Raw genomic sequence first — 72,089 nt, 5'->3', positions numbered from 1 at the left:
AACCAAGGCTGCAAGACAACTACAGAGTCGAGTATAAGACAGTTGAATCAAAAGGACCCATTGTTTTCCCTCCTCTACCCCCAGGGTATATATTTGTGGTGACGAGCAGTCTGATGCAGATGCTTACTACGAGGGGGTTGTTCTCTGGTATGGTTTCGGAAGATCTATATGGGTACATGGCCAAGTTGAGGAGTGTCAAGAGTTGTGTAGGGCGACCGGAGTTGGATATGAACGTCATCGAGTTAAGAGTCTTCCCTCTATCATTGATCGGAGATGTTGCGATCTGGTTTTTGAGCTTCCATATAACTCAATTTATACATGGGACCAATTGCACAAGGTGTTCATGGCCAAGTAATTCCCGTTGTCTAAGAGGCTGAACCACAAAGAAAAACTCAACAACTTCGTGGCACTACCTAGAGAGTCTGTAAGTAGTTCATGGGATAGGTTCACTACATTCATAAGAAGTGTTCCAAATCACCACATTAATGATGAATCACTGAAGGAGTATTTCTACAGAGGTCAGGATGACAATAGTAAGGCTGTGCTTGATACTATCGATGGGGGATCATATGGTGAGTGAACTTTTGAGGAGATCGCAGAGAAACTGGAGAAGATTTTTCGAAATAATAAAGCATGGAGCACTAGAAAGTCAGACACTATAAGAAACACTTTTGTAGTTCCATTTCCACCTAGTAATCGGCTAATGACATTTGTAAGGAGATGGCTCAGATAAGGACAAAACTTGGGTTGGTATTGAAGCATGTAAATGGAGGTGCAGAAAAGGTGAATGCGATAAACTACTTGACTAAAACTCTACCACCACCAGTTGAGGAATTCTACTATGAGGAGGATGCTTACTTAGTGAATAATCAAACGAGGGGTTTCCAAGCCAATGCCCAAGGTTCTAATTCATATAATTGGCGCCAAGGTCAAGGAAACCAAGTTCGGAACTATGGTAAGTACAATCGAGAGGGTCATTATTTCCGGGATGGGAACTACAATTGTGACAACTACAATCGGAACAACTATTGCAACAGAAACGAGAGTTGGGCCTTATGTTCCATATGCAAATCGGGAATCTGGCAATAGGGAAGCTAGGGGTAGTATGTCACGTATTGAGGATATGATGCAAAAGATGATTAAGAGGTTTGACACGACTGATGAGAATGTGAAATAAATGTGAAACGACTTGCTTGGAATTGTTCAAAAAAGTGATGCACATGCAGTGTCGATCAAGAAACTAGAGCAGCAGATGAATCAGTTGTCCACTACAATAAACCCATGTCAGTCTAGCACATTTCCTAGCAACACCATCCAAAATCCGAAGAATGATGGGCATTGTATGGTAGTCACTTCTCGAGGGGGTAAATAGACCATTGATCCACCTATGCCATCTGAGGTTGAAACTGTGGTTGAAAAAGAGGATGATGGCATTGAGGTTACTGGAGAGTCTAAGAATGCTACAGAGAAGGAAGCGGAGATAACCCAAAAATTTGTTCCCATACCTAGACCTCCACCTCCATTCCCACAGAAGTTGGTAAAGAAGAATGAAGAAGGAAAATATCCCAAGTTTATTACTATGTTGAAACAGCTTTCCATCAATGTTCCGTTGATAGAAGCTTTGGAGCAAATGCCTGGGTATGTGAAATTTATGAAAGATTTGGTGACTAAGAAGAGGGTCGTCAGTTTTAAAGATGATGATAGGTTGCAACATTGCAGTGCTATTGCGACTAGGTCACCTTTGCAGAAGAAAGAGTATCATGGTGCTTTCATTATCCCTTGTACCATCGGGCTGTTGCATTTTTCGAAGGCGTTGTGTGATTTGGGTGCTAGTATTAATCTGATGCCATTTCCTATTTACAAGAAGTTTGGTTTAGGGGCTCCAAAACCGACTGCAATGCAATTACTCATGACCGATAGAACTGTGAGGAAGCCCATTGGTGTTCTCCGAGATGTACTTATGAAAGTGGAGTAGTTTATTTTTTCGGTAGATTTTGTGATACTTGATTGTGAGGTTGATTTTGAGGTTCCCATCATCCTAGGGAGACCATTCCTTTCTACTGGGCGCTCCTTGGTCGATTGTCACGACCCAGGGGTACCCCCTAGACGTAACATGGTGTACTTGACCCCAAAGGGGTCTCATACAAACCCTTAGCATCATCATAACATAAGATAATTGAAAAGTATGGAAAATTTCAAACTTTTTCAAAATACAATCGAAAACATTTTCATAAGCAAGCAGAAGTCTTTACTATATATTTGTCTCAAACCATCTATTAAACTCTTGAATAAAAGTCTTGGGATGCTACCCATACAAAGTATAAAACATAAAGGGAATATGGGTTTGTCCTCAAAGCTATGAGGACTCACCAATTCTTCAACTCTTCTTGCTCCTTAGAAACCTAGCCTTCAAAGCAACTCAAGTCTCCCAACCCTACATTTGGTTAAAATGTAGGCAATATGCGTTAGTACAAAATGTACCAAGTATGAAAGCTAGCACAACATCATAATACCATCTCAAAATGGTTAGTTAACATAAGATATAAGCATATGAGATAATAACATAAGCATAGCATAATCAACATAGCCATAGCAAAATCTCCATCATAAGCATCATATAAACATAAGTCAACATATGACATAGTTAATGAGCATAGGATATAATTCATAGTCATATAAGCACAATTGACTCTTAGTCATATATACCATAATAGCACCATTCCCAACTAACCACAAAAGCATACATTTGCAAAGCATGAATAGCATCCCATAATACCACCTAAGCCAAGTATTCCTTTTTGGTCATCTTAATCATAGTCTATATGCATGGTTAAATCTTAAGCCTTTCTACTATAAGGGAACCATACTTGTCCATGACCCCCTTTTAGAGCGTATAAAGGGAGGTCGAATTCCAAACCCTTTCTCTCGAGCATACCCATTACCAAAAAATATACGTCACTTTGGGACACATGCGCATAGCCGCCGCACATGGCTAAAAGTCAACCAAAAAAAAAGAGCCCAAACTTTTTTTAGTTCCACTGAGAAAGTCTTTTCTTATAACTAAGTGACTTCAAAGCACACTTGTGCAGTGCATGAAAGGCATCCTATACTACCCTTCACACTAAGCATAACCTTGAAGTCATCTTAGTCATATTCACCCTACTTTGGTCTTACTATTGGCTATCTTCATATAGACAAGGGAACTATCACCTTTAGTCATTCATACCTTGGAAGGCAACTATAGCAACAAACCAAGATAAGTCTATACTATGTGTAGGAACCCTTCATACCTAGCCTTAAGTCATACATGTGCAATGTATGGATAGAATCCCATACTACTACCTACACTAAGTACCCTTTTAGCCTATCATAAGTATTCACTAGTTTGGGACTAGTCCCTCTATTCTATTTGCCTCTATTCATATAAGGTACTTATTTATTTAGTACTAGGCAACTCACAACCCATGAATGAACTCTATTTCTCAATTTAAGGCTACCCAAGGAATAATCCCCTAATAGGCTAGACCATGCTGTTATCTTACTAACATAACTAGGTTAAGCTAAGCTAACTACCTTGGAAGACACACTAACATGAAAGTTCAAGCTATTCTAGGAAAGGTACAAGTGTCCTATCCTAGCTACCATGAAATAGTCCTAGAACAACTAAGTCATGCTACCCTTACAAGTATACCATGATACAAATGCAAGCTATCCTTAGGAGAGTATGATTCTCAATCCTATGCTATCTTTATGAGAGTATGAGTCCTCAATCCCAAGCTACCATGAGTAACCTAACTCAAGCTACCCTTGAAATGCATCTTACAAGGCAAAGTCAAGCTACCCTTAGGAGAGTATGGATCCTCAATCCTAAGCTATCCTTAGGAGAGTATAAGTCCTCCATCCTAAGCTATCCTTGAAATGCATCTTATAATGCATAGTCAAGCTACCCTCACAAGAATCCCAACATGCTAATGTGAGCTATCCTTAGGAGAGTATGATTCTCAATCCTAAGCTACCATTAGGAGAGCACATGTCCTCAATCCTAGAGCTACCATGAAATGGTCTTGGCCTAACCAAATCAAGCTACCATGAAATGCATTTTACAATGCTAGTTCAAACAACCCATAGGAGAGTATAAATCTTCAATCCTAGGCTACGATGACTACTCCTAACTCATGCTACCATGAAATGCAATTTTCAATGCCAAGTCAAGCTATCCCTTAGGAGAGTATAGATCCTCTATCCTAATCTATCAATCTTAGTCTGATCCTACTAAGCCAAGATATACATGAAGGGAACATATGTCACAACTTCAAGCTATTCTAGAATAAAACGCTTTGATTCATTTTAGGTTATTAAGCCAACCTAGAATCATTCTAGCTGAGAGAACCTTGGATCTCCTAGCATCTTTATGCCTAAGTGTGTAAGAGAGAAGTAATACATAACACAATCACATAATATTGGCTTAACCCCAAAGCCCTAACATTGATGGCTACAAGCCCTACTTTCAAGCTTTACTTCTTACTAGCATCTTTATACCTAGATTTCAAGGTATTTCAATCACATTATTCCTTAGAAGGTGATTCTTGTCTTAATTGATTCATAAAGGTTCAATTCTAACTTTTCAAGTCATGATCCATCGTATTCAATGAATTCTAGTTCAATTCATGATTATATTCTCCTAACCTTGAATAATTACTACTCATGACATTGAATTAGGAAGATCACCTTTGAACCTTCAACTTTGCCTCTAATGGCATAAACCTACAAATATCACATTCATCAATTTAGATTAGGGTTTACCATAGAAATCACATGAAATCATCATAATATCACAATTCAATTCTAATACAATCATAATTAGGTATTTTCCACTAGATTGGAATCATACTCAAACCCTACCCACAATGTAAGCACAACCCTAGCTAGAATTGAGTTTTTGACTTCACAATTGGGGAAAACTATGGGGGCTCTATGGGTGTAAGAACCCATAGATGAATAAGCTAAACATACCTATTTTCAAATCCCTAAAGAAATCTTGAATCAATGGAGGAAATCTGCCCTCTTCTATTCTCTTCTTCTTCTTCTTCACTTCTACAAAGAGAATTTCTTAAGAGGATTTTGGTATCTTAGATGAATGAGTTAAAATGATTTAGCTTAGGGGTCTATTAGGTATTTATAGGTGGTTTAATACTAACTAACCGACCTACCTTAACCCCTAACTAATTACTAACTTAACCCCTAAACATTTAACTAAAAACTTAAAACCTAAAAACTATCTCGACTCACGAAACAACCACCCATGGACCGTGAGTGGGGTCACGGAGCGTGCTGAACCTCTGTGGGTTATGGTTCTGGGGCTAAACTTATAGGCCATTGTATGTCTTGACCCACGACCCCAACCTACGGGACGTGGGTCCATCTACGACCAGTAAATGGCATCTGTAGGTCACTAAAAATTGCAGCTTTGGGGACTGTTTTTGGAGTCCCTTTGGGTGGTCCTTAAGGGGTCGTACCTTGACGTCTTAACCCTTAAACCCCTATTCTAAGTACGGGGATCAGTTTTACGAGTTTAACCCTCATACGAAACTTCAAAACTCCCATACAAGGCTCTAGAACTCTCTAGTTCCACTTGCTAGTTTTTGGGGTGTTACATCGATATGGAGAGAGGGCAGATGTGTTTATTAAATAGAGGTTAGGTGTTGATGCACTTGTAGTGGTAATGATTAATTTTGAGGGTGATGGTATTGAAGACTATGATGAGTTAGTTCCCGCACTTGATAGGTTCGAATTATGTTCCAAACCAAAGAGATTGGAGTTAGATATGAATAATCAAGACTCTCCACCCGCAGAACCGTCTGTTGAAGAGGCTCTAAAATTGGAGCTCAAGGCTCTACTATCGCATTTGAGGTATGTATTCTTGGGGAGAGATGGTACTTTACCTGGTCATCATTGCGGCCGATTTTAGTGAGGTACAAGTTAAGGCATTGATTTTTGTGTTGAAGAGGTTCAAGAGGGCGATTGGATGGACTATTGCGGACATTATTGGGATTTCTCTTGGCATTTGTTCTCACAAAATCCAACTCAAGCCGGATCACAAGCCTAGTATCGAGAACCAAAGGAGACTAAATCCACCTATGCAAGAGGTAGTGAAAAAGAAAACTATCCAGTGGTTGGATGCTGGAGTGATATATCCCATTGCAGATAGTAGTTATGTTTGTCATGTTTAGTGTGTTCCTAAGAAAGGTGGGATTACTGTGGTTCCTACTGCAAAAAATGAGCTTGTTCCGATGCGGCCAGTGACTGGATGGAGAGTATGCATGGACTATCGAAAATTGAATGCTTGGACAGAAAATGACCAATTCCCTATGTCGTTCATGGATCAGATGCTGGACCGCCTTGCTGGTATGGGTTGGTATTGTTTTCTTGATGGTTATTCAAGCTACAATTAGATCTCCATTGCTTCGCAAGACCAAGAGAAGACCACATTCACTTGACTTTATGGGACTTTCACCCTCAAATGGATGTCATTTGGGTTGTGTAATGCTCCAGTGACCTTCCAGTGTTGCATGATGTTGATATTTTTAGATATGGTAGAGGAAACTATTGAGGTATTTATGGATGATTTCTCTGTGGTAGGTGACTCATTTGATGGTTGTCTAATGCATTTGGCCGAGGTACTGAAACAGTGCGAAGGGTGCAATCTTGTGCTCAATTAGGAAAAATGTCACTTCATGGTGAAAGAGGGGATCATTCTAGGTCATCGTATTTTTGAGAACGGTATTGAGGTTGATAGAGAGGTAATAGAAAATCTTCCACCACTTATCTATGTTAAAGGTGTTAGAAGTTTTCTTGGTCATGCAGGCTTTTATGGGAGGTTTATCAAGGATTTCTCCAAAATTGCACATCCTTTGTGCAAATTGCTCGAAAAGGAGTGTAAGTTTGATTTTGACAATGCTTGTCTGAGAGCATTTGGAGAGTTGAAAGCAAAGCTAGTATCCGCACCTATTATTATTTCATCGGATTGGGGGCAACCATTTGAAGTGATATGTGATGCGAGTGGGGTGGCGCTTGGGGTGGTATTGGGATAGAGGCAAGAAAAGATTCTTCATCCTATTTATTATGCCAGAAGAGCTCTAACTGTGGCTCAAAAGAACTATACGGTGACTGAACAGGAACTCCTTGATGTGGTTTTTGTATTAGAGAAATTTCGATCCTACTTGCTTGGTACTAAAGTCATAGTGCATACTGACCATTCTGCATTGAGGTATCTGATGGCTATGAAGGATGCAAAACCAATGTTGATTAGATGGGTATTGTTGCTGCAAGAGTTCGATTTTGAGGTGAAAGATAGAAAGGGGACAGAAAATCAAGTTGCCGATCATTTGTCCAGATTAGAGGAGGAAGCTATGCTCAAGTTAGGAGATGGGACTGAAATTGATGATGTTTTTCCAGAAGAACAGGTATTGGTTGCTTTTCATGACCATATTCCTTGGTTCGCAGACTTTGCTAACTACTTAGAAAGTGATCTGGTTCCATCAGATTTGTCTTTTCACCAAAGGAAAAAGTTTATTCATGATGTTAAGAATTTCTTTTGGGATGAGTCGTATTTGTTCCGTATTTGTGCTGATGGGATTATCCGTCGTTGTGTTCCTGAGGTTGAGATGATGAGTATACTAGAGGCGTGTCATTCATCACCTGTTGGTGGGCATCATAGTAGTATTCGGACTGCTCATAAAATCTTGCAGTGTGGGTATTACTAGCCTACCATCCACCAAGATGCTCATGATTTCGCCAAGTATTGTGATCGTTGCCAAAGAGAAGGAGGAATTTCAAAGAGGCAAAAGCTTCTTATGAATTAGATATTGGTGATTAAGTTGTTTAATGTATGGGGCCTTGACTTTATGGGTCCACTTGTGAGTTCACGTGGGATGAAGTATATTATTGTTGCGGTTGATTATGTGTCGAAATGGGTGGAAGCAATTGCGCTTTCAAACAATGAAGGGAAAAGTGTCACCGCATTCCTGAAAAAGAGTATCTTCTCCAGATTTGGTACACCTAGGGCAATTATCAGCAATGGAGGATCCCATTTTTGTAATAAGTTGTTCAAGGCGTTGCTCAAGAAATATGGAGTCCATCACAATGTAGCCACTCCTTACCATCCGCAGGCTAGTGGGCAAGTTGAAATGTCCAATAGAGAGATAAAGCAAATCCTTGCAAAGACTGTGAATGCAAATAGAACTGATTGGTCAAGGAGGCTTGATGATGCTCTATGGGCCTATCGCACTGCATTCAAGACTCTCATAGCTATGTCCCCCTACCAACTTGTATATGGGAAGTCATGCCATTGGTCAGTAGAGTTAGAGCATAAGGCTATATGAGCGCTAAAGAAGTTGAATTTGGATTGGCATCGAGTCAAAGAGTGAATGACATGAATGAGCTTGATGAGTTTCTCCTAAAAGCTACTAAAAGTTCAGCCTTGTACAAGGAGAACTTGAAGAAGTATCATGATCAAAATATTGAAAAGCGTGAATTTGTTGTGGGTGTTCTGGTGCTTCTATTCAACTCAAGGATGTGCTTGTTTCCTGACATGCTCAAGTCCAAGTGGACCGGGCCATTCATAGTCACTCAAGTGGTTCCACATGGAGCGGTCAAGTTTGAGAACAAGGAGGGAACAAGGTTTAAGGTGAACGAGAAAAGGATCAAAGTCTACATGGGGCAGTTGGAGAGTGTGCCACAAGCGATTGAGGCCTATTACCTTGATGAAGTCTGAGAAATCAAGGGGCCTATGTCGTTCTGCGACGTTAAATCAAGCGCTGCTTAGGAGGCAACCCAAGATGTACAATCAAGCCAACTATAGGTTTTTCTTTTCGATTTAGGAGTTTTTTCTGTTATTTTAATTTTGTAACTCTTTAGATAGGTGTTTTAGTTTTGTATTAGTGTTGGCTTGCTATAGAATAGGGTCCGTGTCTAAAAAGTGTCCAGAAAATGTAAAAAGAAAGTCCTAATGGTTGCTACGTGTGCAAGGATGAAAAGCTGAATCTGTAGAAAATGGCTATGCAGAGGTATACGGACCCTATCGACGGTCCGTGGTTCTATCCACGGACCGTGAATGGAGTCCGTAGACCCCAGGTATGTGTCTTAATTTTTTCTAAGTGTTGAGTGACCTACAGACCTGACCTACGGTTCATAGGTCGACCCAGGACCATAGACGGGGTTTCGTGGGTCCAAACCTAGGGTTCTGCCGACCCGACCCGGACTCCGTTTAAGTAAAACCATTCATAGTCAAATCATTTCCCACGTCCATCAAAATCCCCCAAAACATTTTTCAACCCTCTAAATCTCCCTAATCACTCTTATAACTCCCATATCAATCTCCATTCATTTCCCCAAACTCCACAAATCATCTCCTTCTCTCCCTAAATTCCCCATCTCATTCCCCAACGATTCCATTGTCTGGGTTCAGTGTCAAAGGATAACAAAAGTTCTAAAGAGCCTATTGCATCATCACACTCACCCACTTCAATTTCTTGAAAGGTAAACGACTTCACCCTGACTTTGAATTCATTGTTCATTGTTGTATTAAGAAGTCACGAAGTTGGAACTTGACCTTGGGTTGTTAATTTTAGAGTTAAATGTTGAATTGTATGCTAGAATAGCCTTTGGTATGATGGTATGTGAGTGTGTAGTTTATTAAAACTAATTGAATCAGGGTAAAAGGTCTAAATGGAAGTTTTCACTTAGGGTTCCTAGTTCGGTATGTTAAAAAGTCAAATTGTGAGTAATTGGAACCATAAGGATGACAAACTACCATATATTGTGTTGAAATGCATGATTAGACCTAGGTTAATTAATTGATTTATTGAAATAATGAGTACAAAATGAGACATGTCTGAAACCTGGAACAGACTTGACCCATGAAACCCCGTCCACGGACTGTAGGTCGGGTCCCTCGGTCTGTTGCACATGAAATAGTCACTAAGTATGGAACCACGGTGGTGGACTACAATTCGTCTTCCTATCGACGGATCGTTCTGCACATCTGTGGTTCACATCAGAAACTCAACTTCTGGGAACTCTGACCTACGAAGGGGACCTACGGTCCATAGATGGACAGTTCTGCTACTGTCCAAAAAAAATTCAATTTTTGTTCTGGTTCGGTGCTTGTTCTAAAAAACATTCGACTGTGTTATTTGCTTGTTTTGGTACTAACTAAGCTTCTACAGGTACTATGGCCCCAAGAAAGATCTGAGTTACGCCGCAAAGGGCAAATCAAAATCAGTGACACCGTCCTTTCGGCTGATCAATGAGGATACTGATATGGAGACTGATGTGGAGTACATTCTACCCCCTACCAGGACATCCCCCACTACTCCACGCACTACACGGCAGTGAGCCCGGCAGGTGAGTATTAACGTGGTCACTGCCCTCTATTCTGATGAGAAGGCCACACCGATGGGATCACCGGCTGGCTCTGAGTCCGTATCCGGCTCCAGTCCCTACGGCAACACTGCCTCGTCTTCTGAGACCGATAGTATGGGTGATGTCCCCGTACCTCCAAGTTCTGAGCCTCTAGTAAATCCTGTTGCGCCTAATAGGTGGTGTGTAGATGGCCAGTACCAGATATATAGGGATGCTCGTGTGCTAAACAAAAAGGAAAAGATGGCCATATTGATCACAGAGGAGCGTCGGATTCTGCGAATGGATGGCCCCTAGCCCAGGGTTCTTCAGTAAAGAGATAGTTTGGGAGTTCTATGCTTCCTATGCTGCCACCCTTAGAGGATCGATAGACAGATGGACAAAACCTGTCGTCCAGCCTCCACTCGCAGCTACACTAGTGCATCAATTTTCAGTTGACATATCTGGGACCACTCTCCACAGGTTCCTCTACGGTCTAGTCCACACTCTTCCTATCAACATGACCGAGTTCGACTACCGAATAGACATCATTCAGAGTGGGGCATTTTAGAGAAATGTCGATCAGAAAGAGTCTCTTTTGCGCTGTTCAACCCATGATCTTGCTACAGACGAAGAGCGTGTCTAGTGGGTCCATATCCCAAACTTGGGTATCAAGAAGGCCACCCTGATGTTTGCTACCAAATTATTCTGGTTGCTGATGTGGAACTGTGTGTCCCCTACTCAGGCAGCTAATGTGCTCATATGAGACTAAGGAGTTATGGTTGCAGCCTTTGTTGCTGGGTTAGAGGTCGACTTTTGCCCGCATGCTGATTGCGGAGATGCATAAGAGGGCCTTCAAGGCCAACACCACCCTGCCTTTCCCATGCCCCATCATCCAGCTTTGCAGGGATGCTGGAGTACCAGTTTGGCACTGTGAACGGTTTCTTCATGCAACCAAGACTCTAGATATTGGCCTGATTTGGGATAAGGCCAATGTAGTTGCACCTCGCAGGGATCCGCAGGTTGAGGTGCCACCATTGGGATCTAACTTGTAGCAGATGTGGAGCAGATACAGGGAGATGATCCTACCCTTCTAGCCACTACAGATGCCCCGGCTTCCCCATCTTCGGCCGCCAGTTAGGCCCCTAGCTACTCCAGAGCCACTCCCTCATCAGGATCTGTTGTTGTGCCTCTAGCCCGTGTCCAGAAGCTAGAGGTCCAGATAGCCACGCTACTCCAGCATGTGAAGCATGGATGCAATGGTCGATAGCCAAGTCTGAGGCGTGGATGGAGCAAATGATGAACCGTAAGGTTCAAGCCGTTCACCAGCGTCTGGATGCATTTGAGTTGTACCTCTTAGAGAGGTCGGCCCCCTCCATTGATGTTTTCACTTTCCAGAGGGAGTTAGTAGTCTCTGGGATGACCTTGATGCCCTCCTAGCTCCACTAGAGACTGAGCCTGTGTCCGCCCCAACGGCACCAGAGGATGCAGTGGTGTTGACCGCCTTATTCGGTAACACTATGCTACCACCTGCTTCTTCCCATGCCGAAAGGAAGCGCCTCCACTCCGATCATACTTCAGATGATGCTGAGGAGGAGAGACAGAAGAAAAGAGAACACCAGCAGACTATGTAGGCTCGACGGGCATCTATAGTGGATGAGGAGTTGCGACAGCAGCGACCCAAAAAGGTTGGTGTTGGTACTTCGGAGTCTGTGAGCACTACTGAGGGTGCTAATGTTGTGAGAGTTGATGAAAGCACCACTAAGGGTGTTGGGATTGTGGATGCGGGCACTACTAATGGTGACCCGAGTGTTGATCCAGTGGGCTCCAGGAAACCGAACCTACCCACTTGTTGAGAGGTCTTCGGCGCATTTGCACCATAGGTTTGCTTCACCCGATCCTTTACTTTTTATTTCTTGTGCATTGGGGACAATCGCACTTTATTTTATTGGGGATGGGGTAAATGCATTGTGAGTGATAGGGTGAAGTCTGAGTAACCCAACTCATAATCCTCTCTTGGGGTTTTCCTGCGTGTGTTCTTTTCCCCCAAGAGGTTTTAATTTATGTTGAACCAGCATGTTTAGGAATGTATGTGTATGAGTAAGTAGAAAAATGAAAGCATGATGGCATAAAAAAATTATCCATGTCCAAAAATAATGAAATGTGCTAGATCTGTAGTCTTGATAAGTCGAATGTGTTGGATCTCAATGTGACGTGATAGGTACCGATTTGACTTCATGACTTAAGCTAAAACTTGAGCTGGGAAATCTGATAATCTGATAATGAAACAATATGCCAAGTGTGAGTGAGAGAGTTTGAATGTTTGGACAGTTGTGTGTCAATCTAGAACTTCCGTCGTTGGTCCTGCTAAGATAATCTAGGCTAGAAGCTAGGAAATGATCATAGGCTCTTGTTCTAATAAGTACACTGATGCCTAAAATGATCCAACCAAATGAAATAAATGTTCCCCTTGATCCAAATGTTTGAGCCTTAAATTGGACCATTTCTTTTGATACACCTAACTCACCTTCCCTAAAATCATTGTCTTGGCCCCGGTCCCTCCTTGGACATGTTAACCTCGACTTAGGCCAAAAGCCTAAGTAAGGGTGGCTAATTCAAAAAGTTACCTTGATCTTGGCCCTGGTTCAACATCGGATATTGTGCTCCTCAACTAATGCAAAATCCATAAGTTGAGGGTGGCTATGAAAGAGGAACCCAAAATAAAAAAGGGTATGAAAAGAGTTTTGTGTTGAACAGAGAAAAAGAAAAGATAGAAGAGGATGTGACTTTGTGCAAAGGAAGAAAAAAAATGATAAATAAAAGTGCTGAAAAAAATAAAGTAAAAGAACAAAGTGAAAAATAAGAGTCGCAAAGTCGAAAGTCACATCCATGTTGAAAAGAGTCAAGGGAAAGAAAGTAAAATGAAAGGATGTCAAAAATAGATTGAGAAAAGAGGTAAAAAGCCAATGTAATGTCAAGGAGGGCAGAAAGTTACTAAAGAGTACCCAAATATACCACACCTGACCCTGAGCCTGCGTTACAAGCTAAGAAAGTCCTATAGTCATCCTAGCAACTAGTTTGGAGAGTCTAAGCAATGACAATAAAGGCAAGCCTATGGTATTGAGCACTAACTATACTTGAAGTCACTTCTGAGCATGAGTGTTGAATGAATCCTACAACTCAAAATTCATATCTTCTGTGTGAAAAGGATTTCGTTTGAACTAAGGGCACTAGAGACATTGTCGGAGAGTTGATACCTTGCTGATTGTGAATGGTGTATGTTGTGGTGCTGATTAGTCGATCTATGTCATGTTTTTATCCGTATGAGTTAGTTTGTTAAGCCTAGGAGAAAAGATTTGCACTGAGAAAATGGAATGGATTGAAATAGCCATGAGATTTCTTGAGTTTGTATGCCTGCTTCTACACAAGTGTCGTTTAGAGTTTAGTGCGTCGCTTGAGGACAAACAACGAGTTCAAGTTGAGAGTATTGATATATCGTGAATTTACAGTATTTCAGAAACATTTCACTTAAGAGTTGTGTGTGTCTAGGACCATATTACATCAGGAATTAATGTTTTTGTGTTATATTTGCAGGAAATAGGCTTGGACGTGGAAGTGTGAGATGACAGCAGAAAATTTACAGAAGGAGCCACCCACGGAGGAGACCTACAGACCGTAGGTCTAGTCACAGTCCGTCGAAGGGTGGCCTAGATAGAGTATCAGGGTAAGTCTGACCAAGTGTGGAACTACGGATGCAAGTGACAGATCGTAGGTCGACCCACCGCCTTCCTGCACATCCGTCGAATGATTCAGAGAAATTGAAGTTCCAGTACCTGATGAAATTCCTAAGTGTGGAGCCACGGAAGAGGACCCAATGTCACGACCCAATTTCTCGAATCATGATGGCACCTACTATACCCTACCAGTAGATAAGCCAACTTGAAACCCAGAACATCAAGCAATGAGTGTAAGGGTAGAAACTAGCGGAAACAATAAACTAAACAAGGACAACAAGGCGGAAGCAACCCAAAATAAAAATATACAAAAATCCCTCCCAGAACCTGGAATTCACTAGTAGAGAGCTATCTAATAAAGAGTACAAGTCCCAAAAGTGGACCACAACAGAGCGTGTCTTAAAAGCAACAAGACTAGCTAAACCAAAAGAAGGAGGCAGAACAAACCTAAAACGCCAAGTGCTCGCCCTCGTCTCCGAGTCACAACAACAAAAGAAGGCTGGAACTACTCACCGCTGATAACTGGTACTGGGACCTGCATCACGAAATCGATGAAAAGTGTAGCATGAGTACCAACACAACAGGTACTCAGTAGGCATCATAGGCCGACTGAGCAAAAAGGGTAAAAACATATGAAAGGAAAGAATCTAGACACAAAGAGGTGAAAGCGGATACAAAAAGAAAGCACACGACCATACAAGAAATAAACTAAGTACAACTAAACTAAACCTAACTGGACCCCCATAATCCCAGAAGGTAAACTCGTGCGCAAGTTCAAATAAAACATTAACGGACCCCTATAAGCCTGATAGGTACACAGAAAAGTTAAGTCTACTGAGAAAGAAGAAAATCGGGCTCCCAGCCAAAAGTAACTAAGATAATCCATCAGACTCCACCCAGCCAGCAGTGAACTCCCAGCCCAGCTAGAAAGAGTGACCCCAGGGGGCACCCAACCAAACAGTCCACTCCCAGCCCAGCTAGAAGGAGGGACCCGTGAGTGAGGTAGATATCGCGAGTCGTCCTACCATGCAGTCAGCTCCCAGCCCAGCTAGAAGAGCGACCTGGGGACACCCAGCCAGCAGCACACTCCCAGCCCAGCTACAAAGAGAGGCCCGGAAGTGATCCCCGATATCACCGAGTCTACCCAGCCAGCGATACGCTCCCATCCCAGCTAGAAAGAATGACCCCAGGGGTGATGGTATCTCCAATAGGATCCAATCCAACAACAACCACCGTGGAACACCGTCCACTCTAAGAATCACATAAAAGGCTGCAAGCCTATACTATCTCAATCCCGCGCCCCTAGTGATGCAACGGACCTTCGAGAATGCGTCAGAACCGCAGAATGAGAAGGAGAAGATACATAAGTACAACAAGCAGCGACAACGCCTAATCTAAGGCTCAAACTATCAGACTCAAGTCTGCTACTCCAGTCTACAAGGAGCTAAGTCATCTGAACGACGTTGGCAGAAAGTCAAGGGTATCCAGCCCACACGGGTCATAAGTCTAAGGCAATGCTAGCCAAACCTAGACTAAGGACATCATGCTTACGATTAAGGATGAACAAGAATACAACACATAGCATACAAGCATACAATAGCGTTTAGCACATAAGCATGCAACTCTACTAAACCGGTTAACATGACACTATACCCGAAATATGGCCAATCAATCCTAACATGAGGTATCTAATCAAAGTAAGGTAGGACACTAGTACTCACCCCCAATTCACTCCAATCAACATGCTTTTACACAATTAAGCTCAATCTAAAAGAAAGGAAGCCATAGCCTACCTTAAGGCCGACCGCGCGCGCTCCAAATCATTTTGCCAGAGCTTTTCCTTCCCGAACGACCCTGGAACGCTTCCACTATATCGAATATAGGATCACAATGTTAGTATGGCCGTTTAGACACCAAAATCACAATAAACGGAGACGGGTCAATTTTGGAGTCACAACGAAAGTCATGGGACCCACACTGAATTGTCTGAAATTGACTTCATCAAGAGACCCTAAACAGCACCCCGAACTTGTGTTCCAGAATGGAACACAATTCAAGGCTCAAAACACAACAAAAACCAACAAGCAAGAAAACCATATTTTAATCAACTTAAAAGAAGATAGCAGCAATCTAAAGTCGAAATTTACAAGAATCTAATGGTGCCCAGCACTCCTTGAACACTCTACGATGTAGCAACGATAATTCCCAACACGTGGGACTTCGAATCACCCAAAATCGAGCTAAAATAAGTGAGATAACACCAAAACAAGAATGCCAAAAATAAAGGCTCGAAAAAAGGTACAGCAGTCAGGTTAATCACGAAATCACCTCAAACTACGTGCATCCGACAACTTCCGAACACTCTACGGTGAAGTCACCAAAAATACGAAGCTCTCGCACTTCGAATCGCCTAATTTATATGAGAGATGAGGGAGTTAAGAGGATTTTAATTTTGGGAAATGTTGCTAATGAATCTGCATTTTATAGCAGATTTTCTGCAATTTTTCCCAAAATTTTAAAACTCCGACGGGGTGCTCTGAACTCGTTTGGAACCCCGTGCACGCAAATGAGATATGCAACCATACCAAAAAATGGGTCCCACACTCAAATGTCATTTTAAGTCAAAAACCACAAACGGGCTCGGAAAAATATCGGAAGCCTCGGGACACACAAGAAGGGTCAATCTAGACCAAACTCGACATTTTGGATCTAACCACGCTAACGGAATTCTCATCTAAGCGCGTTTACTCAGAATGTTGACTAAAGTCAAACTTAAGCTTAAACTTAAAGTTAAAACGTCTAATCGCACCGACTCACACTAAAAACCTCAAGAGTCATGCCGACTATGTTACTAGCCAAAAATGACCCTTCTTGAGCTGATAGAAACGTCAGAATTGGATTCTGATGTCATCTTCTTGAAATTTTGATCGAAAATGATCGTTCAAGGTTCATAAGCTCTAAAAACACAAACTCGCACAAAAGCCAAACGAACGACTAGGTGACCGAACTGTCAGTCCCACCAGTCATGACTTAGGGTCGCTATAGGAACGCTCTAAATGAAACACACAAGGCAAAACACAAAAATGACTAGGAGGGTCATTACAATATCCACTACTAAAAAGGACTTTCGTCGGTGAAAGTAATGGTCAAGATTTACCTAAAGGCTCAAACAAGCCGGGAAACTACTCTCACATCTCCTGCTCGGTCTCCCAGGTAGCCTCCTCGATTGGACGATGCCTCCAATGGATCTTAACAACTAAAATGGCTCTCATGTGCAATCTCCTCACATCTCTGGCTAGAATGGCAACTGGCTCCTCTACAAATGTCAAACGGTATTCCAACTCGACTGCATCATACTGAAGCACATGGGACTCATCAGGAACATACCGCCGCAACATTGAGACATGGAAAACCGGGTGGATGGCTGAAAATACTGGAGGTAGGGCCAACTCATAAGCAACCTCCCCAACTGTCCGGAGTATCTCAAAAGGCCCAATGTACCTGCGGCTAAGCTTGCCTCGCCTCCCAAACCTCATCACGCCCTTCATGGGCAACACACGAAGGAATACCCGATCACCAACAGAAAATCTCAAAGGCCGACGCCTCCGATCTGCATAACTCTGGTGCCTACTCTGAGCCGTCCTGAGTCTATCCTGAATCACTCTCACCGGGTCCAAAGCCTCCTGAATCAAATCCGTACCCTGCGGCCTAGGCTCTGTAGACTCAAACCAACCCACCCGAGAGCGACAACGCCTACCATACAATGCCTCGAACGGGGCCATCTGAATGCTAGAATAGTAGATGTTGTTATACGCAAACTCCGCCAAAGGCAAGAACTGGTCCCAATGACCACCAAACTCCAACACACAATCCCAAAGCATGTCCTCAAGGATCTGAATAGTACGCTCCGACTGACCATCAGTCTGCGGGTGGAAAGTTGTGCTAAGGTCAACCCGAGTGCCCAACTCATCCTGAAAGGTCCTCCAAAAGCTAGACGTGAATTGAGAACCTCGATTTGATATAATAGAAACTGGCACCCCATGAAGTCGAACCACCTCCCAAATGTAGATACGAGCCAACCTCTCGGCGCTAAATGAAGACTGAACAGGAAGGAAATATGCTGACTTGGTCAATCGATCAACAATGACCCAAATGCTATCAACACCTCTAGAAGTCCGCGGTAAGCCAGCCATAAAATCCATAGTAATGCGATCCCACTTCTACTCCGGATTGGGTAATCTCTGAAACTAACCACCAGGCCTCAAATGCTCGGTCTTTACCTGCTAGCAGCACAAGCAACGGGAAACAAAGTCAGTAATATCTCTTTTCATGCCACTCCACCAGTAATGTTGCCTCAAATCACGATACATCTTCGTTGTACCTGTATGGATAGAGTATCTAGACTCATGACCCTCAGAAAGTATCAACTGTATCAAATCCCCAACTCTCAAAACACAGATGTAGCCGGCGAATCTCAACACTCCATCAGGATCTAAGATAGCTTGACCACCATCACCCGCTAATACTCGATCTCTAAGGGCCACCAAGGCCTCATCCTCAAACTGACAACCACGGATCCTATCTAGCAAAGAAGACTGAACTCCCATATAGGCCAAGACGCGTCTAGAATCTGAGATATCCAACCGAACCATGCTATTAACTAAGAACTGAATGTCTAAAGCCAAGGGTCGCTCCTCAACAGATAAGAAGGCTAAACTACCCATACTCACCGCCTTCCGGCTCAAGGCGTCCGCTACCACATTTGCCTTGCCTGAATGATAAAGAATAGAGAAGTCGTAGTCCTTCAGGAGCTCAATCCAGCGATGCTGCCTCGAATTAAGGTCCCTCTGGCTCATGATGTACTAAAGACTCTTATGATCGATATAGATCTCACATCAAACTCCATACAAGTAGTGCCTCCAAATCTTAAGCGCGAAAACTACCGCTGCCAACTCCAAGTCATGAGTGGGGTAGTTGCGCTCATGGACCTTCAGCTGCCTCGACGCAAAAGCAATAACCCTGCCCTACTGCATCAATACACAACCCAAACCAACGCCGGATGCGTAACAATAAACCGTGAAGCCCTCACCCTCAACTGGAAAAGTCAATATAGGAGCGGTGGTCAATAACTCCTTGAGCCTCAAAAAGCTTGCCTCACACTCCTCTGAGCAAATAAAGGGAACATCAACATGAGTCACCCGGGTCAGAGGTGCTACCAAGGTAGAGAAACCCTCCACAAATCGTCTGTAGTAGCCTGCTAGTCCGATGAAGCTCCGAATCTCAATAACTAAGGTGGGCCTAGCCCAATCACGAATAGTCTCAATCTTTGCCGGATCTACCATAATTCCCTCCTTGGACACAACGTGTCCCAATAACGCTACAGAGTCTAAACAAAACTGACACTTTGAGAACTTGGCATAAAGCCGCTGATCCCTCAAAGTCTAGAGCACAACTCTCAAATGCTACTCATGATCACCCCTACTCCGCGAGGATATCAAAATGTCATCAATGAAGACTATGATGAAGGAATCAAGATAAGGCCTGAACACGCGCGTCATCAAGTCAATAAAGGCAGCAGGGGCATTAGTTAACCCAAATGACATCACCAAGAACTCATAATGGCCATAACGGGTCCTAAATGCAGTCTTAGGGATGTCCGCTGCCCTAATCCTCAACTGGTGGTAATTGAACCTCAAATCAATCTTAGAGAACACTGAAGCTCCCTGTAGCTGGTCAAATAGGTAATCAATCCTAGGCAGAGGATATCGATTCTTCACTGTCGTCTTATTCAACTGCCTATAGTCGATGCACATATGCATCGTACCGTCCTTCTTCTTAACAAAAAGAACAGGAGGGCCCCAAGGTGATACACTAGGTCTGACAAATCCCTTACCCCAGAGATCTTGAAGCTGAACACTGAGCTCCTTGAGCTCTACAGGGGCCATCCGATATGGCGGAATAGAAATAGGCCGAGTACCTGGCTCAAGCTCAATCGGAAAATCAATATCACGCTCTGGGGTAGGCCAAGTAGTTTGGTAGGAAACACATCTATGAAGTCACGAACAACAGGAACTGAATCAACCAAAGGGATCTCCCTACTCACATCACGCACATAGGCCAAATATGATAAGCATCCGCTAGCCACTAGCCTCCTAGCCCGAATAAAAGAGATAACCCCAACTGGTGTGCTACCACAAGATCCCTGCCACACTACCGGAAGAATACCAAGAATGGCTAAGGTAACGGTCTTAGAGAAGCAATCTAAAATAGCGCGATACGGGGATAACCAGTCCATGCCCAGAATCACATCGAAATCAACCATGTCAAACAATATAAGGTCAGCTCGGGTGTCACACCCCTGGATAGTAACTAAGCAAGATCGAAATACCTTATCCACTACTAAAGACTCACCCACGGGGATCGACACACGTAACGGCGCTACTAGAGGTTCAGACATCATGCTCAAGCGAGAGGCATAGTAAACAGAAACATACAAAAACGTAGAGCCTGGATCAAATAAAGCCAAGGCGGGCTACTGGCATAAAAGAATCGTACCTGTGATCACATTGTCTGATGCCTCAAACTCCGCCCTCGTCGGAGCTGTATAGAAATGGCTATATCAACCTCTGCCCTGACTATCAAACCTACCACCTGACCTGCCTCCTCGGGGACCACTTTGTATACCCTAATGACCATCTCTACGATCCTGACCCTGACCATGGCCTCTAGCTGGAGGTGTTGGTAAAGCTGGGGTAGTTGCCTGAGGAGCGGAAGCGATCCGACTATGCTGAGGGCAGTCCCTGGCCCAATGACCCATCTCACCACACTCATAGCAACCCTGTCGAGAGCGACTCCCAGAAGAACGACCACTATGGCCTGAAGAACACGACTGAAACACCTCATGGCCCTTAATCGAACTGACCTCGCTCCACCACCATCTGATGCCTGAAGAGAGGTTGTAGGTCTGCTAGACTGACCATGTCGAAATTGTCGCCCAGTCCTGTCATGATAATCCCTAGACCTAGGGCGGGAGTCACTATAGCTGCCCTCATGCCTAGCCCTCTTCTCACTGCCCCCTTGGGCCTCGCGACGAAGATGCTCCATAGTACTAGCATGGTCAACTACGTCTAAAAAAGATCAACTCGGTAGAAACTAAGGACTGGGTCTCAAGCCGAAGCTGCATTCTCAACCCACGAACAAAGAACCTAACTCTCTCCTCCTGTATAGGTAATATCATCCTGGCATGACGGGAGAGCTCGTGGAACCTAGTCTCGTACTCTGCCACCGACATGGAGCTCTACTCCAACCTGCAGAACTGATCCCTGAGGCGGTCTCTGACGCTACGAGGGATAAACTTGGCCAAGAAGACCTCAAAAAACTCATCCCATGATACCGGTGGAGATCTAACTGGTCTGGTCTGAATGAATGTGCACCACCACTGCCTGGCTGGGCCATCTAGCTGGTAAGCAATGAAGTCGGCCCCTCTAGACTCCACTAGACCCAAAGTGCAAAGCCTCTCACGACAAGTAGTANTCCCTGAGGCGGTCTCTGACGCTACGAGGGATAAACTTGGCCAAGAAGACCTCAAAAAACTCATCCCATGATACCGGTGGAGATCTAACTGGTCTGGTCTGAATGAATGTGCACCACCGCTGCCTGGCTGGGCCATCTAGCTGGTAAGCAATGAAGTCGGTCCCTCTAGACTCCACTAGACCCAAAGTGCGAAGCCTCTCACGACAAGTAGTAAGAAACTCGTGGGCATCCTCACCCACAACCCCAGAAAACCTAGGTGGTGTCAACCTGAGAAACACACCAAGCATCTTCTGGTCCTCGAGCGGCATAAGTCTATTCGCTGCCAAGGGCTTTACTCCCTCAGGTGGTACTTAGACCTGAGGTGCCCTCACTATAGGCTAATCCTGCAGTACTGGTGCTAGTGTAGCTAGGGCGGGTGGCTGCTGCATACCCCCAAGCACACCCAAGAGCTGAGCAATAGTGACCTGGAGGTCTGAGGTCAGAACTAGTTTGGGTGGCGGCTAGGCTGGCCCCGGCCCTACCGACTGATCTGGTATACGAGATGCTAGAGGGTCTGCTACTGGCTATGGATCCTCCGCTCTCTCTTGGGCTAGTGTTGTGGCCCTCTCTCGACCTCGGGGTCGGCGTCTACCCCAAGATGGGGCTCTGTCTGCAGGTCCGGATGCATCACCCCCGGCTGCGCCACCTCGCGAGCGAGCCATCCTGCGAAAGAGTGAAACAAGTGAGATTTCAAGGAACCAATAAGACATACACTGCACGAAAGTGAAACAAAAGAGGAAATCTTTCTAAAGACATCCTGTAGCCTCTGGAAGATAAGTTATGGACATCTCCGCACCAATCCGCAGGACTCTACGAGTGGTTAGCTCTGTACAAGTGAGATCGATGAACCTGAGGATCTGATACAAACTTTTCACGGCCCGATTTTTCGAATCATGATGGAACCTACTATACCCTACCGGTAGGTAAGCCAACCCGAAACGCAGAACATCAAGCAGTGAGTACAAGGGTAGAAACTAGCAGAAACAATAAACTAAACAAAGACAACAAAGCGGAAGCAAACCAAAATAAATATATACAGAATTTCCTCCCATAACCTGGAATTCACTAGTACAGAGCTATCTAATAAAGAGTACAAGTCCCAAAAGTGCACCACAACAGAGCGTGTCTCAAAAGCATCAAGACTAGCTAAACCAAAAGAAGGAGGCAGAACAAACCTAAAACGCCAAGTGCTCGGCCTCGTCTCCAAGTCACAACAACAAAAGAAGGCTGAAACTACTCACTGCTGATAACTGGTACTGGGACCTGCATCACGAAATAGATGTAGAGCGTAGCATGAGTGTCAACACAACAGGTACTCAGTAGGCATCATAGGCCGACTAAGCAAAAAGGGTAAAAACAATAGGAAAGGATAGAATCTAGACATAAAGAGGTCAAAGCGGATACGAAAAGATAGCACATGACTATACCAGAAATAAACTAAGTACAATTAAACTAAACCTAACTAGACCCCCATAATCCCAGAAGGTACACTTGTGTGCAAGTTCAAATAAAACCTGAACAGACCCCCATATAAGCCCGCCAGGTACACAGAAAAGCTAAGTCTACTGAGAAAGAAGAAAATCGGGCTCCCAGCCTAAAGTAACTAAGGTAATCCATCAGACTCCACCCAGCCAGTAGTGAACTCCCAGCCCAGCTAGAAAGAGTGACCCCAGGGGGCACCCAACCAAACAGTCCATTCCCAGCCCAGCTAGAAAGAGGGACCCGTGAGTGAGGTAGATATCGCGAGTCCTCCTAACATGCAATCAGCTCCCAGCCTAGCTAGAAAGAGTGACCCAGGGACACCCAACCAGCAAAACACTCCCAGCCCAGCTAGAAAGAGAGGCCCGGGGGCGATCGCTGATATCACCGAGTCTACCCAGCCAGCGATACACTCCCAGCCCAGCTAGAAAGAACAACCCCGGGGATGATGGTATCTCCAATAGGATCTAATCCAACAACAACCACCGTGGAACACCGTACACTCTAAGAATCACATAAAAGGCTCCAAGCCTATACTATCTCAATCCCGCGCCTCTAGTGATGCACCGGACCTTCGAGAATGCATCGAAACCGCAGAATGAGAGGGAGAAGATACATAAGTACAACAAGCTGTGGTAACGCCTAATCTAAGGCTCAAACTATCAGACTCAAGTCTGCTACTCCAGTCTACAAGGAGCTAAGTCATCCGAACGACGCCGGTAGAAAGTCNCCAATAGGATCCAATCCAACAACAACCACCGTGGAACACCGTCCACTCTAAGAATCACATAAAAGGCTCCAAGCCTATACTATCTCAATCCCGCGCCTCTAGTGATGCACCGGACCTTCGAGAATGCATCGAAACCGCAAAATGAGAGGGAGAAGATACATAAGTACAACAAGCTGTGGTAACGCCTAATCTAAGGCTCAAACTATCAGACTCAAGTCTGCTACTCCAGTCTACAAGGAGCTAAGTCATCCGAACGACGTCGGTAGAAAGTCAAGGCTATCCAGCCTACATGGGTCATAAATATAAGGCAATGCTAGTCTAACCTAGACTAAGGACATCATGCTTACGGTTAAGGATGAACAAGTATTCAACACGTAGCATACAAGCATTCAATAGCATTTAGCACATAAGCATACAACTCTACGAAACTGGTTAACATGACACTATACCCAAAATATGGCCAATCGATCCTAACATGAGGTATCTAATCAAAGTAAGGTAGGAAATGGGTGCCACCCCAAATTCACTCCAATCGACATGCTTTTACACAATAAAGCTCAATCTAAAAGAAAGGAAGCCATAGCCTACCTTAAGGCCAAGCCAAATTATTTTGCCGGAGCTTTTCCTTCCCGAACGACCTTTGAACGCTGCCACTCTATCGAATATAGGATCACAAAGTTAGTACGCTCATTTAGACACCAAAATCACAACAAACGGAGACGGTCAATTTTGGAGTCACAACAGAAATAATGGGACCCGCACCGAACTGTCTGAAATTGACTCCGTCCAGAGACCCTACACAGCACCCCGAACTTGTGTTCCAAAATGGAACACAATTCAAGGCTCAAAACACAGCAAAAACCAACAAGCAAGAAAACCCCATTTTAATCAACTTAAAAGAAAACAGCAGCAGTCTAAACTCGAAATTCGCAAGAATCTAATAGTGCCCAGCACTCCTTGAACACTCTACGACGTAGCCACGATAATTTCCAATACGTGAGACTTCGAATCACCCAATGCCAAGCTAAAATGAGTGAGATAAGACCAAACAAGAATACTAAAAATAAAGGCTCGAAAAAGGGTACATCAGTCAGGTTAATCACAAAATTACCTCAAACTACGTGCACCCAACAACTTCTGAACACTCTACAGTGAAGCCACCAAAAATACGAAGCTCCCGCACTTCGAATCGCCTAATTCGGATGAGAGATGGGAGAGTTAAGAGGGTTTTAAGTTTGGGAAATGTTGCTAATCAATCTGCATTTTATAGCAGATTTTCTACAATTTTTCCTAAAATTTTAAAACTCCTACGAGGTGCTCCGAACTCGTTCGGAATCCCGTGCACGCAAACGAGATATACAACCATACCAAATTCAATATTCCAGACAAAATGGCACAGTCGAAATTTCCATACGAGGTCATCTTGACAAAAAGTGGGTCCCACACTCAAATGGCATTTTAAGTCAAAAACCACAAAAGGGCTCGAAAAAATATCGGAAGCCTCGGGACACAAAAGAAGGGTCAATCTAGACAAAACTCGACATTTCTGAGCTAACCACGCTGAGGAAATTCTCATCCGAGCGCGTTTACTTAGAATGTTGACTAAAGTCAAACTTAGGCTTAAACTTAAAGTTAAAACGTCTAATCGCACCGACTCACACTAAAAACCTCGGGAGTCATGCCGACCATGTTAGTAGCCTAAAATGACCTTTCCGGAGCTGATGGAATCGTCATAATTGGTTTCTGATGTCATCTTCTTGAACTTTTGATCGAAAATGATTGTTCAAGGTTCATAAGCTCCAAAAACACTAAAACTCGCACAAAAGCCAAACGAACGACCAGGTGACCGAACTGTCAGTCCCAGCAAGTCAGAAATGACTTAGGGTCACTACAGGAATGCTCTAAACGACAGACAGAAGGTAAAACACAGAAATGACTAGGAGGGTCATTACACCCACGGACCGTAGGTCAACCTATGGTCCGTTCTGCATCCGTCGATTGTATCTGAGAGTGAAGATTCCAGCCTCTACAGGAAAAAGTCTAAGTGTTGACCAACTGAGGGAACCCACGGTCCCTAGGTCGACCCACGGTTCGTAGGTCGAAGTCATCAATCAAAGCTGCGTCCAGAAAGTTCATTTCCTTACCAATACATGCATCAACACTATTCAAGATTTACTTAGTTATTATTTATGCGTTGTTAATTGCTCATGGTTCCCACAACCCTAGTTGTAGATTTAGTTACTCATGCTTGAAAGAACATAATTCATATTTTGGAAAAAATAATTCCTGAACTTACAATTAGAGTAGAAGAAATCTGGAATCTCCAATTGAATTGCAAAGCCAAAATCGTATAAACCAAAATCTGGAAATCAAATTGCTAAAGTTTGCAAGTTAATTCCTAAAAAAAAATACCAAGAACTAAAAGTAAACAATAATGTCTCACCCCCAAAAACGAGGTTTACATACCCTATTTATAGAAAAACATGTCCTAAACAAAAAGGAAACCAAAATAAGGAAATAAACTTCTCGGACGCGGCTTTCATCGACGACTCGACCTACGGACCATGGGTCGACCTACGGTCCGTAGGTCCCCTCCGTTGGTCAACACTTAGACTTTTTCTTCAAGGCTTGGAATCATCATTTTCTTATCACCAATAACGGCCGCGCAGGTCGAATCGTAGGTGGACCTACGGTCCATGGGTCCTCTTCCGTGGCTCCATACTTAGGAATTTCATCAAGTACTGGAACTTCAACTCTCTGAACACCTTCGACGGATGTGCAGGATGGCTCGTGGGTCGACCTATGGTCCGTGGATCGCTTCGTAGTTCCACACTTTGTCAGACTTCCCTGATGCTCCTATCTACGCCTACCCATCACAGGACCTACGGTCCGTAGGTCACGTCCGTGGGTGGCCACTTCTGCAGAATTTTAGTTGCCATCTCACTCAACCGTGTCCAAGCCTATTTCCTGCAAACATGATACAAAACACATTATTTCTAGTACAAAATGGCCTAGACACACACAACTCTTAAGTGAAATGTATCAAAAAAACCGTAAACTCACGATATATCAACACCCACAACTTAAACATATTGTTTGTCCTCAAGCAACACACTAACACTCTAAACGACACTTATGTTGAAGCAGACATACAAACTCAAGCACTCACATTGCCATTTCAATCCATTCCATTTTTTCAGTGCAAATCTTTTCTCTTAAACTCAACAAGCCAACTCATGCAGATTAAAACATGACATAGATCAACCAACATACACCACAACATACACCATTCACAATCACCAAGATATCAATTTTCCAACAATGTAACTAGTGTCCTCACTTCAAAAGAAATCCTTTTTCACTCACAAGAGATATGACTTTCAAGTTTTTAGGATTCATTCGACACTCACGCTAAGAAGTGACTTCAAGTACAGTTAGTGCTCAATACCATAGGCTTGCCCGTATTTTCACTGCTTAGATTCTCCAAACTAGTTGTTAGGATAACTATAGGACTTTTTTTATTTAGCTTTTAGCGTAGGCTAAGGGTCAGGTGTGGTACATTTGGGTACTTTTTTGTGACTTTCTGCCCTCCTTGACATTACATTGGCTTTTTACCTCTTGTCTCAACCTATTTTGACATCATTTCATTTTACATTCTTTCCCCCCGCTCTTTTCAACATAGATGTGACTTTTGACTTTGAGGCTCCTATTTTTCACTTTCTTCTTTTTCTTTCACTTTATCTTTCTTTATTTCTTTCAGCACTTTTGTTTATCATCCTTTTGCCTCTTTTGCACATAATCACACCTTTTTCTTTTCAGTTTCTCTCTTCAACACACAATTCTTTTCATACCCCTTTTTCATGCTTCCTTTTTCATAGCCACAATCAACTTATGTGTTTAGCATGAGTCGAGGTGCACAATATCCAATGTCGAACCAAGGCCAAGATTAAGGTAACTTTGAATTAGCCACCCTCAACTTAGGCTTTTGGCCTAAGTCAAGGTGCACATGTCCAAGGAGGGACCGAGGCCAAAACAATTATTTTAGGAAAGGTGAGTTAGGTGAATTGAGAGAAATGGTCTATCTTAGGCTCAAACATTTGGATCAAAGGGAACATTGATTTCATTAGGTTGGATCATTTTAGGCTTTAGTGGACTAATTTGAACAAGGCCCGATGATCACTTCCCAACTTCTAGCCTAGATTATCTTAGTAGGACCAATGGGGCAAGTTCTAGATTGGCACACACTATTTGAACATTCAAGCGTTCCTCACATACACATGACACATTGTTTCATTATCAGATTATTCGACAACCCAGTTCAAGTCTTAGCTTAAGTCAAGAAGTCAAATTGGTTCCAATTATGTCACATTGAGATCCAGCACATTCAACTTATCAAGCCTAAAGATATAGCACATTTCATCATTTTTGGACAGGGATCATTTTTTCATGACATCATGCTTTCATTCTTCTACACATACATTTCTAAACATGTCGGTTCAACCGAAATTAAAACAGTCTCTTGAGGGAAAAGAACACAGGAAAGAAAACCCCAAAAGAGGATTATGAGTTGGGTTACTCAGACTTCACCCTATCACTCACAATCAATTTACCCCACCCCCAACAAAATAAGGAGCAATTGTCCCTAATGCACACAAATCAAAAATAACACATAGGGTGAAGCAAATATGTGGCGCATATGCACCGAAGATCTCTCAAGAAGTGGGTGGGTCCAATTTCCCGAAGCCCAATAGAGAATTTTGAGGACTTACTTGGGCTCTATGGATGCTACTCACGATCCGTGGATTGACCAACAGACCATCGATGGGGTCCATAGACCACTGCACAGCTATTTTTCTGTAGATTTTGCCTTTTGTTCCTGCATACATAGCAACCATTAGGACTTTCTTTTTACATTTTCTAGACGTTTTTAGACACGGACCCTATTCTATATCTAGCCAACACTAATACAAAAATAAAACACCTATCTAAAAAGCTATGAAAATCAAAATAAAAGACAAAAACTCCTAAATTGAAAAGAAAATCTTATAGTTGGCTAGATTGTACATCTTGGGTTTCCTCCCAAGCAGCGCTTAACTTAACGTCGCGGCACGACGCAAACACCTTGATTACTCAGACTTGATCAAGGTGTCATGCCTCTATCACTGCATTAACACTCTCAGAATTTCCCATGTAGCTTTTTATCCTCCGTGGTCGGCCTTGAACCTTGTCCCACTCTTTTTTTTTAGCTCAACCACTCCATATAGGGACATTTGGGTCACTATGAATGGTCCAGTCCACTGGGACTTGAATCTGCCAGGAAAACGGTGCAACCTTGATTTAAACAACAACACCAGATCACCAGGAGCTAGTTTGCGCTTTTCTGTCTTTTGATCATTGTGCTTTTTCTCCGTGCACAAGGCTACACATAACTTCTCCTTACTAGACACTTCAGCGCCTTTTTCAAAAATGTGACTCGCCACAGATACCGATTCAAGATCACTTTCTTGCTTCATAGACTTACAAATATTAAAGGTCACCTCCTCATTATTCATTTGAAACTTCATCTGCCCTCTCTCCATATCAACTAAGGCATGCCCAGTAGCAAGGAATGGTCTCCCTAAGATGATGGGGACCTCAAAGTCAACCTCGCAATCAACTATCATAAAATCTACCGAAAAAATGAACGACCCCACTTTCACAAAGACATCTTGAAGCACTCTAATAGGCTTTTTCAAAGTTCTATCAGCCATAAGTAAGTGCATCACAGTTGGTTTCGGAGCTCCTTAACCCAACTTCTTATAAACCGACAATGGCATCAAATTATTGATGGCACCCAAATCACACAAAGCTTTCGCTTACCGATGGTGCAAGGAATAGTGAAAGCTCCAGGATCCTCTTTCTTTTGTACCAGTGACCTCGTAGAAATGGAAATACAATGCTGCAACCTCTCATCATTCTCAAAACTAACAGCCCTCTTTTTGGTCACCAAGTCCTTCATGAACTATGCATACCCAGGCATTTGCTCTAAAGCTTCTATCAACGAGACATTAATGGAAAGTTGTTTCAACATAGTTATAAACCTGTGGTTTTTTCCTTCTATAGTCTTTTACACTAACCTCTGTGGGAATGGAGGTGGGGGTCTAGGCATAGGAACAACCTTCTGAGTCAACTCAACTTCCTTTTCTGCGGCATCTTTAGTCTCTCCAGTAACCTCAATCTCATCCGCATTTGTTTCTACCATACTTTCAACATCAAATGGCATAGGGGGGTCAATATTATGTTTTCCTACGCGAGTCGTGATCGCCATACAATGCCCATCATTTTTTGAATTCTGGATGATGTTGCTGGGAAGTGTGCCCAATTGGCGTGTATTCACAGTAGCATACAATTGACTGAACTGCTGCTCTAGTTGCTTTATTGACACTAAATGGGCATCAACTTTCTGACCAATCCCGGACAACTCAGTATGCATCTCTTTCACATTTTGATCAGTAGCATCAAACCTCTTCATTATCTTTTGCATCATATCCTCAACGCGCGACTTATTGCCCCCAGCTTCTCTATTACTAGATTCGTTGTTCCCAGGTGGAACATAGGGCCCCATTTTCTCATTTTTGTTACCATAGTTGTTCCGGTTGTAGTTGTTATCACGGTTGTAGTTTCCATCCTGGACATAGTTTCCCCTTCGATTATAGTTCCCATAGTTTCAACCTTGGTTTCCTTGACCTTGGCGCCAATTATCCGAGTTGGAACCTTGGGTATTGATTTGGAAACCCCCCGTCTGATCATTCACCAAATAAGAATCCTCCTTATAGTAGCATTCCTCAACTGGTTGTGGTGGAGTTCTAGTTAAGTAATTTACCGCATTCACCTTTTCTGCACCTCCGCTCACATGCTTCAACACCAACCCAAGTTCTGTTCTCATCTGAGCCATCTCCTCACGAAGGTCATCTGTAGATTAACTAGGTGAAGCATGAACTACAATAGTGCTTCTTCCAGTGTCTGGCTTTCTAGTGCTCCATGTTCTATTATTCCGGCAAATCTTCTCCAATTTCTCAATGATCTCCTCAAAAGCACACTCACCATATGATCATCCAACAATAGTATCCAGCAAGGCCTTACCATTTTCATCCTGACCTCTGTAGAAGTACTCCTTCAGTGACTCATCATCAATGCGGTGATTCAGAACACTTCTTATAAATGCAGTGAACCTATCCCATGAACTGCTCACAAACTCTCCAGGTAGTGCTACAGAGTTGTTCAGTTGGTCCTTGTGATTCAGCTTCTTGGACAATGGAAAATACTTTGCCATAAACACCTTGTGCAATTGGTCCTATGTATGAATCGAGTTGTACGGAAGCTCAAAAAACCACATCGCAGCATCTCCTGTCAAACATAGAGGGAAGGCTCTCAAATATATAACGTTCATGTCCAACTCCGGTCAACCCACACAACTCTTGTAAACACTCTTCAACTTGGCCATATGCCCATGCGGATCTTCCGAAGCCATACCAGAGAACAACCCCCCTGTTGTAAGCATCTGCATTAGACTGCTAGTCACCACAAATGTCTACCCTGGAGGTAGAGGACAGAGAACATAATTTTGAGTGTTTAGATTCAACCATATTGAAGTCGACCCTGTAGTTATCATGCAGCCACGGTTCTAGTGGATTCTGCACCCTCAATGCATCTCCAAGTAGATTACCACCAGGAACCTGAGCTTTCTCATCATTCACTCCTTCCTCATGCTCCTCTATGATTGGGTTATTATTGCCCCTTGATTTGCCATTTTTCTCAAAGTCTTACTGAGTTCAGGGTCGTATGGGGTCAATGGTTCGCCTCTTCTCCGTGTACTTGGCATACACTAGAGTAGAAACCTGTAGAAAACAAAAACAAAAGAAAATGTAAAATTAGGAAATAATTGACTAAAGTTCAATAATGTAGTTAAACTTGATCCAAAAGGCTTATTCCCCGGCAACGACGCCAAAATTTGATACGCTCAAATTACACTTCCCTAAAGAAGTATAAGCGGTCGTCGTCAAATAAAGAACCCAACTTGTAGGTTGGGGTTGATCCCACGAGGAATATGGTTCAGACTTAAACTTAACTCATTATTATATTTGTTTAGTCAAGTTATTTCTGAAACAAGTAATTAAAAGGGGGGGGGGGGGGGTTGTGTAAGCAAATAACCGATTGTTGTTTAAGTAACAAGTGAGCAAGATTCAAACTTCGAGTTATAAATATGAGAGAGAAACTAGGGTGTATGGGTTCCCCATAAGCTCTTAACACGGTAATCCTAATAATAGGTATATTTTCCTAGTGTTTTACATGCAAAGTTGGTAAGTTAGGTATCCCTAAGTGATTGGTCCTCCAAATAGGGAATTTCACCCCGCACCTTGGTCTGGCTACATGTGTATAATCTACTAATCTTTACCTTTACCTCTACCTCAGATTAGACATCACATCAATGTATGACTTAGTTTTCACCCTCAAACCAATTGACATTAGACTATTAGATAGTATCACACTAAATCTCTGTTTCTTTTCGTATTAACTACCTCCATGGTCCGGCAAGTAGCAACAAGGCGAGTTCTAATGCATGCACTCGTTAAAAAGACTTATAAGCGAAAGAATTACCAATACATGCATCAACACTATTCAAGAATTACTTAGTTATTATTTATACGTTGTTAAGTGATCGTGGTCCCCACAACCCTAGTTGTGAATGTAGTTACTCATGCTTGAAAGAACGCAATTCATATTTTGGTAAAAAGAATTCATGAACTTACAATTAGAGTAGAAGAAATCTGAAATCTCCAATTGAATTACAAAGCCAAAATTGTATAAACCGAAATTCGAAAATCAAATTGCTAAAGTTTGCAAGTTAATTCCCAAAGAAAAATACCAAGAACTAAAAGTAAACAATAATGTATCACCCCCAAAAATGAGGTTTACATACCCTATTTATAGAAAAACATGTCCTAAACAAAAAGGAACCAAAATAAGGAAATAAACTTTTGGGATGCGGCATTGATCGACGACTTGACCTACGCACCGTGGGTCGACCTACGGTCCATAGTCCGTCAACACTTAGACTTTTTCTTCAAGGCCTGGAACCATCATTATCTGATCACCAACAACAGACGCGCAGGATGGACCATAGGTGGACCTACGGTCCATGGGTCCTCTTCTGTGGCTCCATACTTAGGAATTTCATCAGGTACTGGAACTTCAACTCTCTGAACACCTTCGACGGATGTGCTGACGGCCCGTGGGTCGACCTACGGTCCATGATTCGATTTGTAGTTCCACACTTGGTCAGACTTCCCTGATGCTCCTATCTACGCCTACCCATCGACGGACCGACATAGGACCTACGGTCCGTAGGTCACATCCGTGAGTGGCCACTTCTGTAGAATTTCAGTTGTCATCTCACTCAACCGCATCCAAGCCTATTTCCTGCAAACATGAAACAAAACACATTATTTCTAGTACAAAATGGTCCTAGACACACACAACTCTTAAGTGAAATGTATCAAAAATACCGTAAATTCACATATATCAATGATCTGGTGTAATTGGTATCTTCTAGACCTTATATAAACACCAACTTTCAATAGTCTTGTTTTTAGATAACAAAATTGAATAAATATTAAATTGGTTATAATTATTTTGATTTGTGATGGTATATTATTAGGTGTAATTGGTAGTGTATATGGTGTAGATGATTTGGTGTAAATGGTATTGTGTATTTTGGTTTTATAAACACCAGAATTCATAGTTTATTTTTAGTGTGAATGTTATATATTAGGTCATATTAAAAAAACAACTTTGGTGATCATTTTTTGGGAACGTCAAGTGTATTATGTAGTGTGTTTTGGGGTGTTTAAATATAACAAAATTGTTGATATGTTTTTTGTGTAAATGTTTTGGTTATAAAATGATTGTCTACAAAACTAATTTAGGTCGGCAACCATTTTGTATACCAACATGATTATCATTTTATCTATATATAGACATTTTGTATACCAAACTATGTAATTTAATTACAGAAGGAATACCATTCTGTTTATTTTGGAAATTGATTAATAAGTTGTATTCTAACACATGTAATTACGTGGATTACAATATTGAAGGGGTGATGTATGATGCATACACCAAATACGAAGACTTAATTATTACTGTATCTTCCCAATTGGGTGTGGACACAACCATTTTTCATTTAGAACTCAAGTATGTCGTTAGTGGTCCATCTCCACCAATGAAGATTCATAACGATATGGTTGTCCAAGTTTGTTTAGATAAAAAAAATGCAATTCTGATTTCTTTTCAAAATATCTCTTATGTGTAACATGTGTGGATAGAGCTTTGTAATCCATTGAATACCAAACTGGTGTCCAATCAACAAGGCAAGAAATTTTGAGATCAAACACACTATGTTTGACTGATACCACAAATACATGTTAAAAACGGAGCTATGTAAAAGAACAATATAAGATTGAAGGCTGGCATTTTGAATAACAAAATACAAACAAAACTTTTGCACCTTCAGCAAGTGCTAAAATAATTATTTAAACTAAATTACGATACAAATCAAAATGCGTATCAACAATTAAAAATATGATATTTATAGATCATACAAATAAACAATATAAAAGGCAGCTACAAAATTATCATGTTTAAATAAACAAAATTTTGTACTTTCCCAAATTGCTACAACCAATATTTATTTGACTTAAAAGATTATGTAATAACTTTATACTAAAATTTAATGCACTATTATTCTATGAGCCAACACACTAAATAAAATACATAAATATAGATAACATGATAAGAGTTTAACCAAATAAATAAATAAATAAGGCAGTAAAATACTTAAGAACAAAGCTATATAAAAAAAAAACAATATAAGATTGAAGGCTGACATTTTGAATAACAAAATACAAACAAAACTTTTGTACCTTCACCAAGTGCTAAAATAATGATTTAAATTAACTTACAACACAAATCAGAATGTGTACCAATAATTAAAAAAATAATATTTATAGGTCATACTAATAAACAATATAAATGCAGTTATAAAATTATCATGTTTAAATGAAACAAAACTTTGTACTTTCACAAATTGCTACAACCAATACTTACATTGACTTAAAAGAATATGTAATAACTTTATATCAAGATTTATTAAATCTAGGGCTTTTCCGTAGCGTCCTATCCATTGAACTCAAGAAAGGGGCTAACAATGGTGAAAAAAATGGTGAAAGGAATGGTGAAATGTATGAACTTGAGTTTAGGTTCTGATGCAAGAGGCGATTTGGACGAAAGAAGATGAAAGGTGAAGAATTAGTTTGAAGGAAGGGAAGAGAAAAAATTAAATTACCTAGAAACTATGAACCACATAGGGAGTAACTATGGGCAACTTGTTGGTAACATAAAAAGTTTTACTTTTACATGGATTGTATCAAAAAGGAAGAAAATAAAATGTACTAAAGTTTAAACGTTTAACATAAAAGATGAGAGAATAAAAGGTAAGAAACGTGTATAGTTTAAAATGTACTAGGAGAGATAAAAATTGACAAAACTTTGTACCATAATTATCATCCCCACAAAAAAGGCACATAATCCAAAAAGTAGAAGAGAAGGAAATAAAAAATAACTTAAATTAGAAAATTAATTAATCTCCTATGTATGTAATTTAAAAACTATATTTGTAATTAAATAGAAGTATGTGTATATATTGTTAATTAAAGTCTTAAGTAGTATATTATTGTATAATAACACTATATAGATTGATATCCAGTCCTTTCTTATATAACCTTTTTGTTTTCCCCCTTGTAAAACAAAATACATTTGGTTCAAATACTATAGACCTAATAAACACACTTCACATGACATATAATGGAGTTCAAACTTACTATAAAGCCAACATTTAATTGTAATCCCATCTTATTCACCCAGCAAATCTGCCTTTTATTTGGTTAACAACAATATAAAGCTTTCAACGAATCTTGTAAATACAAGTTTGCCTATTAGGTTTATCATAAATGGAAAGCTCCACAAGAATCTTCCGCTGATAAACTCCGTTGACTCCAATTATTGTCCATGTTCTTGACACTTTCATGCACACTTACAACCTGCACCAAAGATCTGTTGCATTAGCAGACATAGACCAACTTGATAAACTTATAAATTCGTCTTCCAAATGATCCCAGCAATGGCAAACCAATCTTGTAAAATATGTTTACTGGCCCATCAACATAGTTGATATTGTGCTAAGGAGAAGACAATTTTTCCCCTTAGTTCAAGGCTCTTATTCATAATAAATAAACAAATGTTGAATTTCTAAAATAGACGATGAATAGTGCAGTAGAATCATTACCAAGGAAGTTTAAAAGTATCTTTCAACCATCCTTGTTTCGAGGAGTTAGCAAATATTTTATTCATCCGCACAATGACCTCAGAAAATGTTGGCCGTACAAAAGGTTCTGGATCCCAACATTCTTCAATCAACCTAGAAATACAATACATTGAGCAGAAGTCAAGAGGGAACACAAGTATTGATATTGAATGCAAACCTAATAAGGTAATGGTGCACTAGGAGAGCCATCTAGTCCTGCCTGAGGGGCCTGGAGGTGGTACACTCATCTGGAGTATACTCCAATTACCGAATGTCAATTATCAAAATCTAATTACGGAACTCTTAAGTTGAGCATAAATGAGGTCATGCACACAACAAAGTCTCTGTGTGGCCTATAGATCATGGATTCGAGCCGTGGAAGCAGCCACTAATGCTTGCATTTAGGTAGCTTGTCTACGTCACACCCTTGGGGTGCGGCCGCCCTTCCCCAGACCCTGCTAACGCGAGATGCTTTATGCACCAGGCTGCCTTTAGAGATGGCCATCAAAAGACGAGCATTAAATGCTCAAGGTCTAGAAGGATCTGACAAAAAGGGTACTAGAAATTGTAGGAAATAACATGAGCTTAACAACATGCAAGTTGAGTTTCACATGGCTAGAGTTTGTACTAAATCACCAAGCCAAGAAAAAGCCTATAGCTGAAGAAATTGAAAGCATAAGAAAACCAAAGAAGCAGAATGGAAATCATCTCTGAGGCATTTCAAAAAGAATTCATGATGCACTTCAATGGCTGGCAGTAAACAATAGAACATCATGCTAAACTGACAAAATATGTAGCTAATATATAAGCGCATATGAACTGCACAACATGTGATTATAGCCGCAAGGAATGATAACAAACATACTCTCTAAGCTCTGGAGGATATTTGGATTTTGATTTGAATGCTGGTCTTTGGCCTTCTAAGCACATCAATCTGGTAGCCTCTTCAGGAGACTTGGTATTAAAAGGAGGTGTTCCCTCCAGCATCTGAGCCCAACAAAGTAAAATAAATTGCATAGAGCAGAGAGAAAAGAGCCATAAATTATTCACGCTTCTAGAATGCTGATAGGCCGATAAACAGGATAAATAGAGGACAGAATTGCATATTAAGAAGATAAGATCATCCAAGTATCATAAATTATTGATGCGCAATTCTCTATTAAAAGGGTTTATAGAATGGAAGGAAGGGTATACTACAGAGGGCAACCAAAAGTATGGAGAAACTTATGGAAGAGTCCAGCTCCAACCAAGATAAAATGCTTTACTCTTTTTTTTTTTTTTGGTTTCCCATCCGGCGCCCGGTACCCACATCGGAGTCCGATTAAATCTGAATTCGCACCTGAAAGTCCCACATTGGGGAGTTAAGCGTTCCTTAATAAAGGCGACTTGAACCTGAGACCACTGGTTAAGGATAAAGGAGCACTTACCACTCCACCACAACCCTTATTGGTGATATTATAAAATGCTTACTCGGTTAGTAGTTAAAAGAGCATGCCTGACACAAGAAGTTTTGAAGAAAAAGGGGGCCATCATAGTTTCCAGGTGCTTCATATGCAATGAGACAGATGAAACAAATAGTCATCTGTTTCTACACTGCACCTTTACAGCACAACTTTGGTCTCTATTTCTCGACATAACAAAGACAAGGTGGACTATGCCTAAGCATACTACAGATTTGCTTAGCCGTTGGATGAAAAGAGGAGGTAAAAAAAGTTAAATGAAGTGGTGGAGGATCGTACGACAATGCATCTGGTGGAGTTGGATAGTCTGGAGAGAGAGAATTGGGAGGTGTTTTGAAGATATATCCAATTCCATTCAGAAAATTAAATGGAATTGTATAGTATCTTTCTATTTTGGTGTAAAGAAGTAGATTTAGAGGATATAGATCATTCTGTAGATTTATTAAGATCTCGGTAAGTTTTTTTTTTTTCTATTTGTTTTTTAACACTTTTTGATGGTGTCCAGAATGTCCTCAATGCTGAGGAATACAAAATTACCAGTTTCCAGAAAAGTATTGCACCGAAATGGGAAATCAAGAAGTCTACACTATTTTTGAATTAAGCTACAGCATTAAATGAAGTATCTGACAAAAAGAAATCATACCTCATAGAGTAAAATGCCAAATGAATATATGTCCGCATTCCGGTCAAATATTTCATCTTTATAAATCTCAGGTGCCACATAGGGACCTACAAGTGAAAAGCATATGAGTAAAGTAATAAACATAAACACATAAAGGTGAATCCTTTCATGCAATCGGCAAACAATATACTCCAACTCATCACCAGAAGTTTTTTTTTTTTTTTTTGAAACTGGTAACATACCAGAAGCTTCTGATCTATCAAAAATTACTACCACATGAGAATTGATTTCTTTCAGAGTAGGAAATATTATGATTTAGCATTTATTACTCAAAGTTTGAAAAACTTACTTGAACGATCAAAACCCTCCGGCTGCACCAACTTTGCTTTGTCAGGTGAAATTTTTGACAATTTAATCAGACCAAATCCGGCAACTTTCAGGTGATCTCCATTGTCAAGCAAAATATTTCTGGCACCTTACCAAATTCCGAATATTAAAAACACTAGGAAATCCCAATGAGTACAGTCAAAATGATCAATTAACAGCATTAGAGAACTAAAGCATATAGTTGTCTTACTTTGGATTTAGATTACAATGTATAATTGGGTCTGGTTTGCATTCGTGAAGGTAGTTCATACCCCTGAAAATCAACCAACATGATACAACATAGATATGTTTAGATAAAAGAAGTAACTGAAACAATCACAAGTCACCAAAGAGTAGAGGAATTGGCGAAGGACAGATTCAAGCATGAGAGATCATTTCACTTTTATGACAAAGAACGACTTGCCTAGCGACATCAAGAGCATATTTAAGCGCCTTAGAAGGAGATATACGTCCCTTTTTCTGAAGATAGCTACTTAGATCACCCTGAAAATTTGCAAAGCATTTAATGCCAAATGTCATAATTGCAAGGCTAAGGTAAGAATTGAGACCAACGACATACAAAATCCATAAGCATCAAGATCTCTACAACAAAGAAGTTGAATCTACTGCCAACGCTAGCTAAAGTTTTAACCAATGTTGAGTGTCCATTATAATAAGGAATATTAACATAAGTTGAATTGATAAAAAAGGTGAACAAGCTACATTGTTGTGTGATAGGCAGTGTGGAAAGATTGACAGAGCCTACCCTTGGATGATACTCTGAGACTATCATCATAGGTATATTTTGTGTAACTGCTCCAACAAACTGAACTACATTTGGATGCCGCACTTTTTCTAGCAAAGTTAATTCATGTTTGAAAGCGTTTCTGCATGCAATCGTGGAAACAACGCAAAGTTAGATATTAAATCCAAAGTCTAATTTATGGACCCATATATTTCGCAAAATACTTGTTAAGAGGAAAATATTATTAATCATCTGCTTAAGTAAACCAAGGAAGGCCACATTCAAACAGACTTTAAGCAGGTTAGAGGATCCAAACAACAAGTCCATATTAAATTGCCAGAAGGGGCTTTGCCTTGTAGATTGCATAATCCAATAAACATTTTGATACGAGGCCCCTCATGATACAGGACACAAGAAAAAATACAGAGTATCTACAAAAGCCAATAAGCATCACATGTGAAATGAGAGTCGCAGAGCAGCTAAAACATACATGCTTTCAGGATCTTTATAGCTATCCTTGTCAAGTATTTTTACCGAAACTTTCGTTCCATTCCATTTGGCAACTTGATATGAACCCTGTCAAAAGTTAAAAAGGAAAATTATAGACAAATTCTTGGGATAAATTCAAAAAGTTTAGGCACGCAAAAGCATCACATGAAATGAAAGTGGGCCTGGTGTCTCAGGCTTCATTCAGGAAGCTAAGAAAGAAATACAATGGTTAAAGCGGAAGGTAAGTATTTCAATTTAAGGCCGATTGTGCTTTCATCACTCAATCATAATTGAAACATCACAGTGCTGAGTAACAAAACATAGAACACTTGCCTTGGAGATTCCATCACTTTTGCGGATTTGAAGCTCCAGAGGGTTAAGTTCATATTCTGGAACTTCTCGTGGATTTGCTACAGCCATTGGCGTCTTTCTGACTTTCTACCAACATAACAGATACATCTATGAGTGTCAGAACATAAGGAACCTCAGGCTAATTAGGACTTTCTACCCACTTACCGGGACTTTGGCTCCACGGTCCTTCAACATTTCGTAAACTTCAGCATTACCATAGTGTTTGGCATCAGCTGCCGCCTGTCACAGCCTCTTATAACAGTCAAAGGTTGAAGATAAGGGAAAAAGCTTTAAACATTTTCTGCTGAAATACACAGTTTAGGGCCTTAATCTCTAATTATCATTATATTTCAATTAAATTTTTTTGATGAAATTACATTAATTCAAAAATTAACTAAAACAACAGCAATTTCTTTTTCTTTTCTTTATTGGCCATTTCTGTGAATATAGAAGGAATAGACAAAGAAAATAGTGCATTTAGGGAAAGAAAAAAGAAAAGGAAGCACCATAGTTACTTAAGCTAATGAGTTCGGAGAGCATACAACATCAAGATTTACATTTAGATATTCATTACTACTAAAGCCAGACTCATTAATTGCTTTTGTGGTTGGTTTCTTGTCCATAGTTTATGATAGCATTTTGCACATTCAAGGATCTAAATCTTATTGTACATGAGAAGGAAATGCTCGTACAAAATCTTGTTCATCATAAGAATAACAAGCAAGAAGTAAATATTTTCTCAAAGAAGAGCATCCAACTGTAAAGTATTTGGATATGATGGAAGAAAGGAGGAAGAAGAAAGCAAAACAATGCTTCTTCATTTTTACCGAGTTCTTTCTCGCTAAGTTACAAGATTGACTTATTCCCATTTATAGAGTTCTTTCTCGTTTTATATTTGTGATCTGTTCTTTCTCTAACCCCATTCATAAGTAACAAGTTCATGCAACAAAGTTCTCAGGAATTTTAACTTGGGAGGCCAACCTATCTGCTTATAGTTTTCTACTAGAGTTGAGGGTCAAATACACACATAAAGTATTCCAATTTTTTGAGTTTCATACTTGAGCTATCATCAAATGTTATTTTTATCCCCTACTTTGGGAGGTAGAGATCTTACAACAACAGCATACCCAGTGTAATCCCACAAGTGGGGTCTAGGAAGAGTAAAGTGTATGTGCCATCTTACCCCTACCTTAGGAGGTAGAAATATTATTTTCGATAGACCCTCAGCTCAAGAAAAAAGAATTAACAAGAGTAAAGAAGTCATGAAAAATTATTATAGAGAGCATGTCAAAGGCATGCTGAAAAAAGAAAGGTAATTACAACAAAATAATACGATAATTGAAGTGCAAAAACAACAGGCAGTAAAAATCAAAGGACAAGAAACTCCCTGAGTAATACTACGACAATTGGCAAGGAAAGATAAGCGAGACAATGCTCTACTACCTACTAACTTTCCACCCTAATCCATCTCCTCCACAACCTCCTATTTAACGACATGTCCCTGATAAGCTGAAACTGCGTCATATCAGGTCTAATCACCTCTTTCCAATACTTCTTTGGCCTACATCAAGCTCTGCTGAAACCATCCATAGTCAACCCCTCACAACTACGTACTGGAGCATCCGTGAATCTCTTCTTCATATGCCCAAATCATCTCAATCTTGCTTTCCAAATCTTGTCCTCCACCGAGATCACTCCCACTTGTCCTGTATATCTCCATTTCTAATCCTATCACTCCTAGTATGACCATATATCCATCGTAGCATCCTCATTCATTTTCTGAAAGTGAGATTTTTTCACTGGCCAACAATCCGCCTCATACGATATAGTAGGTCCAACCAATACACTGTAGAGTTTGTCTTTAAGTTTTGGTGGCATCTTCTTATAACACAAGACTCCTGATGCAATCCTCCATTTCACCCACCCAACTCCAATACGGTGTGTGGCATCATCGTCAATCTCTCCATCTCCTTGGTTAATAGACACAAGATACTTGAAACTCTCTTTGGGACTGCATTTGTATCAAACCTTACTTTCGCACTAGCCTCATGTGCTACGTCACTAAACTTGCACTCCAAATATTTTGTTTTGGTTCTGCTCAACCTAAATCCTTTAGACTCCAAGGTCTGTATCCACACGCCCAGCTTACTGCTAACTCCTTTACGAGTCTCGTCAATCAGAACTATGTCATCTGCAGAAAACATACACCATGACACCTCACCTTGGATTTGCCGTGTCAATTCATTTAACACCAAGGAAATTAAAAACGAGCTAAGAATTAATCCCTGATGCAACCCCATCATAACTAGTAAGTGTTGCAAATCTCCTCCCACCAGCCTTACCCTGATCTTGGCTCCATCATAATGCCCTTGATCATGCTAGTGTAAGTCACAAGTAAAGTTGTATCCTCCTAGCATCTCTATAAGACCTCCCTCGAGACTTTGTCATATGTTTTTCATCTCCCTATACTACTCCACCACTCTTCTTATGAAGTGAATGGCTTCTGTAGTTGAGTGTCATGGCAAAAATTTGAACTTGTCCTCACCCACATTTCCACCACCCTCTCCCAAACTTTGTGTGTCTCAACACCTTGATACCCTTATAATTGTTGCATTTTTAGATGCCGTCCTTATTCTTGTACAACGCAAGTATTGTACTCCTCCTTATTGTTCAGGCAATTTCACCTTCTTAAAAACTACATCAAACAACTCAGTCAACCACTCCAGACCTGCCTTGCCTGCGCTATTCAAGAAACTACAGTTTGAAATTCAAAACAACAGTTTCATTACACACATCCTACAACATGTTACCAAAGAACAAAGGAAAAAGATGCTGCTTTCAAAATAATTACCAAAGGAATCAAAATAATAAAATTTATACCGTGCTACCCCACCGATCACGCGCATTCATATTAGCCTTCCTACTCAACAATAGCTTGGCAACTTCCACATGGCCTTCACAGGCAGCAATATGAAGAGCAGTCCTTCCATCCAAATCGATGTTATTCACATCAATACCTTCATCCAACAAGTCCTGAACTCCCTTCACATCCCCTTTACACGCCATGAATAACAGCTGCATCGTCGAATCAAGATTCTCTGGCACAGTTCTCCCAGCATTTTCAATCGAAGGGCTCCTTTGAAGCGGGTCAAGCGATGACTGCCTCCCAAAACTGAACCTCAAATTGTTCCTCCTTGGATCCAATGAACTCTGCCTCTTGAAACTGAATTTTCCACTCTTCCTAAACAGCTCTGTTGAGAATTGCCTTGATATTCCTCTCTTTAACTGCTCCATTTCAACACTTATCTCCAGCAAACAAAAATCTATTTGTTACACCACAGATAGGATAGACTGATACATTTGATAGAGAATATTTGACCAAGTCAATTCTACTGTAGCAGATATGTATATCTCAATGCTAATTAGAAATCCCCCAGAAATTAACACATGATTGAAAAACTCAGAAATCCCAAATCTTGAAAAAACATACACACCCGCCAATTCGAAAAACAAAAACAAAATCAAGAAAGGTAAATATACAAAAAGAACATAAAAAGGGGTTGTTTAGAATAATTTACTGTTGATAATGGAGTAGAAAGACATTACAAAAGTTGAAAATGAAAGATTGAATTTGACAATTCAGAGACAGAATGGACGTTAAACTTGAATATATTTTTTTGTATGTCGGCATGCGTTTACCAAAAGATGCATTATTAGTGCAAGTGGATAGTACCTACTACCTAGTGGCAGTGGCTTTGCCCCACAACAATCAAAGCTCAAAGTTGACCATTACTAACCATGCTCATAAAATATGGGTATACTTAAAATAGCAAAAGAGATCGACAGAGAAAGAGACGGGATCAATATGGGGGTTCAAAAAAGTTTGGTCACCTAAAGTTAAAAATTAATTTTAGAAAATTTTATATAATTTATTTTGAAGTTTATTTTTTTAAGCTTTTCGTCAGATTAATAAATTTTATAAAATAATAATAAATAAAATAATACACCTATAAAATAAAAATATTCAAAATAACAAATTTGGATGAAAATTTAGATAAGCTTAAATTTTAGAAGTTGAAACTTAATATCAAAATATAATATTTCGCTGCTTCAATATAATTGTTGTAATACTTGAAACATGAGAAAAAAAAATCAAAAGAATAGTTAATACTCCCTCTGTCCCTAATTACTTGTCCAAATTTGAATTGACACACCTATTAAGAAATCAATTAATGACATAGTGAGTTTATCATTTTACCCCTATTAATTATGAAGTGGATGAAAAGTTCTGTATTTTTCAAAGTAATTAGTCATTTAATTAAGGGTATAATAAGTAAAAAAAATTGTCTTTTCTTGATTTGTCAAAATTGACAAGTAATTAGGGACAACTATAAAAGAAAAAGTGGACAACTAATTAGGAACAGAGGGAGTATTCAATAACCAATGCGGTAGCCCTCGTTTTTTTCCATTAGGTTTACTTTGTTCATTGGCCATCACATTCTTCAACTCTTAGGGATCGTTTGTTTGAAGACAAGTTATGATGGATTAGATAGATATGTTGGCATTGACTATGTTATGATTAGTTACGTTTGGATTAGTTATCTTGATATTATATATTTGTGAATGTTTAATTTATTGTACTAAAAATAATATACATTGCATAATTTTCTAAGAATAAGTTGTTTATTTATAAAAATATCTTCCATAAGTATAAATGATGTGAAAAAAGATGTAAAAAGAAAAGGTTTGAGGGGATATTTTTACCATTTTGGCTATTTTATCGTGGGATAACACTACTAAAAAACTGCAAAAAAACAACGGCCAAAAGCGACAAACTGCATCGCTTTTTTGGTCAAAATCAACGACAATCATGTTTGTCGCTTTTTGGTTCGATGCTTTTCAAAAAGCGATGGATAGTGTCGCTAAAAAGCGACGAACTCCGTCGCTTTTTTTATATTTTTTTATTTACAAAAAGCGACGCAGTCTGTCGCTTTTCTGAAAATTTATATTTTGAAAATCCCAGAAAAGTGACGGACTAAAGGACACTGTCCGTCGCTTTTCTGGAAATTAATTTTTTGAAATTCTCATAAAAGCGACGGACAAAACCACCTTGTCCGTCGCTTTTTCTGCAAATTTTTTTACAACAGAAACTGGTAGTTTCTAGTTTCTGCTGCCCACCTGCAAAAGCAATTCAATTCAATCCAGCCCCAATGAAACACACAACATTCTAAAGAAGCTACACAAAACATAAAACAACAAACTTAAATTAACATTCAAAAATATCTAAATCACAATTTAAAGACTTATAAAATCTTTCAAAATTCGTTTCAAAATAAAAGTTCATTAAAGAGACCTAAACTAGGGAGTGTGATCTACAAAATCATCCTTCTCCTCATCACTGTCGTAGTCGTTGTCCTCGGGAGCCGAAGATGTAGTAGGTCGACGAGCGAGGTTCAGCACTTGTTCTGTCACGACCCAAATTAAGTCATGAGTGACACCCACACTTAACCTCCTAAGTGGGCGGACCAATGAATCTAAACCCCAACATATACCAATAATTCAACTACGAATAACAACAATAACGCGGAAGCTCCAAAACTTATTAAATTAACCAATCAAATAAGCCTCTAAAGTCTATTACATATTATCCCCAAAATCTGAAAGTCATCACACCAAGGACATCTAATCTCTAAATACTAAGTCTAAGAGTATCAAAGACACCGAAATAAATGAATTAAAGTAATTTATGTCCGAAAACTATGGACATCAGGTCATGACCGAGAGAATCCAACACAAGCTCGAATGAATAGCTCACCCTTGAACCTGATATGCCGAGACTGGATAGGGCTGAGGGCGAGTCAAAGTCGCTGGTACACTCGCTGCACTCCAAAAAGGAAAACAAAGAAAAATACAAGTAGGGCTCAGTACGGGCAACATGTACTGAGTAGGTATCATCGGCCAACCCAAAATAGAAACTAATATACAATGAATAATAGTATAAAGTCAACTATAGCACTTAGCAGGTGATAAGAAACCACAACATGAACAAGTGACAGTTGAAGCAAGTACGTAATCAATCACAATGTCAAGCACACACACGAGGACTCATGCCTCGACATCACACTCGTTAGGGAACTGCGTGTATTGAGATTGAGTACATTAAGTTAATTTAATATCCTTTTCCTTTAATGTTACCGTGTCGGAACGTGACACTCCGATCCAATTATACCGTGTCGGAACGTGACACTCCGATCCAATAATACCGTGTCGGAACGTGACACTCCGATCCAAAAATACTGTGTCGGAACGTGACACTCCGATCCAATAATATGATTAATTTATCATTTATTATCACCACTTTTCAATTCATTAATAATATTACATCAAGCCTTCTTTATTCAAGGCGTCACTTTGATAGAGAGGTTTTTCAAATTATAATTCTCACGGTCTCAGGATTTCAGACCAATCACAAACCACACAACCAAGCCACACAATCACACAGTCAAGTACATAGAGAACTTCACAATATCATGCAATGCATATCAATTGCTATTAAGAGTTTATCCATCAAATAGAATAAACCATAACCTACCTCCACCGAAGAACCGAAGTCAAGAACGTTACTTCACCAATACTTTTCCTCTCCTAAATCTCCTCAATGCCTCCGAATCTTTCCAAATTATCAAGTATATATGCATAATTTGTAAGTTAATGAGTTTATAGCCACCCAAAACTATAATCAATTTCCTAAAGTTCAAGCCTAGGGGTTTTCTAAATTCTTTCAATTAGCATAACTTTAATGGAATTTAAATAATACAATACACTTACCTTAACATATCCAAAACTTGTTTCATAATATGATAATTAGAAGAACCAAATTTAGAACGAAAACTAATTGGTTATGAACCAATAGCCTGCCCAGAGAACAAACTACAAAACGTTACTATATGGCCATAATTTAATCAACTTTATTCTTCTCAATTCCTCAAATCATTATACTTTTATTGTTTTAAAGATAGCAATCATTATGCCTTTAACAAATTTCCAGCATCCTAACCATATTAGTGAATTTGTAGTGTCAATCCGCAAGTAAATAAAATTACAACATCTAAGACCATTCAACATTCTTATACATTACTGTCAATCATTACCCACCACACCTTGTCTAGCGTAGGTTTTTAAGAACCTACCTTTTCTATTGTTTTCTAACCAAACAATACCATAATGTATATTGCATATGGTAGCAGTTACTGCGCGAGACCAAAAAAACAAAGAACGAAAAGAGAATTATATACAGAAACTTTTTCAACTAAAAAAATGATTCTTTCTAATCCCTCCTTAGCTCATTATTATCCAAATCATTGGCATCATTAATTCCTTATACAAGATTCCTCTAATATAACAAATTACATACATAATTTGTTAGTCTCTTTCCATATAATAATATAAAATCATAAGGCAATAGGCATAGTATGATGCCATTCAACAGACACTAGAGTATTATTATTCTTACCCGCATGCGCTCGGCGACCCCCGCTCCTAATCTGCCTGTACATGTAAGTCTTCTAACCTAATTTATTTTCCCTGAATTAATAATAAATCAAAATTTGCTAAACTTTATTAATTTTATTCCTACCTATGGGCTTGGCCCATTTATAATCAACTAAAAATTAATTATTTACTACATACCCACCAACTAAATAAATTACTTAATAAATATATGTCAACTAAATAACCATAGTTACGTGAATAGTTCAAGATATCCATTTAGAATCTATCGAAAGAGTCTTTTATGAGATAAAAAAAAGACCTAGTACTCAAAATGACCAAATGGGTCGTTACATTAGATACCAATTTACCCATCGTTCGTCCTCGAACGATCTATAGTAGGTGAGGGTAAGAAAGGGTAGTTGTCTCAATAATTCCTTCAAAATATTAGTCCCCAAGGTCTCATATCAAAAGTATCAAACCAACCAATTGGAAATCTACGCTTCCTCTCATACAATGCCTCCAATGAGGCCATCTCAATATTCTAATGATAATTGTTATTGTATGTAAACTCAACTAACAACAAAACTATTTCCAATAACCACCAAATTTAATCATACACACATCCGCAACATGTTTTCAAGGACCTTGACACAACAATTAGGTCGAATCTTTTCTCACATAATCATGATAAAATCCTGAATCAATACTGTCCACAATCAGAAGTAAACCTAAACCAACCAACACACACTCATAATACACAAACCATCATAGCTTTTATCAATATTTCCTTCTCACAACATAACCTTTTCACAAGCTTAAGTTATAAAATTTTGATCTTTAGACATACAGTACTCATTAAGGGATAATCAAACTTAGCTAACCCAAAGAAGGAAATGATCAAGTACCCACCATCAAGTGATACACCCAAGCATACAAAACCTCTAACGACACTGTCGAAATGATAGATTAGTAGCTATTATACACAAACCTTAAGAATGACAAAACTAGACCCAATTGTCCTCACGTTTAATCACACATAGCCAAAACATGATACTGATAATGAGATGAATCTTAAGTCTATCGCACAACTGTAAATTTCCATGGTAGCTCTCCTATAAATTCTCATAAGCAAAGTTGTGCGTGTTGAATCACTAGTATACTTCAACTATCTCAAACAACACCAAATCTTCCATAACTGGAATGAACAAGTCTAACCAAGGATGCCACCCTACTAGGAGGACAATCACAAAATCGGTATACCCGATCCACTACTATGGACTCCCCCATAGAAGCGAAAACACACATGGACATAGAAAGTGAATCATACTCTAAACGACGCCTAAAATGAAGTAGTTGGTCACATAAGAATGTACATAACCAAGGTCGAATAACTCTAGATACTCTTTCCATAGTGCCCGTATCAAACATTTTCATTCATATGATTCTATCTCTTTTGATTTTCTAGCTACCCACAATCACCAATTTAGTCCCTATTATAATTGCACACATACTTGGTTTATCGAACCCCACATCCACTGAAGTCAACACTCTTAATACTAACAAAACATCAGAACCACATCGATCATCTACCTTACTCCCAAACCATCATTATTATCAAAGTATTCTTATCAAATACATGTTCAAACTATGGCTATCTTTCTTTCTATTTAAGCATTTCATGACAAATACGAGTCCAAACAAGGCTAATAGCACTAATTTCAAATTTGATAGTACCTTTCCATCGAGATAAAACTATTAAATCACATCTAAAGTCAACTTCACACCACTTCCACATACCATGCTTTAGCTACCATTCTAAACCATCACATACCTCATGCCAACACTTAGGAAATTCTTGGGCACTCAAATTATTTTGTATACTATAAGCTCATAACTTCTATTCACCATCAAATGTCTATGTAACACATCTTAACATTCTATGTAGTCCCATCAATAGAGTAATATTAATCCAACTCTAAATTCTTAATAACAATGTAGAATTATATCTCACCTTGTACATAATTCTTAAGTCATCTAGCATAATTTGAGCAATCTAACCCCACGTAAAACTCTAAATTTCCCATACCTCATTGTTTGTCACCCAAATCGAAACTCAATCTTTATAAAAGTCAGTGATAAATTCCTAGTAAGTCTGTACCGAACCAGTTCACATCTCACAATCATATCTAAACTCATAGGCAAAAATCAATACAACCTTCAACTACACCCCATGGATTTATACGAGAGGTCTTATTCCTTCACTTTTCTCAAATTCTTCCCAGGGTGCAAAATTCTAAATATCTCGGCACTTCAATATATCACACTCTTGTTTCTCTAGCTCACTTATCAATGTCATCCTTTTACCAACAACCCATGGCGTTTTACTTCACATTCTAAATCAAAACTTTGAGGGAAACCCTTCCTTAGATCCTTTAACTATCAAAAGTAACAAACTTTACTACTCCAATCATGTGTAAGTTCTTTCAAATACTCGATACTTGATGCAATCAATCATTTATTACCTTACAAATTCATACCTTGACAAAACATATCACCAGAAATGCAAACTTATAATGAAAATTTTGAATTGTAAATCCAACTGTGTAACCCAATTCCCTTATCTATCTATATTTGCTTATACTTTGTAGACTTTTATGAATTCCTGTATCTTAGCTTATCATTGATCGCCTATCCATCGACCTTACCATATCCTTCACTAAAAATCCAACCATACTCATTACTAAATTCAACACTACAACAGAGCTTATCATCACACTCGAGATGAATGTCTGTACACTCATTTCTTAAGTTTATCCAATAGCTTTTAACCAATCTGATGAACCTGTGACACTATTATCATAAAAGAGCAAAACGGATAAAATTACACATCTCTTAACCCAATTCTCAATCCCATTGAAGATACCTTTTAAGTCCTTGCAACCGGAGAAAATATTCTTACTCTCACCTTTTTCCAAAGGCTATACTCATCCCACTAATTTTATTTCATTTTCATTATGACTCTAGCTCCTTTAAATTCTATTCGAGCGGTGCCCCAACATCTCTCAAAAAAATTTCATACAACCACTTTACTCACTAAATAGTAGAAAATGCAACCTTAGATACTCACAAGTCATTATTAACATACATAATTTATTAAACCAACAATATGTATTCTATATTTGCATCTCAATCACAATTTATCACTAACTCGTATTACCATTATGTTCGGTAAGCCCTTGTCAACACCATGAAGTCAACCTTTTCATTGACCTGACACATCAACCTAGTTATATCAATCAAATCCAAGGACTAACCCAATTTTTATGCACACTTTCTAACTAAAATCTTCAATTGCATTCACCCAAGTATACTCACTGACTTTCTTTATCCATAAGTTTGTCATTTCGGTATAAATCTACTCCTTTGGAGCTTAAGATAAAATCACTAGTCCTAGAACCCTCAAGATAGACTTCATTACCTAATGCATTAATACCGTACCAAAGATCCACCACTAAAAACTTCCTTAAAACAATGCTTAACCCAAGCATTCGTAGTAACAAACTAGTTGGTTTCTCAAATGGGAAAACACTGACTCTCATTATCTGAACATGTCATACAACTGATAACTCTTTTAGTAGTTAGTATTTCCACTTGACAATCAATGTATTCATTTCCATATAACACTAGAACCACATCGTGAAAGTCTATTGATCTATCACTTGAACACATCATACTTATCGAGAAGATCGTACCCAAATAGCCCACACATTTCTACCCATTGAATAACTGTAAAACATTATCAAATTTGTTCTCTCTCTAGCCCAAGCAATTTGCTTTACTTCTCAATTCAAGTCAATAACAAAAATAATACACTTCATAACTCTAACCATGTAAGCATCGATGACGCTCTCTGATATACCCTCAATCTATGAAGTCATAGTAGAGATTCTAACCTCAATTGGTGCAACATAATTTAATCATTTGTTAAGCAATCCATACATATATGAAAAATTTACAAACTGTATTTTTTTTTAAAGTAATGACATTCATTATATAGTCATCCTTTACGAAACTTCTTGAATGTTGTCATATATCTAGATAAAGTACAAAATTTGACATCATAGGCTGCAACACATATCTCTGTTTCTCTATATTCAGGAAACCATCCCTCCTCCTATCTCTCAAAGTTTGGGGCATATAATTGGATGAAGAAGCTAGAAAATGATGTTGTAAGTCATAGGTAGTGTCTTTACTAATCGACACTCAACATAAGACTACCACCACATTTTGTGTCTCCCCGAAACTAGTATGTCAAAAAATCAACATTAAGGCTCTCCACTATATTCGTTTTATGAAGCAACTCAAAACAATCAACTATGAAAGCATAAGCATCTTCATAATCAATACACATGAAGAATTCAACTTTATGAACTAAATAAAAAAAAACAAGTTGATCACTAGTCATTACATGCCCTGTAGTTAATCGAGAAAATATACATATTTCCAAGAACACGTTTTTTTTTTTTCTGGTGTTGCTATTTCAACTTCTAATACTCCAGTACTAACCATATGTGAAATACAGTGAATAAGTTCAGATACCAATTTGTATCACCTAGATACCAATTGGATTCAAGTAATAGCACGAAAGAAAAAAGGTATGAAGTTTTCCTAAAGTCTTATAGCCTCTCGAAGAAAAGTAAAGGCGTCCCCGTACCGTTCTGCAAGACTCTACTAGACTTGTCCTTGTGTGATAAGATCACCGAGCCTAAAGCTCTGATACCAAGTTTGTCACGACCCAAATTAAGTCATGAGTGACACCNATATCTGGTTCAAAAATATTTAAGCACCTACATGCACTACAAGGACACCTAACCAATCCATTATTCTTGAAAATGTCAAGTGTCATTGTATGTTCAATAAAGTCTCTAACCCCGTCAATAAACTCAGGTTTCAAAGCAGCACCAGTTTCATAATGCATATTATATATCCACAAATGATGATCCATCTACAAAAATACAGATATTCAATTATATTATAAATTAAATTCAACAATAATTTTACTACATTAAACTAATTTATATTGTTAATATATATTTATAATTACTTATATATCTAATTAATTAGTTCATAAATACTACATTTCAAGATCTACAAAGTTCAAGCTTAATTCATTCATAAATTTTAACTAAGTTTAAGATTTCAAATAATTAATTATATTAATTCTAATTAAGTTCAAGTTATTACAAATTAAGTTCAAAGTTCTAATCAAGTTCAATTATTAAGTTCTAATTAATTAAGGTCATCAAGAATTAGTTATATTCAAGTTCAAGTTAAAGTTCTAAATTCAAGTTCAAGTAATAATTTCAAGTTCAAGTTCTAAGTTCAAGTTCAAGTTCAAGTTCTAAGTCAAGTTCATATCAAGGTTCTAAAATTAGTTATATTCAAGTACTTCTAATTATAAGTTCAAGTTCTAAATTCAAGTTCATATATATCTAATTTATAAACTTAGTTATATATAAACTTCTAATCCAAGAATTAGTTATATTCAAGTTCTAAATTCAAGTTCATATAATCTCTAAAATTAGTTATACATAAACTTTTAATACAAAATTAGTTATATTCAAGATCAAGTTCCAATTTCAAGTTCAAGTTCAAGTTCTAAAGTCATCAAACTTCATCAATTACTAACTTCTAACTTCAAATTAACAATAATTCAAGATTTCTAACGTTTCACTACCTAAAGTTTTAAAATACTACAAATTAAAAATTCAAGTTCTCTAAAGTACACAACTTAAAGTTCATATCTAATTTCTAGAATTTCTAATAAGTTCAAGAATTTCCAAGTTCAAGAATTTCTAAGTTCAAGAATATAATTCAAGTAACCCAATTTTCATCAACATTATAATATATAAGCACAAATACAATGACAAATGGAAAAATTCAACTAATCTAATTTCTAATTATTTGTTTAGTTCTAACTTCTAATACATAATTTACAATCATATTTAAAAATCCCTAATTTAAAAGAAAACTAACCCTAAAATCTAAAATCCTCAATTCTCTCCCTAACTAACAATAATCAAATGTACAAATTAACAATTGAATAACACAATTCAACAAACTAAAATAATATACAAACTAAGAAATCGAATATAATTACAAGAATTGAAAAAAAAACTAAAATTAAACCCTAACCTTATAACAAGAAGGAAGGGTAGTTAAGGATTTCTTTTGGGTGATGGCAGACTCCCTTGGCCTACAACAGAGCGAGGAAGATGGCGGCAGCAACGGACGGTGGTGGCGGCGACAGGTGGTGGTGCGGCGGGAGGAATCCTTAGAGAGAAGGGAGAGAAGAGAGAGAAAAGAGAGAAAGAGAGATGGGAAATTTGGGGGAAAACCCGTCACTGCTGTAACATATATAATTAAACAAAAAGCGACGGGCAACGTCTCTTTGTCCGTCGCTCTTTTAAAAATGTTTGACCAACATTTTGATCAAAAAGCGACGGACTAAACGACATTAATTATATATATATTAGGCGCAAAAATCCGCGAAAAAAAGCGACGGACTAAGAGATGTCGTCCGTCGCTTTTTGTAAAATATTTTTTTAAAAAAATTATTTTTATTAAAAAGCGATGGATAGTGTGGCAAATGGCCGCTTTTTGGAGCGATGCCGTCCGTCGCTTTTCTGTCTATCGTTTTTTAGTAGTGTAAGTTATCCATATGATAAAAATGTTTGAGGTAATAGTCTCCTTCATATGACGATTCTTAGAAATTTCATGCCATGACTTGTAATCTTATAATCTTCGGAAAAAAAGAGTCTAAACTACCTTTAAACTTTGAATTTGGTATAAAAATACCCTTCGTTTACCTTTCGGCTCAAAAATGCCAAAAAGCAAACGAATGATATTTTTGTACCAAATCTGATAGTTTAAGGGTATTTTAGGCCCCTTTTCGTATAATCTTATCTGAACATTCGTGCCTTGTGTGCCCTAGTGAGTTCCAAACTCCTAGTATGAATTATTTTCATATATGTTAGTAGGCAAGTTCAACAGTCAGATATATACTAAGAGTAGCTCCTTTCACTTTAAGTTAGCTTGACCATCATTTGGGACGATATATACTAAGAGTAGTCCCAAACAGCGCTGTTGAGAATTGCCTCGATATTCCTCTCTTTAACTGCTCCATTTCAAATACTTCATAGACGATTCAGACTGGATAACATAGACAATTAGTATGTGATTTGAGAATTTGACCAATTCAATTCTACTGTAGCAGAAATGTATATCTGAATACAAATTAGAAATCTACTTCTAATTTACCCAGAAATTAACACATGAATGAAAAACTCAGAATTCCCAAATCTTTTTTAAAAAAACATACCCCGCCAATTCGAGAAAAACAAAAAANCGACCAATTCAATTCTACTGTAGCAGAAATGTATATCTGAATACAAATTAGAAATCTACTTCTAATTTACCCAGAAATTAACACATGAATGAAAAACTCAGAATTCCCAAATCTTTTTTAAAAAAACATACCCCGCCAATTCGAGAAAAACAAAAAAAAAAAAAAAAAAAAAAACATGAAAGGGGTTGTTTACAATAATTTACTGTTGATAAAAGGAGTAGAAAGACATTACAAGAGTTGAGAATGAAAGATTGAATTTGACAATTGAGAGACAGAATGGACGTTAAACTTGAATTTTTTTGTATGTCGACATGCTTTTTACTAAAAGATGCCTTATTAGTGCAAGTGGATAGTACCAACTGCGAGTTAATATCTTAAAAGGCTTTTGACAGTGGCACGGATGTATATTATGAATTATGGGTGCTTAAGCACCCATTGCTTTTTACAATCAACACTAATATTTGTTTGTAATATCTAATAATTTATTCAAATGTATTAACTAAGCACCCACTTTATATAGCAATTCTCAAACTAAAAATAATTGAGCACCCATGAAATAAAATTTCTGGATCCGCCACTGGTTATTGAACTATGAGAATTTATCTAGCAAGGTCATTGAACTTTGTTTTATATTAATAAAATCACTCAACTTAAGACATTTATCTATAAAAATCGTTCAACTACATTTATCATTAAAATAACTTTAATATAACAAAATAAATTATTTTTAAAACCATTTTTCCTGTTTGTCAATGATTCAGTTCTTTGTCCAATCAGAAATGAAAATAATTAAATTTTGGGTGTAAAATACATATTCATAAGAGATCCACAATCACATTACAACCAGCTAGCGCCTAGCAACATAAATGTAATGAAATTTTATAAATCACATCAAGGAATTGAAAAGAGAAACCGCACGTTATTACTCATTAATTGTTTTGGTTTATACACTATTACTCATTTATTTATATTAATTATTAATACATTTGTATATGGAGACTGGACTCTGGAGTATCTAACCAAAGTAACCAATAGATAATGATTATTTCAGAAAAAAAAAAATCTTTTACGAATAGTGGCACAAAATGTAGAAAATGAAAATTGAAGCAACGTGGGAAATGTGGGTTTATTCGGAGGTTGAATATAAAATTTTGACTTCTGAAATTCATATTTATGTGATAACTTCTGAAATTCATATTTATGTGATATGTAAAATAATTTATATGTCATGTTAAACTTATTTTGACGATAATTTTTTTTAAAAAAAAAGAGAAAATGCATAATATGATATTTGAAATTTTATTTATTTCTGGAGTTTTACATGACATATAAAGTATCTTATTTTGTCTTATTAAATTTATTTTAATGAAAAATGTAGTTGAGTGATTTTTGAAGATAAAAGCTTTAAGTTGAGTGATTTTATTGATATAAAATAAAGTTCAATGACTTTACTAGATAAATTTTCATAGTTCAATGACCTTTAAAGATATTAACTCTACCAACTACCTATTACCTAGTGGGCAGTGGCTTTGCCCCACAACAATTAAATCTTGCGGTTGACCATTACTAATCATGCTCATAAAAAAAGGTATACTTAATTAACGTTTGGACATGCAATTTCACGCTTATTCCATATCATGATTTCATTTCATGAGATGAAATTTCATATTCTCCAAAAATCATGATATGACAATTTCATATCATGATTTGAGATTATTAAATATAAAAATTGACTCACATGTTTATATTTTGTTCAAATAACCCACATTTATATCTAGTACCCATTTATTTCACAGGTAAATAAAGTTATAATCACATCATTACTTTTTAAAATCTATTATTCTCATCAACATAACATTTATTATTATTTTAAATTTGGTGAATATAAATGATAAAGTAGAAATTGATTTGGTGAATATAAATAAGAACGGAGAGAGTAATACTTTTTTGATTTTTCATAATAAAAAAAACGTCTCTTTCGGCTACATATGAAAATGTTTAAAGCAATTTAATATGAAAAAAGACAAAATTGGTGAGGTATGTTTGATAATCACTACTTCCAATATATTTGATTTTTAGCACGAAATTAATGCACTGAAAATATGCAATTGTACACAAGTGAAACAAGGCATGAATCATATGATAGTTACACACAAGTGAAAATTGTCATAACTTGTACATTGTTACATAATTATTTGCGAGAATACCAAAGGAGTAATGAAATATTTATGGTTTATGAGCATGAAAATATAGTTGCGAATAATATTGACCAACAAATGAGTCAAAGTAACAATGTTGGTTTGTCTTCTCGGTCATATGATCAAAAAATACAAGTTCAACGTGAGAAGATTGTCCGTACTATGCGAGAGGATTACATTAAAGACTAGTACACTACAATTTATGTTCAATTTTTTTTATTGAATTAAAGTTTAATTAATTAAAGTTAGATGAAACAATTAATAAAGTGGAGAACAAATAGCTTTGTAATAATTTATTATGCGATTTTATATTTTATTTTGTTTATTTGATAAGATTGAATAAACAATTGAGGCTATTTTAATAGTTTTACAACTTATGAAATTCTTATGTTTATGAGAAAAAATACAACACAAAAAATTTCATATCGTATGTCCAAACAAAACTTCAACTTCCTCTTTTGATTTCATATTATGATATCATATCATGATTCCATATCGCATGGCCAAACGGGCCCTTAAAAAGACAAAACGAGTCAAAAATGTTATTAAACTATTTGAAATGAACAAAAATGTATTTTGTTTATACTTGGCTAAAAAATGTCTTTGTCTTCAATATTTTGGTGTAAAAATGTCCTTGCAGTCAATATTTGGTCCAAGAATGCCCTATAGTTACTAAATGAGTCAAAAGTTCCATTTTCTGAATAATATATTATTTCTTTTTCTTTTTAAACATATATTCTTCCCTATTAAAATATTATTAAAGAACCCTATTTTTGTTTTCATTCTTTTAAAATCACTTTAACAAATAAAAATGTAGGAAATAAATTTTTTCTTCTTAATCTCATTTTATCAATTAAAATAGAATAACTTTATGTACCCTTTCGACGGATAATATATGTCATAAATATAAGATCATAGTACATCTATCATTAATTTTTATTTATATAATGACAAAAAAAATAATTATAATAAAATAAGAAATATTTTTTTTTTCTGAATTGAAGTAGGATAAATATTTGGTAATTTAAAAAAATATTATTAGAAAAAGAATGTGTTAAAAAGAAAAAATGAACATTTATTACCCTTTAAATAACAATAAGGACATTTTTGGACCGAAATATTGACGACAAATACATTTTTGGACCAAACCATAAACGGAGTATATTTTTGTTCATTTCACATAGTTTAACGACATTTTTAGCCTTTTCCCTACTTAAAATAGCAAAAGAGATCGAGAGAGAAAGAGTGGGGGGGTCAATATGGGGCGGCTCAAGAAGGTTCGTCGGTCTAAAGTCAAAAATCAATTTGGGGAACTTAAAAGAAATTTTTAATATAATTTACCTTGAGCTTATTTTATTTTAGCTTTTTGTTGACTAATAGTTCTTTTATAGCCAATTCTTCTAATAATTTTTTTTTTCAATTGATAACATAACCAATAATGAGATACATAGATTTTAACAAATAATAATAAATAAAATAATACAACTATAAAATAAAAATATTTAAAATAACAAATTTGGATGAAAAATTAGATAAGTTTAGATTTAAGAAGTTGAAAACTTAATATCAAAATACAATATTTTGCCGCATCAATATAACTGTTGTAATACTTGAAACATGAGAAAAAAAACAAAAGAATAGCCAATATTCAATAACCAATGTGGAATCCCTCATTTTTTCCCCATAGGTTTATCTTTGTCACGACCTAGACCGTCGTGATTGGCACCCACACAATCCTCCGGTGGGAGAATCATTACTACAACCCAAACAAACAAATTTTATGAAAAGTAAGACATTTAAAGATACAGAAGTAGGTTTAAATGACTATAAAAATGGAGTCCCCATAAACTCCAAGGTTTTAACAAACAACTAACCAAACTAATGCAGAAGAACAACCCCTAGAACCTAAAAGTCATTGTACCAAAACTCTATGAACGACAAGTCTTAGAACAAGGGGTACGACCCCAAAACTAAAAAACACCTTAAACAAATAGTCTGAGTCTGAAAAGAGTGGACTTAAACAAGAAAGATCCATGACAGCTTGAAAGAACTGGCTCACCCTTAAATCTAGTCACGCTCAATAGCCACCTGGTTGAGGTCTATCAATAGCCGTCTGAAGATGTCATGTACTCAACAAAGAACAAACAAGCGCAATATTAGTACACAACCACAATGTACTGGTAGGATCACGCGGCTATCCCAATAAGTGAAACACATGCAAGTAACCACAACATTATAAAACAGTCATATACCAAACATATACAATATTAGTCATCTTTCCTAGATCAATGTAGCATCACACGTTCACAATAATACACATTGGTTATCAATTTAGAGCAACATACAGTCTTCCAATATCAATCATCATTAGATATGAACGTAATCATCACAAGTAGATACACAACATAATTCAATGGTCCTCTCACGGAACCCAATTCAATGGTCCTCTCATGGAACCCACACCCAAACTGTTAGCATACCAGAACGTGGTGCCCAATCTAATATTTATGTCGGAACGTGGCAACCGATCCTATGTTTATGCCAGAATGTGGCAACCGATCCCATGTTTATACCGGAACGTGGCAACTAATCCATGTTAGTCTGTCGGAACGCAACACCCGATCCATTCAACAAACCACAAGCACAATCACAATGTATATATTCTCACAATCATAATATATGAGGTGATTCATGGCATACAATTATTCAATTATCCTCATTCACAATTAGGGTGATCAATAATGCAACATTCGCATACACACATGCATTATAATGAGCAATTACAAACATATATCACACCAACATGAAATCACAACCATCACCTACCTCGAATCCAAGCTTGAATCCCCCAAGGCACTTGAATCTTCCCTTTTCGGATTCTTTCCGCTTGTTCGTTGTCTAAAAACATACAATTAATGCAAGTATCAACAAACTAGGCCTAATTACCCGAATTATAATCAACCCAATAACCCTAGACTAAACCCAAGATCCTAATACCTAATTTAGGGTTGTTTCCACCATAGAATCTTGATAAAAACCCTCCCTCCATCGATAATTACCCATTAGATTATGTTCTACGAATCGAAAAACTGATTCGGGGAGTTAAAAGCTTACCTGTAGCATCAAGAATGGTGGAAAACTGTCAAGAGTAGCCTGGGGTTCGTTCCTTAGCTCTAAAAATAAAAAAAGTGTAGAATAAAGACGTTTTAGAGTTTATTTACGACTTTAAGTTGCATTGAACCCGCCACAGCGATCCTCACCCCACTACAACGGCCCCGCCCTGGCGGCAGAAATCCCACCCCAGCGGCTTGGACCGAACCAGTGAGCTATTTTAATAATTCCAAGACCCCCATTCCACAACACACCTTTAATCAATGACGCTCAGAAAATACCATTCACGCTAGCATCGATTTCGGGAGTTCTACTCACCCGAATTCAATTTCGTAAAGTCGTACAGGTTCCTTAACGACTTATCTAACCACTCATGTAATCAAAATCATAAATAAGTCACCAAATTGTTACTAGATTTTCCTACACCTTAACGACTCTGATTTCGTCCAAATCTGGACTAGGCTAAGAAATCCAAAGTTATTACTCAAAAGTTTTCTGGCCCTAATTATTTCCCCATTGGATTTTCTATAACGACGGAAAAAGGTCATTACAATAGATACCAATTTACCCATCACTCATCCCCGAATGATCAATTAGGAAAGACTAGCTAAAGTAAGGGTAGAGTAGTAGCTGAATCGTCGAAATACTAGGGATACTTGTCTCGCATGTCTTTAGCTTCCAGACATCGCGATCAAGAATTCAACTTGTTCTTCCTCATACAGAAGGTCTTGTTTAACAAAACTGAGTCTCACTTTATGATAATATCTTCGTCCCCAAACCAACCAATTGAATACTTATACATCCTCCCATACAATGCCTAAATGAAGTCATCTCAATAATCGAGTGATAAATATTGTTGTATGTACATTTAACAAACAACAAAGTGATTCCCAACAACTACCAAAGTTAATCGTACACACGTCTACAACATGTTATCAATGACCTTGACACAATCATTCAGACGATTCCTTTAGCACTTAAGTATGATACAATTTCAAATCAATACTCGCTACAATTAGAAGTGAACCTGAATCAACCAACACACACTCATAATACTCAAACAATTATAGTTCTTATCGACATCTCCTTCTCAAAACATAAATTTCCATAAGCTTAAGTTACCAAAATTTTGTCTTTAGACTTCAAATACTTATTGAGGGATATGTCCAAGCATATAAACCCTCTAGCAACACTATCGAAATGCTAGATTTAGTAACTATAGATTACCTCTTAAGAATAGTAGAATTTGATTCACTGATCCCCACATTCAATCACACATAATCAATACATGACTAGATGAATATAAGATTGTTGGACAACCATAATTACACATGGTAGCTCTTCTATGAACTATCATAAGCAAGGTGGTACATGCAGAACCACTAAAATACTTTTAACAACTCCAAGACAACACCAATTATGTTATTCGAAATAACCAAATCTTCCCAATCTTCCCACTCAACAAAGAGAACATCACAGGATTTGGTACCCCTGATCCACCACTAGGGATTCACCCATAAAAGTGAAAACACACGAGAGCATAGCTAGTGAATCATACTCACAATTCTAACAACCATCATAACACTCCGACCATTTACCTTATTATAAACCAACACTATTAAATGAAACCTTTCTTAGGTACTTTAAAAATCAAAAGTAATAAACTTTACGACTCAAACCAGGTGTAAGTCCTTTCACATGCTCAATACCGGATACAATTGATCATTTTTCACCTTGCCAATTCATACCTTGACAAAATATATCACCACGAATGTAGACTTATAATGAAAACTCTGAATTATAACCTCAACCGTATAACATAATCCCTTTATCTATCAACATTAGCTTATACTTTGAAGATTTTTATGAAATCTCGGATCTTCACTTATCATTGATCGCATCTCCATCGATCTTACAATATCTTTTTACTAAAATTTCAATCACACTCATTACTAAACTCAAAACAAAACAAGCACTTATCATCACACTCGAGCTAATGTTTGTACACTCCTTTACAATAGTTTTTAACCAACCTGAAGGACTTGTGACACTATTACCATAGCCATAACAAAACAAATGATATCACGTTGCTCTGAACCCAATTATCCACCCCTCTGAAGATACCTCTTTAGCCTTAAAAATCAAATAAAATATTCTTGCTCTTGCCTCTCTCTAAAGGTTGTACTACATTCCACTATATTTTCCTTCATTATAACTCTAGCTCTTTTGAATTTGGTTCGAATGGTGTCCCACCATCTCTTAAAACTTTTCATACAGCCATGTTACTCACCAAATATTAAAAAACCACAACCTTAGGTACTCGCAAGTCGTAATTACTATACAAAATTCACGTAATCAACAATCTCATTTTATATTTGCATCCCATCATAATTAACCACGAACTCTTATTACCATTATGTTCAGTCAGCCCTGACTATCGCTACAAAGCCAACCTTTCATCAACACGACACATGAAACTCAGGTATACTCATCAAATTCAAAGGACTAATCCAATTTTTATACGCACCTTCTTACTAACATCTTCAATTTCCTCCACCCAAGTATACTCAATGGGACTTTTTTTTATCCATAATCTTGTCATTCCGGTATTGATCCACTCCATTATGGCTCAAGATAAAATCATCAGTCCTTATACTACCCTCTCTCTTCATAACAACAAGACTGGAACACCTCACATGGAAGCACTAGGACGGATGAAACTTTATCAAAAAACTCTTGGATTTGAGCCTTAAGCTCTCTTAATTCTTCTGGAGCCATACGATACGGAGCGATTGAAATGGGGCGAGTTCCAGTTTCCACGTCAATGCAGAAATCTATATCTCTATCCGGAGGCATACCAGGCAAAGTCATAGGAAACACTTTCTTAAGCTCAGACACCACAGGAACTGACTCAATAGAGGGAGACTCAACCTCAACATCCAAAACATGAGCCAAACAAGCTAAACAAGCCAAACAAACCTGCCCTACAAGTTTCCTATCCCGTATGAAGGATATGATCTTAGATAGCTTAGGCTTGTACACCCCTTCCCACTCTAATCTTTCCCTACCAGGGATCTCTAGAGTTACCGACTTAGTATTACAATTAAGTCTAGTATAATAGGGGGATATCCAAGTCATGCCTAAGATTATATCAAGTCAGTCATATCCATTGTAACCAAATCAACCCAAATTTAAAAATCCATAACCACAACAGGACAACACGATACACATGGGTGACTATAACTGACTCTTCAACTGGGGTAGAAACATGGATGGGGGCATCAAGTATATCACAAACCACATCAAATCCCAAGGTAATTGAACTGACACATACGAATAAGTAGAACCCGGATCAAACAAAACAATATCCATCCGGGCACAGACAAGTGTAGCTCTTGTGACCACTGCATCACACCCTCAAACTCGATCTTGCCCGAAAAAGCATATAACTGCCCCGTCGTCTTGACGGGCAACCTCCTTGCCTGACTCCACTACTCCTCTACCTGCATTACCATTTCCCCGGCCTCCACGGCCTTACTGATTTCTTCCTCATATGCCTAGGTTCTCCACAATTTTAACACACCTTATAACTTATATTCGATTGCGGAACACTGAATTAGATCACGCGGGTTAGTTCGTGTACGATTCGGGGTCCATAATTGTAACGAGGGGAAAACATGAGAGACTGGGCTGAGATTTTGTCTCGCCCTGTCCTGCTCTGGCGGGATAAATCCCACACTGGCGGACTAGCCTTGGCGGGAAAATCCCGCCCCAGTGGCCGTACTGGAAACAAAATCCCTGTTAACAATTTTTCTGGGTTTCTTTTCTTTCCCAATTTCCCCCAAAGGTTCCCAGCTATAACTAGGCATTTAGGATAATCCCCTCACATTACTTCAACACTACAACACGCCCATTCCTAGGATATACCTAGACTCTCACACGGTTATCAGTTGGTCGCAATGCATGTCCAGATTTCTCGCTTACGAACCACATCGTAATTTATCTAGACCCTTGAACCTAATCTCGTGATGACTTTCTTTTTACAACAAGTTTCACGACACTCAAGCAGTTACAACTTGCAGATAAGTCCAAATTCTTTAATTAATTTGTTCCATAGATTACTGTTACTGTTCATCTATACCTTATACAACCCCTAAGACCAGATACCAATTGGAACTTTCCCATTTCTAATTAACTTGCTTGTGTACCTTCAGTCGGGACTACGACGTCTAGTTCACTTCATTGAGATACCAATTGGAATCGAGAGATACCAATTGGACTCAATTCATACCACAAGCGACAATAGTAGCTAGCGAGCCCCACAGAACTGCTAATTTCAATCATAGAACTTGGTCGAACCTAATTCTTAACCGCCTCAATCTTTAACTGATGGTAACCAGACATTAAATCAATCTTAGAGAATATCGATGCACCTTGCAATTGGTCAAAAAAGTCATTTATCTGAGGCAATGCATACTTGTTCTGAATGGTGACCCTATTCAACTGTCAGTAGTCTGTATACATCCTCTCTTGCTAGTGATGGTGTTACCGCTGTTGTTGCTTTAGCTCAGACCATAGAGTTAAGGAGGAAAGATACCAATTTGTATCTCCCAGATACCAATTGGATTCAAGTCATAACACGAAGGAGCAGAAAAAAGTGAGTTTTTCCTAAAGTCCTATAGCCTCTCGAAGAAAACTATGGACGTCATCGTACCATTCCGCAAGACTCTACTAGACTCGTTTTGGTACAATGAGATCATCGAACCTAGGGCTCTAATACCAACTTTGTCATGACCCAAACTGTCCTGATTGGCATCCACACAACCCTCCGATGAGAGAACCGTTAGAACAACTCAAACAAACAAATTTTATGAAAACTAAGGCATTTAAATATACGGAAGCAGGTTTAAATGACTATAAAAATGGAGTCCCCATAAACTCCAAGGTTTTAACAAACAAATAACCAAACTAATGCGGAAGAACAACCCCTAGAACCTGAAAGTCATTGTACCAAACTCTATCTAACGACAAGTTTAAGAACAAGGGGTACGACCCCGAAACTAAACAACACCTTAAATAAATAGTTTGAGTCCGAAAACAGTGGACTTAAACAAGAAAGATCCATGGTATCCTGAAAGAACTGGCTCACCCTTGAATCCGGTCAAGCTCAATAGCCACCTAGTTGAGGTCTATCAATAGCCACCTGAAGATGCCCTATACTCAACAAAGAACAAGCAAGTGCAATATCAATACACAACCATAGTGTACTGGTAGAATCACGCGGCTATCCCAATAAGTGAAACACATGCTAGTAACCACAACATTATAAACTAAGCATATACCAAACATATACAATATTAGTCATCTTTCCAAGATTAATGTAGCATCAAACGTTCTCAATAATACACACTTTATCAATTTAGAGCAATATACAATTTTTCAATATCAATCATCATTAGATATGAACGTAATCATCACAAGTAGATACAACACACAATTCAATGGTCCTCTCACGAAACCTAATTCAATGGTCCTCTTGTAGAATCCACACCCAAATTGTTAGCATACCAAAACGTGGTACCCGATCTAATATTTATGCCGAAACGTGGCAACCAATCCCATATTTATTCCAGAACGTGGCAACCGATCCCATGTTTATGCCGGAACGTGGCAACCGATCCCATGTTTATGCCGGAATGTGGCAACCGATCCAAATTAGTCTGTCGAAACACAACACCCGATCCATTTAACAAACCACAATCACAATCACAATGTATATATTCTCACAATCATAATATAAGAGGTGATTCATGTCATACAATTATTCGATTATCCTCATTCACGATCAGGGTGATCAATAATGCAATATTCACATACATACATGCATTATAATGAGCAATTACAAACATATATCACACCAACATGAAACCAGAACCATCACCTACCTCGAAACCAATCTTGAATCCCCTAAGACACTTGAATTCTCCCTTTCTGGATTCTTTCCACTTGTTCGTGGTCTAAAAACATATAATTAACGCAAGGATCAATAAACGAGGCCTAATTACCCAGATTATAATTAACCCAATAACCCTAGACTAAACCCAAGATCCTAATACCCAATTTAGGGTTGTTTCCACTATAGAATATTGATCAAAACCCTCCCCCATCGATAATTACCCATTAGATTACGTTCTACGAATCAAAAAACTTATTCGGGGAGTTAAAAGCTTACCTTTGCCTCAAGAATGGTGGAAAACTGTCAAGAGTAGCCTGGGATTCGTTCCTTATCTCTAAAAATCAAAAAGTGCATAATAAAGACGTTTTGGGGTTTATTTACGATTTTAAGTCGCGTCGAACCCGCCACAGCGGTCCTCACCCCGCTACAACGGCCCCGCCCTGGCGACAAAATCTCACCCCAACGGCTTGCACCGAACCAGTGAGCTATTTTAAAAATTCTAAGAACCCCATTCCACAATACACTTTTAACCAACGACTCTCAGAAATACTGTTTACGCTAAGATAGATTTTGGGAGTTCTAGTCACCCAAATTCGATTTCGTAAAGTCGTACAGGTTCCTTAACGACTTATCTAACCACTCATGTAATCAAAATCATAAATAAATCACCCGATTGTTACAAGATATCCCTACATCTTAACTAATTTAATTTCGTCTAAATCTGGACTAGGCTAGGAAATCCAAAGTTACTACTTAAAAGTTTTCTGGCCCCAATTCTTTCCCTATTGGCTTTTCTATAACGATAGGAACAAGTCGGTACAATCTTGTTCAGAGGTCATCACATTATTCGTATACTCACACTATTTTTTAGACACCTATTTTCGCATTTACAAGCCATGGATCTGGTGCTCGGAGCACCCAATTTGTTTTTCCTCAAAAACTTTATGAGGACATCAGTAATGAGTTGGGGAACCTTCATGTATACTCACACTATTTTAATGCTCATTTCCACATTACAAGCCCTTTTTTAAGAATCTCCCAAATTCCCCTATTTTTCGTGTGTATTAGGCCATGGATCTGGCGTCTGGAGCACCCTATATTTTTTTCTCAAAAAATTTTATGAGGACCTCCTAAGTAATTGGAGAACCTTCATGTATACTCACACCATTTTTAGCGTCCATTTCTGCATTTGCAAGCCTTTTTTTTAAGAATCGCCCAAATTCCCCAATTTTTCATAGGTACAAATGTGGTGATTGAGACTGATTCAACCATTGCTAGACTGATCATGATACAAGAGGTGTCTGCACCCTGGGCTGTTGATACAATAGTCAGGAAAATTATTACATTGTTGAGGGATAAAAAAATGTGATTTTCTCTTGTGTACAGGGAAGGAAATGCTGTGGCAGATAGCCTAGCTAATTATGCCACTGATGTGGAGATTTCTGGCACTTTTGAGGAGTTCCACCAGCTGCCTGCACAAGCTAGAAAGCTTATCAATGTTGATAAAGCTCAGATTCCTTCGTTTAGAGTCAGAGTCCATCCATGGAGATTCTAGTCTTGATCCTCAAGTGTGTGTACCTGCAAATAGAAGAAGATGAACAGGTGGTTAGTCTGATTCACTGCCCATGGATGTAGTGCTCGGAGCATTAATTTTTTTTTCTCAAAATATTTTATGAAGACCTCCGTAATGAGTTGGGGACCTTTACGTATATTCACACCATTTTTAACACCCAATTCCGCATTTTACAAGCCATTTTTTAAGAATAACCCAAATTTCCCAATTTTGCATGTGTATTAGGCCATGAATCTGGCGCCCGAAGCATGCAAATTTTGTTTCTCAAAAAACTTTATGAGGATCTCTGTATTGAGTTGGGGAACCTTTGATGTGAGGCCAAATATACATATTTTTAATCATTATTTGCCTCACATTTATTATTTATATTAGTCTTTTTTGAGCTTGAATTTTATGGATTGTGATAATTAATATATTTTATTTGTAAGATTAAATTGATGGAAAAATGAAGAAGTTTGGAGCTAAAACGAATTAAAAATGAAAGGTTGAAGAAAGAAATCAAGCAGACAGTTTAATAGATTAAAGTGAATTATATTTATATATATGGGAAAAGGCGGCTGATCAAATATCAAAACTCCAATTAATGGTACACATGGTAGCCATTAAGAGACCAACTCTTATTATGGAAGGCTGCGCGACAATAAATTCCAGAAAACACGGACAACTTCACGAAAAAAAACGGGAATCCAATTCCTTTTGGTTTTGGATTCCTAATTTAATTTGGACTCAGTTATTTTATTTAGGGTTGTTTATATCTATAAATAGTTCATAAAAATAATTATTTTGGGAGGAGATACTTTTTAGGGTACTTTTCTTGTTCTTATTTTAGGTTAGACATTATTGTAAACTCTTAGTTTTTGGTGTTTTTTGGAATTAACTTGCAAACTTTAGCAATTTGATTTTCAGGTTTCGTTTTATAAGATTTTCACTTTGAAATTCAATTGAAGATTTCGGGTTTTATCTATTCAAATTGTAAGTGTCACGAGACCCAAGGGACCCCCTAGACGTAACAAGGCACATAGAATCCCGAAAGGCTCCATGTAAGCCACTTAGCATATCATAACATAAGCATAGACCAATAAAGAGTAAAAACGCATTTCAAGTCCAAAATTTTCATAAAGGAAAACGGAAGTCTAGACTTGTCTCAATTAGCCATTTAATACAATACTCGAATCAAATTGGGTCACAACCCATACAACATAATCCAAAAGTCAAATACAAGAGAAGGAACTACAATGATAATATCCGTCTTCGAACCATGAGGACTCACCAACAAGCAAGGAGAAATGATCAATTACAAGCTCTAGTCACAATGGGGACCACCTTGAGAACCAGACCCTACACTTGGGGAAAATGTAGGAAAATATGGGTTGGTATAAAAATGCTAAGTATGATAGCCATGCAAAAAAAACATGAATGCATGCGAAAAAGGATATTTTAGTTGAATGCATGCAATTTACTAAGTTAAAGCATCATTTTGAAGGTAAAGGGAAAGCATAAGTCATAAGCATATTCATTACATGAATCATCATAACATAAGAGAAACATACCATAAGTACCCTCAAAACATACTTGTGCAATGCATGAATAAGATCCCATAATCATACCCATGCTAAGTATAGCTTCTTGAGTAACCATAGTTCATAATTCATATTCTTATCATAGTGGGAATTAGCCTTAACCGACATAGACCATGTGAGCTTAACATGGAATCCGGTGTTACCCACACTGAAAAGGATTGTCTTACTTGCCTAAGGTAAGACCATGGTTTTTTAGATTTTAGGTGGATCCGCTAGCTAAAGACCTATGGGGGCACATAGTTTATNAATGCATGAATAAGATCCCATAATCATACCCATGCTAAGTATAGCTTCTTGAGTAACCATAGTTCATAATTCATATTCTTATCATAGTGGGAATTAGCCTTAACCGACATAGACCATGTGAGCTTAACATGGAATCCGGTGTTACCTACACTGAAAAGGATTGTCTTACTTGCCTAAGGTAAGACCATGGTTTTTTAGATTTTAGGTGGATCCACTAGCTAAAGACCTATAGGGGCACATAGTTTATGGGATAAGGATATTGCTACTAGAAATTTGTCCTTTATGACGGAGGAGCTTTCATCTCAAAAGATTGCTTCTAGAAACCCGCCCTTTCTGACGGAGGAGCTTCCATCTCATAACAATATATACTCGGTGCTAAGCATTTATCCCACAAAGTACTTATTAAGTCATAACTTAAGTGCATATTCATGGAAGAATTCCTTGACACTCAATCCAACATAATCATAAGATAACTTATAGATTCAATAGGTGAGAGTAGCCTTTCAACCTTAGAATCATCATCATGTGAGAAAACCTTTCACATTATGTTCATTATGTGTTCATGAGAATAGCCTTTCAATCAACACAACAACATTATCATAATCATAAACACTTCACTCTCAAAGTGTTCTTAAAGCATATACATAAATCTCATAATCATGCATAACATCATAATTTACCCTTCAAGGATCAAGGATCACATTCAATCAAAACATCTAGAATTACTACATTAGAAATGGATAATAACATGATTCAAATAACTCAATTACTACAAACATAATCTCATAATATTCGTCCTTCATCAATTCACCCACATCACAAGGTCATAAATTGGGAATATGGGAATTTCATGGATTCTTGGTAGATTTCATCATAAAACCATAACAAAACATCAATCAATCATAATATAAATTAATTAAATCAATAGAATCATTTTTGAAAGGAATCCATGACTTAGATCAAAACCCTAGCTTTTGGGGAATTACTAGTTTTGAAATTGAGTTTGGAGGGACTCCATGGATGAAGGACTACCATACCTTAGCTATGAATCCCAACGAATTTGAGTAGAAAAGCTTGCTCCTTCAACCCTAGGTTCCACTTTCTTCTTCTTATTCCTTGAAATTCTAGAGAGAGAATTTTGGGGAAAAGTTGGTTTTGATTTGGGATTTTGGAATTATGAGGAAGGTGACTTAATTTGGTGACTTAAAATCCTTATATACTTAGTCTAATTTAGTGTAAAACGACGTCACTTAATATTAACTAAAAATAGAAAACCCCAAAGTACCCCTCAACTAACTTACAAAAACCGTTCCAGGTCACCACCCATGACCCCCTCACAGACGGATCATGGTTAAACCCACGGCCCGTGTTGGTGAAGTGTGGGTTGGGGTTATGGGGCCTGATTTTGTAGAATTGACCTACGACCCCTCACCCATGAGGCATGAGGGGGACCTACGGGGCGTGAGTGGTCCTTCGTGGGTCACTGCCCAGGCACATTTTTGGTGCCCTCCTCAAGGACCCATGGTTGGACCTTAGGGTTTGAACCTTGACGTTCTAACATGAAAATATTTATTTTAAGGTACGGGGAGGTACATTTATGACTTTAACTCTCATGTTAAGCTCTAGTTTAGCCTACTATTTTCCGAAGTGTTACGGTAAGTTCATGAATTCTTTCTTCTTAATTATGAATTGTGAACTCTCAAGCATGAGTAGCTAAATCCACAACTAGGGTTGTGGGAACCATGAACAATTAACAAAGTATAAATAATAATTAAGTAATACTTGAATAGTGTTGATGCATGCATTGTTAATTTTTTTGCTTAGAAGTCTTTTTAACAAGTGTACGCGTTAGAACTCACCTCATTTCTACTTGCCGGACCAAGGAGGTAATGAATGAGAAAAGAATTAACAACAGAGATTTAGTCGATGCTATCTAATAGTCTAATGTCAATTGGAGCGAGGGTGAAAACTAAGCCATACATTGATGTGATGTCTAATCTGGGGTGAAGGTAAGCCGGACCAAGGTGCAAGGTGAAATTCCCTATTTGGTGGAACAATCACTTAGGGATACCTAACTTACCAACTTTGCATGTAAAACACTAGGAAAAGATTACTATTATTAGGATTATCGCGTTAAGAGTTTGTGGGGAACACACATACCCTAGTTTCTTCCTCATATT

At 38.4% G+C, this 72,089-nt stretch overlaps 1 protein-coding gene and 1 pseudogene across 1 annotated transcript; both read right to left on the bottom strand.

The window, feature by feature from the left end:
- Window positions 1–14,612: 14,612 nt before the first annotated feature.
- Window positions 14,613–23,865, bottom strand: LOC125861572 (uncharacterized; annotated as a pseudogene).
- A 12,426-nt stretch (window positions 23,866–36,291) lies between these two features.
- LOC125861790 (integrin-linked protein kinase 1-like) lies at window positions 36,292–43,672 on the bottom strand. The gene is made up of 11 exons (XM_049541655.1): window positions 43,227–43,672; window positions 40,512–40,586; window positions 40,329–40,433; window positions 39,997–40,082; window positions 39,528–39,648; window positions 39,186–39,265; window positions 38,973–39,035; window positions 38,745–38,863; window positions 38,417–38,502; window positions 37,179–37,300; window positions 36,292–36,427 (listed from the first exon to the last, which is right to left on the bottom strand). Exons 1-11 carry the CDS (start codon window positions 43,638–43,640, stop codon window positions 36,292–36,294), a joined length of 1,407 nt encoding a protein of 468 aa, XP_049397612.1. The 5' UTR covers window positions 43,641–43,672.
- Between the last annotated feature and the right edge of the window lie 28,417 nt (window positions 43,673–72,089).

The sequence above is a fragment of the Solanum stenotomum genome, chromosome 4 (genome assembly GCF_019186545.1).
Source record: "Solanum stenotomum isolate F172 chromosome 4, ASM1918654v1, whole genome shotgun sequence".
Classification (NCBI taxonomy): domain Eukaryota; kingdom Viridiplantae; phylum Streptophyta; class Magnoliopsida; order Solanales; family Solanaceae; genus Solanum; species Solanum stenotomum.
This window is presented reverse-complemented; position numbering and strand designations above follow the sequence as displayed.

What these genes read in the sequence shown, in the direction of transcription:
- LOC125861790 (XM_049541655.1), bottom strand. Translation starts at nt 43,640, where the DNA reads ATGGAGCAGTTAAAGAGAGGAATATCAAGGCAATTCTCAACAGAGCTG. An exon ending in ACCGTGGAGCCAAAGTCCCG is followed by an intron (nt 40,434 to 40,511) that starts GTAAGTGGGTAG and finishes TTATGTTGGTAG; the next exon opens with AAAGTCAGAAAGACGCCAAT. An exon ending in GGAGGGTTTTGATCGTTCAA is followed by an intron (nt 38,503 to 38,744) that starts GTAAGTTTTTCA and finishes TTTCACTTGTAG; the next exon opens with GTCCCTATGTGGCACCTGAG.